We start from the raw sequence: 52,328 nt of genomic DNA on the forward strand, positions 1-52,328 counted from the left end.
GCGCTTTCCTGATCCCCACAGCTAAAGGTTTAAACCTCCCTCAATCACGCGCTGGCATCGTCGTTGATCTCGCCATTACTCAAAGAACTTTTCCCCCAGCGTCCACGTTCATCCAACTTCATGACTGCCGGCCACTCCACCCTTCTGCCGGACTTGCGGCGCTAGGCCTCTGCAAAGCACCCTCGATCGCTCTTTCCGACGAGAGGGCAGTAGGGTGAGGAAGAAGGTAGCGCTGTAGTGGAAAGCTTAGTCTGCTTACTGATTTGGAACATGAGCAAATCACGCACACTACGTAAAGGTTCGCCGGGAAAGAGAACTCAAATACAATGCAGTTTCCCTTTGGCCCCCTACCTCTTTTCCATTTTCTTTCTCTGATGAGTTTTTGTAGCCATTATTGTACGGAAAAAATGTCTCTCATGTTGTGTTACCATAAGCGCATTAACAGCCTGTCGTCACTAAAGTCCCTAGATATTTTTTGCTTTCTTTAAGTAGCGACAAGCTTTGAAGCACCGCCGACGAATCTAATCGGGCGGCGCTCATTCCGGCAGCCATGTTCTTCCTAACGCTGTTCCCTCGCAATCATTTGCACGCTGCTGTGAGCAGCGTAGATAGCAGCGGCCGTTGACGGTCGCATGCTATCTAGGAAGATAATGGTGGACGACGGAGTAGATGTCGCTACTTAAAAAAGACCAGGAAATCTAGGGTCTTTAGTCGCCACCGACGATTGTTTCTGACAAATGAGCATAATTATTGAATTGTAAGTAAACCGAAATAGAGAGAGAAAAAATTCAGGAGAGATAGGACTATGGTTAGATGCCTATATATGCTGGACTTAGACATATGAAAAGAGAAGGCCAAAACAGGAAGTGGACAATTAGTGCGCCTGCGCATGCACTCAGTGTTTAGCCTCTGGACAGCAACTCTGGCAGTCCATGAACAACAACAGCGCTCTTTAGCCTCCTTCCTGCAGAAGTATGGCAGAATGAAGGGCAAAAATTAAGTGCGGGAACTGGAGCTGTGGCAAACAAGGTGCTGAGTAGTTTACCTGCATCAACAGGCGTTACAACAAGCTCTGGTTTTCTGAGAAGGCAATCAAATTGTCTGCTTAACAAATAACAATCAATCACAGAACCTAAAAATCTTCATAAGACAGCTAAACTGCGTTTTCTTTCCCATAAGGTAACTAAATATTTTTTTTTTATTGTGAACCGTACTCTTTTTTTGGAGCTGGCGGGCATTTTTAACCCAGTCATGCTGCAGAAAACACGATGTGACGTGTCCGCACACGATAGGGACGGCGGAAGCAACGCATCCGGCGATATAGCACCTCGTGGTCTCACATGGCACTAAGTCAGACAGATGGGCGTCGCCCCATTTGTGTGGCAGCCGCAAGGGTGCGGGTAAATCGTTCTATCTCCTTGCGTTGTCTTTGTGTCCACCGTGTAGTGGATCGTCTCTGTCGGGCACTGCCCCGCCCTTCTCGTGTCCCCACACCGAAAGGTGTATGGCCCTGCGTGATAAGCCGACCAATGTGAAACGAGCCCTAATATGGAAATATGAGCCTGGCTCAGCTTAGCAAGATCTCATTGAGCGCCGGTGGTTGGCGGAAGAATTGTTGCCGTAGACGTGTGCTTTGTCTTTGCAACTTTTCAACGCTTCTTTATTTTTGATTTTGTTTAAAATACCTCCATCATTCTATTTCGATGGCGTTTGGCTGAAAGTGAGTCTTCGTTCTTTTTTTTTTTAGATTCCATGTTTTTATTATCATTTCAATTGAAAGGCCCAGTTTCTCATCAGGATGGTGAATCGGCGAGCTGGAACTTATTCATGGTAGTAGCTCGTGGTAAAACGAGGACACAGAAAAGAAATAGATGGGACAAGCACAGTCTTTCAACTGAACTTGACTGGAAGCTAAACTTGAAATAAATAGAAGGAAGAACAACAAAACAAAACAATCAAGACCACTAGCCACAGTGACACATCAGTGTAGGTCAGTCAAATAGAAGATTACACAGGCGAGTTACGAAGTGTCGAGAATTTACATCCCTCTTCTTGTCAATGTGGTAGATGGCTGGCTAACACATACGCTTTTCATTACACACACGAACATCAAGGGGCCAATTATCACTGAAATTGCGTAAGATTTTCCGGGAATGGTAAAGCAGAGTGAAAAAAAAATGAAATGGTCAAAAGGAAGACGTAAGACGCAAACACGTCTTCATTTCGCCCATGTTTCTTGCGCTGCTTAACCATTTCTTATGTCAAACCAATAATGTCAATGGCTCGCAAGTCTGATGTTTGCTTCAGTCTTGTTCGCCCTTTACGAACAGTTTTCCGTATTCAACGCAGCCTTTGCTGGTTTCTCACATAAGCATTAGTTTTTATTCGCTACGAAAAAGAAATCTGTTCGTCTTACGAATGCCACCGAAACGAACATAAAGCAAACTCTCGTTATCTCGGCTAAATGTAGAATAAAATTTAATGAATGTGGAAGAAAGGCCCACTCTTAGCGAGCTGCAATAGCAGGCGTAAAGGAAATGCAATCAATAAGGGTTGTAAATTTTTCGGGGACCGCAAAATTTTGTAAAAAAAGAAAAGAAGCCACCGGGAACATTAAAATGTGGCCCGGCCCAAATGTTGCCTTAAAACCCGTGCGGGATCATCCCTGTATAAAGAAAACCGGTTCCGAGGTAGCTACACAACGGAGCGGTTATACAAACAAAACAAAAAGGACGAAGTTCAGGCCATAATCTTTGTTCAGTAGTATTTTAAAAGACGAAAAAAAAAAGGAGTGTACCCCCCCCCCCCCCCCCACACACACACACACACACACACACAAACACTTGCTCGAAGAAACCAAAAGTCTTCTTCCGCATACGCGAGAACTTAGTGTGGGCGGCCTACAATTTAGATAAGAGAAAAGGAATTGCTGCTGAAAAGCTCCTTTGTATCCTTTATTTTTTAATGCGAGTTAAATATCAACCGTGCAGTTGTACTAAACAAGAATAAAAGAACACAGATTAGAGTTGACTAGCGGCTTGCGGGCTGGTATGCAGAAAGATGACGCTGCCACTTCGCACAAGGTATAAACTCGTTGAATATCCCGTGCGCTCGTAATGATAAGTACGTCCGAAACTAACTTCCATCGGGGTCCCCGCCTCTGAGCGTGCTCTTTGACATGCAAATGGGATGGCTTTTTAGCGGGAGAAAGAGGTCGCGCGAGAGAAACATGATGTATAAAGAGCAAAAAAAAAAAAAAGTGCGCTGAAGCGGAGGTGTGTTGAAAGGACCCGGAAGCTCGTACTATATACTTTAAAGAAAACTGCAGTTTGTGCATGAGTCAACGCCATTGAAGTGCTCGTCCAATCGCCCCACCATAGTACCCTACAGGAGGTGATCTGTAATATGTTGCTGCTGCTCTTAACCGTTGATAGCGCGGCTTCGCACAAGCCGCCTTTAATTTTGCGGCCTTTGTTTTGAGAGAGCGCCTGTACTGCTTGCCCGATCTGCCGTCAGTGGCTCAGTAACGTACGACAGCAAGACAGGAAATGAATGATTGTTGCTGCACAATTGTTTACAGGTGCTGCTTTTTAAGTCTATGGGGAGTTTGCAGCCGGAATAGATCTCAGGTAAAGAAGAAGAGTTCTCATTCTAATATTGTTACACTGGTGAAAGGTGTTCATTACTTGAAAGACGCGGTAGCGTACACAAGACGGGGCGGAGACACCGAAAGGTCTCTCCTCCTTTCCTTCTGTTTTTTTAACCCTGTCAGACGCCACTTTATCCGTTTCATTGAAAACTTGCTTTCACCACGTTTCATGCAGCTTGAGAGTCGTAGAAAGTGTGCAGCTGCAGAAATGATTAAGAATTTTAACGCGATAGCGCTTAGGGCCCCGTGTCGCAGAAAATCCGGCGTCGGCAACCGGAGTGTGATCGCGGGTGGCGGAGAAAATCATGCAACCGCATCGACCGCGCAGGCCCTCCACGTGGTGCAAGGTTTTGGTGAACAAAAATTGAATTTCTCCCAGTGAAATCTGTCAGAAAAATGGTAAAGTACGACTTTACCATTCGGCGTCGGATTCCCCGTCGGATTGTTTACCAATCGGCCTCGGATGTACAAGAAAACCTATTTCTGCTACGAGGAAACTCAAACACAAACCCCTTTTCCAGCATTTCTACCAGACCTGCACACGTCGGGGCAATAGCAACCAGTTATTAATATAATAAAAACAGTTTATTATAAGACCACTTATATTTCTCCTGGAAAAACGTGTTTCCCGCAATGCAATTCAGTGTAAAAGTGAAACCGACTTTAAGTGGATCGGTGTAAGCTTGGTCTTTGTAAGCTGGTTTTCCCACGTTCAGTGTTGCAGTGAATGAAGCCTACTTGCAGTATGCGAACGATGCGATGCGAATGGGTCCGGATAACGCTATCGCGTTCTACTCTTAAAGGCGAAGCTTAAGCGTCCTCCAATTTTCAATTGTTTAGTAAGCTGTTTAGTAAGTTTACGTTCCTCACCACAGGAACGTAAAATATGAGAGCATCAACTATTTTTCGTGTTTTGAAAAGCTTGAAAAGCTGTTATCCAGCCAGATGAAAATTATGCTTGGTGCATGACAATGTGAAAAACTTTGAAAGAAGTGAATCCGCTACATAGAACGTACTGATACCGAGTAAAAACAACCAACCATCTACCTCCGCAGTCATTTTGGTAAAACGTTTTACGCATGTTACTCAACATTGCAGCACATTTCCAGTCAGAATTGTTTCAAGATGTATGCGAAATATTTTAAATTTCATTACTTTTATCAGTGCTTTGCTGTTGATGCACTATCTTGCTGTCTGTACACAATTGTGTACATAGCGGCTGAAAGGGTTAAGCTGATCTCAAGATACCTCCCTTAACAACCGTGCCCCGGCATTTTTCCACGCGCAGAAGAAGCCCGCTGAGTGTGTGAAGGGGTGTCGCGTTTAGTGTAGTTCTTCAGGCGGGCCACATGCGTCACTTGTGATTTTGCTGAGCGGTGGCCACTGGTCGCGATGCATGCGATAGTATAGTTCACTTCACTCAGGCGCTCGATCACCACGAAGGGCCATGCATAGCGTGTGTTTCACACTAACTGAGCGGACACTATATATTATGTAACATGTATGTTACATAATATATAGCGTATTACAACATGTATCGCAAGGTTGCTTGTTTTCATTTCGTTTCTTTCACGGTGTGTGTGTCTGAATATATGTGCTTTATACACAGTTGACCACGTAATGGTCAAACGAGCCCTGAAACGTACTCTGGACTTAAGACCGTAAATCGGCTTCATAGCCGCTTTACGGCATCTTAGCCGAGAGGACATTCCAGTGTACTGTCAGGTAAATAAATCTAATTCTGATATAAACTTGTTTCTGATGTTTCCTTTGCCTACAAACACCAGTGTATTCATGTACTGTATGTTTGCTAAATGTAGCATTGGCAGGCACCCGAACTGACAACCGTGCGGACAAACACAGACTAAGAATGGTGCCAGTTTGAAACTTCTAAATCAGGCAGAAGAGCCCCCATCCACTTCCTATCCCAGTTGGTGTCACGAAATAATGCGACACGTTCCACTTTTTCTAGTTTGAATTTCGAAGTTAAGTGATTCCCAAGACAAAACAGGGAAAAAGAACTTCAGAGCAAGAAGCCCCAAGAGGTGGCTTGAAAGGTACCCGGAAATGTAGGTATACCCAGGGAAGTACCACGAAAGGTAATAACTACCACAAAATGCAAGAGGTACTACAAAATGGAGACATACTCCTAAAGGTACCCTTCCTTCCGGCTGAGCTGTTTGTTAAATCGCATTACCTTCAATTCTTCCTTCCAAATTCAACTATGTTGACTTTGTTGTCAAGCATTTACGAAAATAAATACTGGGCTATGTGGATCAAAAATGGTATACCTCGACTGCTACTGCGTAGGTAGTCCTTAGGGTATCACCGTAGGGTGTAACGTAGTTTTGTTTTGCTATTGCCACATTGTAGTGATAATGAAGAATTTAGCACTGTCTAAAGCCTGAGTTGAACAAATAACTCTTTGTATTCAGCGAACTTGTGCCGAGAGAAACAGGGAAGAACGATAGCGGCCAGCACAGTTGATAAATTCTTCATCATGATGACAACGTGACAATCTAAAAACAAAACGACGCCCGCCACCCCCACCGGCTATCAAACTCATGCTATAGTCGCAATGTACAGCTGGACACGCCAGCCACTCACGTACCGCGCGACATTAGCACTTAGCAATGTGCGCGTTTTTTTTGTCCTCCACGCAGACTCTGAGAGAGGTGAACTCTCTGCATTTGTTTTAGATGGCACAGCAGGTAATATAGTAGTGGACGGAAAGCATATTGCGTAAAATAGCTGAAATCAAGACGCAAGCGTCATTATGACATTGAACATGGTTGTTAGTCGTCGAATCGGAACCTGCTGGTCAAGAAAGTGTGCTATTTGTACGTGTATCACTGTGCATCCCAGAGTGATCGCGTACATTCTAGAAGGTACAACACTACGTTGTCGTCGCATGCGAAATCTAATTAGACAACGTTCTTTCTCTAGATACTCAGCAACAGCATTCAAGGAATTTCGGGTACACAAAGGCGCTTCCAGCGGCCAGCGATAGCTGGATATCAGGAATAGCCCGGCGAAGAATGGTCACCGGCAAAACGCTTATCAATATACGCGTGACAATGTGGTGAAGGCTAAACTAGCGATGAGGGCGGGGCCTGATTAAGAGTGCGCGATGAAGATAGTGTAGTGACGACGACGTACAGCGAAACGAATGGACGGAGAGACACAGCAAACCCATTTTCCTGTTATTAGCGGTTGTCTCAGTAAGATGCACGAAAGTGACCGCTTTTCATGGCGGCACGTTTCCGCACAAGTATTACACCGAAATAGCCGTGTGTTCTTGGCTGTACACGTCCAGCAAAGTGAGTGCACTTACAGAGCTATGCAATGAAAAAAATTAAATAAAACCGATAAAACAAAACGCTAATGAAGGAAAGAGACTAAAGGACTGTTTCGCCTCCATAAAAATATGAGCCAAGTACATTCGCTTACCTGACAACTCTCCCAATTTTTGGGGGGCACTCCCGAATTCCAAACAATCCTCCGGATTGTACTGACACCGCCACAAATCTTACGAAAAGCGGCCACAGCCTCACAGCGAAAGGAAAAGATGAGTCATGCAGCAAAGGTGCATCGTTCGTATTTGGCATTACACGCGCGGTAGGCAGCCGAAATGAGATTCCAATCTAAGCGAGCTCTGCGTAGGCAATATAGGCCAGACTTAGTTCCCTTCAAATTGAGGCATGCAACGCATGCCTCTATAAGGTATAAGGTATAATATGCTTAGCACAATGGCGGGTTTCTTTAAATCAGCTTTGCCACTGTAGTGCTAAGTTACGCGATGAAATATATTAGGCAAGAAAACGGGCTACCTTTACGAGACATGGAACGTGTTCATTAATTATACGGGCGCGCACCCGCCGTCTCGGGTCGCAGTACTAGTGCCGAGGCGTCTGATAACTGTACTGGCAGCCACTCAGAGCTGTTTCTGACGCTGCGGTGGCAGAAAAAGAGCGAAATAGGTATTTTTTTCTTTTATTCTTCTCCCTCCCACCCTCTAGCCCCTTTCTCATTTCCTATGCGAATGACCCGAATTCCGTTGTCCCCGTGTTATCAGGTATGCCTTCGGTGCCGAACGGCACATAGGGAGACAGCGGTGAAGAGGAAATGTCACAAGAAAAAATGAATTAAAGGAGGATCGATCCCGAGCATGCATAAACATAAAAAAATGCACCAAAAATAACGGAAGTTTTGACGCCCTGCCCATGCATGAGACGGAAGCTTAAAGGAAACCGCAGATAAGGACGGCAACGTCTCGCTATTTAATTTTGCTTTCTTATTTTTATTGTGACAACCTTTTCTTTGCATTCACAGGCCTGCAAACGGGTGCATCCCTGTTATGCATTCATGGTGGAAGCGAGACTACTCTGTGGAGTTTAGAAGGAGTGTATAAACTGGGAGCTATACGAAATAAAGAATGACAGGTGCAGACAAAACGTAAGGAATCAATGGCACGCAGTCACAGGCAATAAATGAAAAAAAATCCTCTCTATTCGACAGTCAGCCCTCTAGAGATCTGCTTTATGCAGTAAAAACTGACACCAATATTCGGCGGAGTGCATTCAAATCAATAGCATCTGCCGACACATTTCAACGTTATGAATTAAGCCTGCACCGGCTCGAAACCTTTGCAGCAAGGTCTTTGTAGGCTTCCTATCTGTTACGGATACAAGGTCAGTTCACTCGAAAAAAAAAAAAAAAAAACTTGGAGAACGCTTACGCTTCGCCTTTAAAGAAGGGGTTGATACACCCAATTTTGAGGTGATAAAAAGCCTGCCGTAGGCTTCCTCTGTATGTAAACACACTCAACATGAAGTGTTGGACACAGCAAACATTTAAAATATATTTTAATTCGGTTCTATAGGGTGCCTAAATGCTCGTTCTCGTGATTGATACCTATCACTAGCACGATTGAGACCGACGTCACTGTGCTGGAATCGTAGCGCGTTTTAGTGACGTCATACCACATTAGAGTGACATACGATGAGCAGTGACCCACAGCACCGGGCAAGCCTAGGGAGCCTCGAGTAAGAGTTTGAATCGGAGCCATCGTAGCTAGCCATTACAACTGTCAGCGTGGTTTTGTTTGCCTGCGCCGCTACAGAACGTGTGTGCGAGAGCCGACGATGCAGCAGTGCGTGCGTCACATCGTTGTGGGCCCACGTGACCAAGCCTCCTAGACAGTGACGTCAAACGGAGACGTCCGACTCGGCGCCCATAAACCGAAACTGAAAATCGTTTACATAAACAATGCGATCTTCATTTATTTACCCAGAATATATGTATCTTCGAGCATGTATCATGCTTCCTGAAGCGATAAGAAACGTTTGAAACAAAGAGTGCTCAATCCACAAATTTAATGTCTCAACCCCTCCAAGAGTGGAACGCAATAGCATTCAAAGAACCCTAACTGCTTTTCACGGTTCCCGACCACTACAGCTTATGTAATCCCTAATGTTTACCAGGAAACGCTTGCGGCGAACGCTATGCCCAAAGGCGAGCTTTCTGGTAGAAACGCGACCTCTTGTGGGGGAGCTTATCCCGTAAAAAAAAAAAAAAAATACATTTTCAGGCTCCTGTTATTGTTCGAACTTTTAATATTTCGCTCTGAGAAGATTTGCAATAAAAGTAATTCGTTGTCGGTGTTTTGTCTCATGACATTTGTTTGTGGGCTGTTATTCTCGAAATTTTGAGGAATAAGTTTTTCAAGAATGTAAGACAAGGTACCAACAACCTTGCTGATAGAATGGCGTGACAATGTAACCCACATATACCGCAGGTCATATAGCAAGGCATGTCCTATCCATATACCTAAATATATACGGAAATTATCGCTGACGGACAACGAAGTCGATATCGGATTTTCTGCGACCCAGCGCACTTAAAATTATACGATAGCTTAACGCTATCGTATAATTTTAAAAATCCTAAGCTATCCTAAAAATCCTAAGTTAAGCTATCGTATAATTTTAAGTGCGCTGGGTCGTTAGCTGATGTCGAGTTGCCACGGCACTGGCTGCTCGAGGCACTTTGCGTGTTTATTCGCGTGCTTCTTTCACGCTCGGAAAACATTTTTATGTAGCACATATTGAGCAACGGAAAGCTGTATCCGGACTTTTCCATGTTGCTCTACAATTTTTTCATTGACACTTTTCATCTAATAATAATATTCGAGAAGTTGATTTATTTATTAAGACTATTGATGCAATTAGACGGAATGGAAATATAATCAGTATCTCCAAGCGACGGCAAACAACATTGAATCGGTTTACTCCAGCTAGGTGGTATTTGCATATATTTAAATCTCGGTGCATGATAGTTGGGACACCCTGTATATAGTGGTTCTGAGGAAGGAAGAAGATGCTATTTTCTGCTACCCGTAAGGGAGCTCGGTTCAGCGTCAAGTGCGGGTGCCGCCGTCTCGCTCACGGAAGCCGCTCTCTCACCCCACTGGGCTTATAGCTGCTGCTTCCTCGGTCTCTCGTAGCGCAGGACGTCGGTGGCATGCGGTGTTAGCAGCGCAGGCTGCTGCTACTGCTGCTGCTGCTGCTTGCTGGCTCGGGCAGCATGCTACATTACGGGCAGCGGAAAACTCGAAGGACCGCTCAGCGCCGTTTAGTTGGACATTACATATTTCGCATTCGCAACTCATAAGTAGTGCTTAGGTGTCATCCGATTCTTTTCTCATCAGATTCTAGGCTAGGTGTAGCAGAAGACACGGTAGCGGATCACAACGCAGAAGCGCCGGAACTGTTGACATATTACTTATCAGAAAGCGACTACAAACTCGGTAACGATAACGCCTCGTTTCTTCAGCAATACTTTGGTCACTTTGGATATCAGTTAAACAAAAGCTGTTTTCATAATTCCTCCATATTTTACACACTCAAATTAGCTGACCTGTTTCAGAGCAATTTAAGAGAGCATGCTTCCTTTCTATTGCGATTTCATAATTGGTCGAGAAGCTGACAAAATGTCTAGCTTTATGACTGCAAATCAAGTAGCTAAAACGAAACTGAACAGTCGTATAGCTCCGAACGGTGATTGAAAATCTTTCATCGCCCCTCATGGCATCCAATGAGGTGCGATTATCTTAGCTAGCTGACCCAAAGCTGTGGCTCAAGTGGATGGCAGAAACTACGAGAGAATCTGCTATGCTTTCCGCCAGGCTGAGCAGCGCACACAGCCTTCTCGCTGGTTTCGTTCTTCACTTGAGGCCAGCGCATCGCGAGAAGGGCGCTTGCACTCACGACCTACGAGTGCTCCGTGCTCCAACACCATGATCTAACACATCCACGTAAAATCATCACTAGTGTTGTCGGTAATGCTGGCTCCAGGAAACTGGCTTATGTAGCGCTGTATTTCGAGCCACAAATTAGTGCCAGATACCGCAGATCTGTTCTTCCTAATATATATATATATATATACCCAGACACAATACCTGTATATATAATGTCAGTGATTGGATACTCATGAAGTATACTGGCCTGTTAATATACGTTCACAATATATTCAACGGTTTCATTAAAGACGTGCAACACCTGTATTGTCGTACCATAGGTTTTGCCAGAAGTTTCGTGAGTTACAGCGAAAAAGTAAGTTGCATTACAGAGTACCAAGCAAAAAAAAGTAATTTAGTAGAGTACTGGATATAGGATTTCAAAAAGTACTTGAACACAATACTAATTACTAGAAAAAGTCAATCATTACTTGTCAATTACATTCAAGTGAGTTGCAAATCCGGCATCCTAGAGGGCAGTCGTACAGTGAAACATTACATAAGTGGCATGCTCGCGCGGTTTTAAATGTGTAAATATTTGTATGCCTACCCAACGAGGAAAGCCGTCTGTCCGTCCGTCCGCCCATCACGTAAGACGATCGCTTTCAAGATAGGGCCGAAGCAGCGAGCTAATTGACCTTCGTGCTGTCTCTCGCTTCAACGCGAACTAAGCGGCGAGAACACAACGCACACGAAGCTATCAGCACGCGGCGCACTCTGTCCTCATCACAGATCGCAGTGAAGATAGGGCCCGCGCCGTACGCAGCCGCCGCCGGAGTATACGGTTGATCACTGACGATAATGGTTCGCATCGAGAGGAGGCAGCGTCATCGACCACGTCTACGTACGAGATCTGCCAAACGTGACACTGTTCAATTACGTCACGTACTACAACACGCATCGTCCAGTGTTCCATCTTCCACGAAGCAGCGGCGTCATCCAAACGCACCATCACATAACATCACGCAACCTGAGTGAACATTGCTACTGCTTGCCTGAGACCAGCTACTCATGCTGGTCTCAGTTGCACATTTCGGTGTTGGAACCGCGCTTCCCCGCTTCAAAATTCTTTCGCGGTGTTTCTCGCAACGATACCAAACACTTTAGTATACGACGACGAAACAGGAGGTGACTAGTAGCAAATGTGTACGCATCATTTAGACAACACCCACATGAGATTCTGCATGTAATTTTTTGAAATTGGGCCTAGTCCTCATGCTCTTTTTCAAGAGAACCTGTCGCTGAAAAATAGGAACAAAAGAGATGGGTCGAACTCTTATGGATGACAAAAAAAAAAGAAAAAAAGGCAAGGTTGAAATGCTATTGCTGTGGCTGAACATTTCTTAAGCATTTGGCAGTAAGATTTCAGAAAGTTAGCTTTGGCCAATGAGTTTCCTCTTATATTTTTGAAAACATCACAAGCCACTTCACCGCTTGGCCATCCTCGTTCACTGCAACCAAGAATTTCTTTAAGAGGAAGCTTTAGTTCGCAAGGTTCCATGTGCAGCGCTAGCAGATGTTTTACTCTTTAGACATGTGCCCAATCAAAATAAGAAGTAAGTTATTCCCGTGGATACCATGCTCATACGGAAGTAGTCAGATTGTCGAAACGCAGCAGGATCGGCCTTGTTCAGCACTTGCACGGAAGACCACGGGGAAACTTCGAGTGGTGTGGTCTTCGTTTCTCTCACGAAATAGTTGAGCTGTCGACCTTCAGCGAAACAGTGACGAGTCTTCAAAATAGAGTACCATGAGGTGTGGGACGGTATGAACCATGCGTCCAAAACAACGCAAAAAGGGTGCAAAATTAATGCAAGCGGAGTTTAAAGTTTTGGTGCATAGGCTGAGGCGCTGGAGAATGCTGTTGTTAACGGCCTTAGGTCGACTTAAGTCACAAAGCACTCATTTGAGCCGTTTTGCTGAAAACGCTGTACGAACTCCTGCACACCGCGAGATGTAGTGCCGTGTCACTGGCCATATTTCTACCCCGAACGCTGTATTGCGGCATGTCTTTCCAATCACAATTTCGCCGATCATACACATACGTTCAAGCCTGAAACTTTATACCTGTGCTCGCCGATAGAATGCTACAGAATACGTACAGCTCTAACGGACCACTGTGCAAATGCTGATCGAAAAGGAAAGCAAAACACTGCTGACCGTGTGATGCAAGTGTTAGGTGGTGCAATGTGTTCTTCCCTATATTGAAAACCTCAAGTAGTCTTCTGCATAATGATGTGTGCCTCCGCAGCCTTATGCAATTGATAAACGTAATCATTGTTGCTTTCATCACTGCGAATACTCTCTGAGCACCTATGACCGAATTCACAAAGCTTTTCGTTCGCAAGTGCTTTGCATTTTACCATTGTCCAGCCACCTTGGCTAATATTCCCAGCACCAGGACTGGCTCAAATTTTCTCCTGCGAACAATTCTAGCGCTCTGTCCTGTGGCTATTTTGCTGCGCCCTGTGTTGCGCTGTTTAAACGTGCTGTTTACGAGGTGTACAAACCATGCCCAAATGAACACGCCGTTAATTATAGTGCATGACGCTTTTGTCAAACCGTTGTCTGATTCGTAAGAACTTAAGAGTATAGCAGTGGGCAATAAGGATGATCACGTATCTAGCAAAGTACAAGCAATGCCGCTGTTCAAAGCACGAGCTAATTCTCTGACCGCTCGATGCAGCCGCCCATCTCTGCGACAGTTCTACTCGAATAGCTCTGGCTGCATAACCACAAAAGGCTGCGCCGCATTTAGCTACAGCTCCATTTCTCACCACAAATATCCAGAGTGCTTTGACGCTTGAGCTTTCCAACCTTGCTTTAAAAAACTTGGTATGGACGTAACTCCACGCCCCATAAAAGCGGGACACCTTTTCTGCGTTTTCGTTGCTGCATAAACATTAAAGCGTACGGAGAAGTCGTTCACACCGTTTCTCTCATTACCTTATTGTTCTTCAGTTTTATTTCGACCTTCACTAGAAGGTGTCAAAACCCGAAGTTGTACCAGGGCTGGGCGGGCCTTCGTCCACTTCGTACTGGGCCCTGCAGTACAGGAATGCCAAGTTAGCACAGATGAGAAGACACGCCACCATGAACGCGCCAAACAGTATCCAGGCCCGAAAAGTGCCATCGTCGTCCTCCTCTTGGCCGTCCTTGTGCACTGCTTTCTTCTCATCTATAGGCGGTGCGGTCGCATTCTGGTCAGTTTCAGACGCGTTCACCCAAGCGGACGATGCCGCGCTCTGCCAGGTTGAAGCTGGGGCCTCCTTTGTAGTAGCGACAGAGGCAGTTGTCTCTCTCTTTTTCTTAGTGGTAGGGACAGAGGCAGTTGTTTTCTGTGGTTTGATTTCTTCATCAGCGCTCTCTTTCATTATTTCCGTCGAAGACATCGCGGACTCAGGTGTTTCTGGACCTGCAGGAGGAGAGGTGACAGCTTCTGAAGGTTGTGGCGAAGGCGTTAGCAAATCCGGTGTGGTCGACGGTTCCTCAAAAGGTGATGGCATGGAGGACCCTGATGGCTCTGTCGGCAGCGACGCATCTGTGCCTTGGGAATCGCTTTTGTCAACCAACATTCCTTCCGGGACCAACGCAGCGGCGCCTGCCAAAGCGATCGCTGTACCTGCTGGGACGGTAAGATTAGCAGGGACGAATACGTTCGCCAAGTTGGAGACTTCGGACCGCGAACCATCGGCGTTGGTGGTGACCAGGGCGAAGTAGACGTTGTGGCCAGACGCCGAATGAGCTTGTCTAGCTGATAACGCCGCAGGTGCTTGGTCTTCGTTAGGGTCGAAAATGACGGTAGACGGGATGGAAACGGTTGCCTGCTGACGTGAAAACGCTGGTAGTGGGGTCAGCGAGCCGGAGACAAGGTCGCGCTTTGAGATTGCAGTGGCGTTGTGGAAGAAGTCGAGCATCGTCTGGATGCTCCGAGATGACCGGACATCGAGTGACGAGACTGCGGATATTCAGTAAAATGAAAATGGAGCTATGCGCAGCAGCGTAAGATCGTTTTCTCTCATTCACTGGTTTCTCCAAGCTGAGTGTTGTGACTATACAACACTCAGGTTTGAAAAACGTTCAAACCGACTGCATGTTACTTCATGGCATAATAAGTGGAAGCGTTATTATTGTGGATTCTTGTGTATTCTGAATCAAAAATGTTAGGAACGACAAAACTTGAGTATTTTCAAGAGAGTGAGGGACCGTTCGGTCGCTTAGTGCGCGAGAAAAACAATACAGAAGTAAAGAACGCGATCAGCAAGCTGAAAACAGACTGATCTAAGAAAAAAAATTAGCGTAGCTTGCACAGGAGGCACAATGCTAAAGAGACAGCGGAGCTGATGGGCACCTAGCTAGTCCTGGCTTTTGGGCGAGGCTAAGCACTACCAAGTCAACCACAGCATTTTCCGGAATTGATTGATTATTGATTGATTATTGATTACCCATTGGTTGGCTATCGATTGGCTATCGCAAGGTATTGGCCACGTATTTGGGTTAGACTAAGCACTACCAGTCATCCCCAGCATTTTCCGGAATTTTCCGGATTAGCTATTGATTGGATATCGATTGGTTATCCATTGGCTATCGCAAGGTATTGGCCACGTATTTGGATTAGACTAAGTACTACCAAGTCATCTCCAGCATTTTCCGGAATTTTCCGGATTAGCTATTGATTGGCTAGCGATTGGCTATCGATGACTGACTAAGTTTAAGTAGTCCCAACCATGCTTAGCTTGACTTAGCCAGGCTCAGCCTCGCTAGTTCACGGGGGCATGTGCCATTGCGCTTGAACCCTTTCTGCACTACCGCCAGGATCGGCCCACATTTTTGGATTCAGCAGTCGCATTACGCCCGGCTTAAACAGCTCCGCTGTCAAAAACAACTTTGCTTTGACGTTGATGCACGGCGAACCACTTAACAACAGTTTCCTTTGACAGTGATTGCCCATGCTGTAGGAAGTACGTGGAATTATACAGAGTCTCGGAGAGCTGTCAGGGCTTAAGAATGGGCAATCATATTTCACTGAGTAGCTGACGCGCACCGGTTCCTTCAAAGGCGTGTGCACCGGGCATCGTCCAGGAGAGACGAGCAGTGGGGCGGCCTTCGTGCGTGTCGAAGGAAGCACTCAGGTCCCGAACCCTGCCAGGTGGCACATGGCTCTCCTTCACGTCTTCGTTTACGAACAGTGGGTGCTCCGCTGACGTCTCCGAGAATGCGCCCGTGGAATGGCCACGCATACCCGCCAGGGAGTTGTCCGTGGATGCACGTTCACCTGGGGTGTAGCGAGCGGCGCGAGAATTTTGTTCGAGGCCTGAAACAGTTTCTTGATACTGAAAACAGCGTCTAGGAATACTGAAGAGAAAAATTAGTTGTGCATTAGTAAATTAGCTGTGTATTAGTAAATTACGGTTAAATATAGCAAAAGCTACTCTAGCCACGAGAGGAGGCTTGATAAACCAGAAAGGATGCGGAAACGAAAGAAGAGTGAAGACGCCGCCTTAAGTTCCAGCTCCAGTTCGCCGTGACCTCATAAGTTTTATTGGTGTATGTTGGGGCATACATTATTGGTAAAGATCGAATGCATTGGATTCTAAACGAAACTGAGCTCAGCAAGTCACGCGAACGTTTACTGCGCCACAACGGCTGAGATGCGAGAACATACTTTGAAATCTCGTGATGTCAGCACTGACTTACTGACACTGGCGGTCTCGGTGCAAAATTCCAGAAATGGAAATGTCGGTTTCATTATCGCTTCTAGTAATCCATCTTTCTCCCGCAAAGTTAGCGATATTAGTGTTTCTTAGAAAGGCTATCAGTGCAAAGTCGTTTATAGTATATCATTATAACGCTTTTAAAATACAGTGCCCATTCTTCGTGACAACACTGTGTGTGATATGTTACATCCATTAAGACAGGAATGAAAACTGTTTCCAGATAAACAACTGTATATGGATAGTTTAATAAAATTAAAGTATATTATATACAAGTTGCTACCCTATTGCTGGCGGAAAACATGGCTTCTAAAGAAATTATTCTGTGCAAACTAGTAGCCATATTCCTAGCAGTTATGGCTTATACACATAACAGCGGCAAAATGCATTGGTGGTGTCACATTTCTTCAAATTTTTGCACTCAACTCAAATATGGACCTGCTACGCAAAACCTCTGAGCCAGGCAAACTTTGGGAAATCATGTCTTTGCTACATGATTTTCATTGCTTAATAGCGAGCATAAAAAAAAAAGCTCATAAATAAAGTACATGGCAGAGAGAGAACGTCGGCTTGATACAGGCCGCACGCTTGCACTAAAATTTTTTGTGCACAAACTTCGTTTTGTGCTCTGCAGCCAGTTAGGTACTACTCTGCGCGAAATGTATGAAGTCACCAAAGCGTTCTGTAGAGAACGCGTACGAACTCAAGGAGGGCACGAAGGTTGTTCGTGAGACAAATCGAAACTCCGGTATTTGGTACCATGCCTCCTATTATGGGAAACAAATATTTTTCAGCCAACAAAACCCAAACACCATTCCACGTGAAGGAAAAGTAAAACATTTGACTCTATTTCTTTGTGCTCATGAAGAGTACTTTCCGACAAATAATATTAAATACCTTAGGTGAAATAATCAGCACAGTGATTAATTAGTAATTGGCTTGCTGAACTACCAGGAACTCACATTTCGCTCCAGCTTGTCAAAACTACAATGGGCTTTCCGTTAAGTCTCCCTCGCCTAAATCAGCATTATGAGGTATCGAACTTAATACCTTCAGATTTGTGGGGATAAATCAGCGCTCTATATATAGTGTACTGGAACAGTCTTCAGTGGCAAGGTGCGTATTCCCGCCGTTGTGGCATAGTGGCTTTGGCATTGCGCTGCTAAATCCGAGGACGCGGGATCAAACCCCGGCTACGGTGGCCGCATTTTGAGAGGGGGAAATGCAGAAAAGCCCGTGTACTGTGCGTCCCTACTATGGCGTGCCTCAAAATAATCGTGGTTTTGTCACGTAAGACCCCAGGATTTACTAAAAAGATTAAGGTGAGCATTCCTAGCGCCTCTTGCGATGCGCCTACAACATAATTCGCTGATCACAGAGTTTACCATTTATTGATTAAACAAACACAACATGAGGTTCCTGGGCACAGTGTTTATTTTATTTGCCTTGCATGCGATTGCACAGAATACGGCCAGGATCTTTCACAAATGAGACGAAGCTTCGTTGCACGATTCCTCGTGCGATGCTACGTACAAACTCTTTTAGCAATGAGCACGTCCAAGAAGTATCTAAGAGGCTGCACACGTTCCAACAGTTGGAGCGGCCAAGCAAGGAAAGCGTGGAGCTTCTTTATTAACCACCGTGCATCGGTGTATCAGCTGTTCTATCTAAAAATGACGCTGATTTTATCAGCCGCCCTATTACACTAGGGACACTAGGACATACTAGGACACAAGAACGACTTTTAAACAATAAACGGCGTTGCAGGTCACGTTGGACGCCACGTCATACCATTTTTGTCGCGCTTAAGGTTTGCATAGAATTCCTGCAGCTATGGTTGACATTGTGTTATGATGATGATGATGATGAAAATAAAATTCTGGCCGAGCTGATAACGAGAATCTTTCGAAAGTGCAGCATCTCGAAAGGGCTAGACAGTAGTTAAAATAGTGCACGCTCAGAACTAATATAAGGCAAAAAAGCTATGTCGATGAAGACGACAACGAATTATCGCTGCAAATGCTTGCGACGAGCATCGGAAAACGTAATGCATGCTCTTTCCGCAGTCAACGCGCGAACAAAAATGACCATGATAGTGTTTGTTTTTGTCTGTTCTTGTTTTTTTCCTCGTCAGCATTCTTCATGACATCATGGCATATCATGACTCGCGCCACATCGAGCTTTGAAAGGGAAAATAACTTGTCTGCCTCCATGTAGACCACAGGAATGAAAGTGTAATGTAATGCACGAAAAGTGTTTTGGCAAGCATTTATATGCAATATTATCAAGTGTACTTCGTTATTGTGCAACATGCTAAAACTAGCATCAAAGACCGCACATTGCATTACATAAAATTAATTACTGAAAGAGTTCGGTGAAGCGGCCACACCCCACTGCATTATCAATGATGAACGCAGTGCCGCCTACGCAGCAGAAGCAAGCTGGGCCTGCAACGAACGTCTCAATTTAGGGGCATTGTGAAGCTAAGCGCGGAGCACATTTATTCGCCAGTATTTCTTGGCGTACTTGCTGTTCTGAGTTTATTAGCCGTCGTTGTACACTGAATACGTTAACGAGTTTCCGGAGTTCTTGAACATAAACTCAAGGCACGAGGACAGGTGTTAAAGGGACTACCGGAATGGAGACGCGCGTATGGTGTAATAATACTATGTGACTGAACTAACGAAATACGAAATGGACTACGTAGTAAGAAAAGATATCTAGCCTTAAATCTTTGATGGTTACGTTATTTGCAGACAGTAAAGCCCATTAACAACATACTAAATTATAAAAAGCGACATTTCATGAGTTTCCGGACCTGCTACAATAGGCGATTCTTTTGGAACCTCATTCGTGACCCAGTCGAGAAACTGTGTCTGCGACTTGTTGTTGACTTCGATGGCGATGCTGTAGCGGCCCTTGCCATGGAGCTTCGTGAGCTGGCCCGTGTAAACACCGTCATGGGCGTAGACATCTTCGCCTGCAGGAATTTAAGAGAGAAAGCGAAAGAAATTGAAACGTAAGTTGACATGACCGTATTGTGCATTTAAACGATTGTTATAGGTAAGGAATTTTTCCAAGAAAATTTCTATTGGCTACCGAAACAAAATTTAAAAGTTGTTTCCTGACAGGCTTTCGTGGCCCGCAAGAATATATCGTATCCATTCAATAATATTCGATATTTACTTGATCGGGTAGTGCACCGTATAGAAGGTGAAGACTTCCTTATATATCGTACGGTGAAAATGGTGATAATCTTTAGGTTGTATGACATAGCAGAAGGTGGTTCTTGATCATCGCTAGGAAAGTTAGAAAAATAAACGGAAGGCTTTGGGAACCACTCTCGTTCTTTTTTCTAGAACTGCATATACCACACAAACATGTACAAAACGTGCTTCAAGTGGCAAGAGCCAAAATGTTTAATGAAAGTTCAGCGGAGGTAACTTATTTTGAGGCAGCTCAGTACTAAAGGTGGCGGATGCCAGTGACAGTGTGGTAGTTCACTGAATAACAAATTGAATGCATCTTATTTTCAAATTATTATTTTATTTGCTGACATTATCGCATGAGTAGCAATAGCGGAATCCAAGCTGGTGACGGATCAAGGCACGTTGCGCGGGACAAAACGCCTCAACAACAATCGGGCACCCACCGAGTCCCGAGTCGTGGAGTAAGAACTCTTCGCCGGTGCTGTTGTCCTGGAAGAACACGAACCCTCTGACGTTGGCGCGAACCACCGGGCACAGTCCCTTTGTGAGAGACGCAAACACCAGGGCGGCCCTGTACGAGTCTACGTACTCTGGCACGCGAACCCTCAGCGTGATCGAGTCTTCGAAGCACAAACCGCTTCGCGCCCCTAAGAGGCCCGAGCTATGCCTGTCGCCGATTCCAGAGAGGAGAGCCTGCGAGAACGAGAAACTTTTCTGTGGCGGTGTCAATGTCTGGTGTAAATGGAAGTTTCACAAGGGCTTTTTCAGCCAAGAAATGCCAAAAGAAAATGGAGAAGAGGAGACGTGCGAGATGTAGATGATGGGTACACAAGGTTGGGTACGTAGTCGGGGAAGCTTTGAGCTGACAGTACAAAAAAAAAATACAGTACAAATTTGAAAGACGTAGTAAGGATGATATGGGTTTTAGAACGATAGTTTATGTTACAGTGCCAGCTGTTAAGGGTTCCTCCACATTGTTGTCTTTTTGTGTCAGTTGTGCAGCGTGACAAGCGGAAGGTCATATGAAATGTTTAATCACTTACCACAAAAGAGCAAAACAAGATACGCAGTTCAAATTTTCAGCAATATTAGAAAATTGTGCGGAACTTGTGTTAGCAATCATATCTCATCTATAAATCACGAAGGAAAATGTCGCGCTGAGTCCATTGTTGCATCATTAAACCAGGAAGGAACAGTGCAAAAAATAGGACGAACCCGTGTTTCTTCTGATAAATGTGCTTACGCACGCTTTCTAGAACGCATTTATGACGTTTACTATACGTTGACACCTGCGTTGTCGCGGTCGCGCATAGCGTTTCGATGCTTCCCAAGACATACTCAGACCTGAACTACCAAACATTCTTTGGTGCCTATCGAGAGCTGTGTAAAAAGGCTATCGTTATATAATATACATCCAAATGAGACTGCTCGATACTGACACACATAAGCGTGGGTTCTATCATTGTTCCAAGCCCTTCTTTAACTAGTCCTTTTACTGAGCAATAGCTTTTTGTATAATGATTGCCTTGCAGGACGACTGTTCTGCAAGGCAATCAATACATGACCGCTGATCTTCGAAGAAGGCGGTCGGTGGCAGCTGAGACGCTAGATACATGATACGCAATATTCATGAGACGCTATAACCACATGAAGTAAACTGCGTACTGTCACTGATACTGAAGCACTTATTCCTAGTGTTGTTCTGTAGTTTCCCTCATCACCAGTCATAATGCTCTTTTGCCAACTTTCACAGCATTGTGTGCAGCAGAAAAACCGAGTCAGCTAGATACAACATTACTAGCATGCTCACCAAGCTTTCGTGACGCACGGCGTTTAATTTAGAGGAAAGCTCATCTGTGGTGTCCAAAAGGGCATCCTGCACCCCTATCCAGCTCCGTCTTTCTGCCGCGGCGTTTGTATCGCAGATGGCGAATGTTCTGCCTCCGGTCTCCAGGGCCAGTTTCTCGAGATCCGCCGACGCGGCGGCGCCTACCGCGATGGTGGTAATGAACACCTTTGCCCGTCGGAAATGTGGGACCACTGAAAGGAAGCCGTCACTGTTCTCTTCAGCCGAGGACGACGGTGTTCTGAGGGCCTTGCCGTCACTGAACAGGACAACCAGGCTCCCTTCGGGACTCTGTCCATGTACGGAGCTCAGTAGCTGCGAAAACAAAATTGATGGTGGCAAGAGAAAGTGAAATTGATTTGATGGGAGGAAACGAATTTTGCCAGGTGAAGAATTCCATGTGTCAATTGTACTTGGAAAAAAAAACTGTACCTAAGTGTGTTAGTGTGAGCAAAAACCGGATACAGGCTAAATTCAAGACAACTGCGAATTGAAGAATGTTTACCAACAGATAAGTATTCGCTACTTGAAATCCTACTTGAAGAGGTAATGATATTGTGTGTATATATATTTAAGTGAACGAATTTCACGATGGACAGAGTGGTAATCCGTTTAATGACGGAAGAGCAGATGACGGGGAGAAATACCTATCCTAGCTGCGGCATATAAAGCTCACCCGTGTACCTATATTTAGGTGCACGTTAAACAACCCCAGGTGGTCCAAATTAATCTGGAGTCCCCCACTATGGCGTGCCTCATAATAATATGGTGGTTTTGGCACGTAAAACGCCATAATTTAATATAAAGCGCACAACTTTTTTTTTCTGTCTTTTCTTTTACTGCCTCAAGCTTTTTTATATTGCGTTGATAGTGCGAGAACATTAGAACCAGACAACTGACACATATTCTTGTATGAGCCGGATTAACGGTTCGTATAATAGAAGCTTAGCCTCTTATGGGGCAGATGGCATGGCACGCTTCACATGTCCTAGTTTTTAGTGTATTGTTAGCTACAGTGTGAACATGGTAAGACCAAGAAAAGTGCTTGTGAAGACACCTAAGATATTTATAGCTAGATGCGCTGTTTAAAGGTGAGTTGTGCGAATAATTAAGAAAAGATGGTGCACTCCTGTTTGTAAATGACATGACAACAGCTTTAGAAAAGGGAATATTCATTTTCTATGTGTCACATGGCGTGGCAAAAACGTGGCGAATTAATTGTCAAGGCGCAGGTGGTTTTCTGGGGTTTCAATTACGCTGTAAAGGGCACAATCGTTGGCGTACGATGGATATTAGAGGGTAAATTATTTATGCCCTTTCTATGGATGAGGAACAACGCAGGACCCAAAACTGAGCCCTAGGGGACACCGGATAAATCTGGCATCTTGGTGGATTATGTGGAATTAAAACGTACGGACTGTGAGTGGTTAGAAAGAAGCTGCCTATCCATTCAATTAAGTTTTCGCTCTTTCGAATTGCCTTAATTTTGACCAAAGGTTCAGAATGAAGCACTGCGTCAAATGCTATCAAAAAATCGATAAAAATGGAGTCGATTTCATTGCCTAAATCAAGTTGTAAAAAAGTGTCATGTGTGAATTCTGTCAGTTGAGTTACGGTACTGTACCGGCGCCTGAAACAATGTTGAAGGTTTATGACTTTAACAATTCTAGAAATTGAATTACGTGGTTGTCGACAATGTGTGCAAGCATTTTACAAGACGGGGACGTTAGCGAAATTGGTCTGTAGTTGCTTAGTATATGCTTATCACCGAATTTATAGAGAGGCAGAACTAACTAGTTTCCAAGAAGAGGGTACAATACCACTCGACACATTAAAAAAATGATTGATAGATATTTAGCAGTCTACGACGAATATTGCACTATGAAGAAGTTGGGAATATTACCGAGGCCAGACAATTTTTAGGTGTCTAATTCAAGGTTAAGGTTCAGTACACCTGCTGCTGGGACTGTGACCTCTTCGAATGGAACGAGAAGTGGAAATGTAACAAGGGTATCGTTGCGTTGTCAGTAACGAATACGGAATGAAAATATGCATTAAAACATTATAAATTTGTTCTGGGTCATTGACCGCTTATTATCTATCATAATAAAGCAAGTACTGTAGGCAACTACTGTAGCATTATAAATATAATTGTTCTACCTAATTAGGAGAGAAAGGCAAACTTCTGCTGACTGTACGAAGTAGAATCTTGATTTAGGATCTCAATTTGTCAAATATTTGCGAAAAATTGATATGTTACAAAAATGAAGCAGCAAGTTTACAAATTCGTAAGTGTGCCCCCCAAAAAGCGCAGTTCTGTAAAGTGTATCTCTTCGAAAATCTGAGCCAGACAATTTTGATATACGAGTCTACAGCATAATGTGAAATTGTTAGTGTGTACAAGAGTATTGCAAAAGTTCCATGGCCCTGTAAGCGCTGTTTACAAAATTGGGATATCATTTCTTATTGTTGCGCAAGAGGTGTGTACCTTTGAGTTAAAACATGAGTACAGCATTAAAAAAGACGAAGCCAAACATGAACTGTACATTATGGGCGCAGTTTTTTCAAATTTAAGTTTCTTGAAATAACAAAAAAATGTATATTCTGTGGTTCTTGCGCGCCAAAACCACTTTCTAATTATGAGGCATGCCATAGTGAAGGGCTTCCGATTAGGTTTGACCACCTGGGTTTGCACGGCACACGATCTTTTTTTTATTTCGCGATATTGAATAACTTTTATAAAACTGACCTAAATAAAAAAGAACCAGCTTTATGGGTTCGGTAGATTTTAGCTTTTTCATTGAAACGAAATTACCTCAGCAAAATTAGTGTAGTGACTGCCAAGGAAAACGGTTTCTCCGTTTCGATGCATTTAGATCGAATCTCTCGAGGTAAAGCTTCCTCTTGCATTTTAATGCTGTGTTCATTCCTTAGTCAGAAGCCTAGTGTATATATAAACACCGGAGTATAGCGCCTTAGCTGATATCGACTAGCTCGCAATCAAAGTAGATTAGTGACCAATGTAGCCTATCAGCTTTTTTTTATTGATCGGCTTACTCGTAGCGCCAAACGTAGTCCACAGAGAGTGCAAGTAGGTCCCTCCACTGGCACTTCAAGCATTCTGTTGGCGATGTCACTCCGTGTGGCGTTGCTCAACGCTACGGGGCCACTGTGCAGGCTGCTGCCATGGGCGAAATACACAAGCGAAACCAAGGCTCCATCGGTGAGCTTGTCGACGAGGACTGAGGCGATGGCCTCCTTGAGAGCGGCCAACGAAGTGGTGTCCTGGAAGCAGAAACATGTTTCATGTCCTTGCCCCAGTAACTTGAGCCAAAAGCGGTTAGGTGGTTGAAAAGGTCACGTGGAAAAAAATTCCAAATTTGAGTTTATCACATTCTATGACCACGGTTACAGTATCGAGCTTTGGCGGCCTGTGCCATTCCTTCACCCTCTTCTATTAATTTTTACGAATTGATGAGATCAATTGAAGAACGTCGCTGAAAAAAAATTGAACGCTACTGATGTACCGGTCTGCCAGAAAAAGGCAAAATGTGGCCGATTCTTCTTCGTCTCCCCTTTTTTTTTTTGATGGCGTGCATGAAAGTCGTGCACCTTAAGTGCGACTAGGTAGGTTGTTTTGCTAGCGATGTTCCCACAAATTTTGGCTGTGTGCCCCTTTGTTCTTTAGTTAAACGTTGCCAAATAAGAATACGAGCAAATAACAACACTCTAAAGACGGCTCCGAAGGCATAAACTCATACTTAAAAGGTTGTATTTAGGTTTTGTTGGTTACAGACGCTCGCACATTACGAACGAAAACATTCAGCCTATACGGTGCAAAATTTTACAAAAAAGAGAAAATTTTGAGACTATGCATCAGCATGTTTATTCTGCTCCATTTGCCAAGAACGATGTCAGTTCGGCAACGATTCTGCACATAGGTTGGCAGAATATTGCACGATGTAGGAGGTTCAGAGATTGAAACCTCAATTTCTTTCCGGTACGTCAGTGACCCCTCAGCAATGTGGTGCCCCGCTAAAACATGCGCAAGATTCGAGACACGATTAATTTCACGACGCTAGTGTTTCCGGCTGCTATAACTTCACGGCACTTCAAATTTGGGACATTGTGGGCATTTCCTCATCAAGAAGCTCAATTTACAGAGCAATCATTTTCTGCCACTTTCCGCTAATCGGTAGTGGAGTAACTGTGAGAAAAATTTCAATAAATAGCTTAAATACCCGAATTATGTGTGCCAAAACCACAATCTGATTCTGAAGCATGCCATAATGGTGGACTCCGTAATACTTTTGAGCACTTGGGGTTCTTTCGCGTAACGTGTGAAGCACTTTTGCAATTCGCCCACATTGAAATGCGGCCGTTGTGCCGTGAATCAAGCTCGAAATCAAACACCATGATCACTACGTACTTCAATCTCACATATACTTGCTCGGATATCGTCTTACGATAAAGTTGCCCAGTGACTGCACCAATGAGTGACGTGTGCATGGCGTACAGTGATTGAAATGCGATCATTAGAGCATGGTATAATTGCGTATAGCCCAGCGAAAAACATAAGGCGCAGAGATTTACATCCAACTGGGATGTGCCCTAACTGGTGCCCGTAGCACATGAGAGATTCGCACATCTTCGCGCCTTTTTTTCTTTTTGCGGAACTAACGCAAAAACCACGCGCTCTGCTATTCGCATTTGATTCACTGTAGACAGCACGTATGATAGAAAACAATCTGGCCAGTAATTTACCCGTTAAGTGGTCGCTGCAAGAAAACTTTCATTTATAAAATTCAATTTCAACTCGGCTGCGCCACCTGCCTTATTGAAGTCTGTCATTTCCCGTCACTTGAACGTGAGGGTATGCCGTTTTGCAGGTTTTTCTGCGTGACACACGTCGTCCCTTACCATAAAATAGAATCGCAATCTGTCCCCGTGCATGAAAATTAAGCAAAACACTCTATCAACATCATGACAAAAGGTTGTCGCAGTTTCACCTGAAAGGCGAAGCATCAATTGCGATAGCAAATTTGTAGAGAGCTATACGGAGTAATGATAGTAGCTTTATCAGCTGTTTAAACTTGGACATGCAGCAGCACCGGCAACACGCAGAACTGTTGTCGACGCCGTCGGCGTTTTGCCCGCGTTCGCACAAAATGCGTGCGGCGTTGGTGACTGTTGCTGGAGCCTCTAGGCACTTGGTGCCGCAGCTAAACGTCGCTGCTTCTCTTCCCTCCCCCTCCCCCCACGGCCTTTCGTGCGTCGGAAGAAGGCGCGTTTGCTCTTCATATATGGTGATTGTAAAGGAGGAAAGAGACGCCTACTTCTGCAGCCCTTAAGGGAGCACGGCGCAGAACGCGCGTTTGTTCTCCGCCGTGGGGTCACTCCCCGTGAAAGCGCGCGTCCCTCGCGCCCTTTCACTCGCACATACAGCGTTCGTCGGCGCGCGGCGACGATTTCATCTCCATTGACGTCATACGGAACCTCACGGCGACGGCGACGGCAACGGCGACGGCGACGCCGACGGCATAAATCCGCTTTGGAGTGTCCATATAATTGCTATCGCAATAAAACAGGTGGTCCCAGCGTTAGTAGAACCGAAACAGAAACTATAAAAAAATACAACACTCAGGGATTCCACACTGCAAATAGACAGTGTCGTGCCTGTGTTTAAAAATAGTCCAATTAGGAGAAAGTCAAGTTCATCTTTTTTATGAAAGGAAAACTTCTTATATTGACGCAGACTAGAAGTATACACATATCGCCGCTATCACTTTTCCTTCGTCGAAGCTGCAGTGCTTCCGAACATGCAATAGGCGAAGTTGGTGGTTAATTTTTTGATGCAAATGCTGTTACGGATGATAAAAAGTACTCCTCATGTACGCATTAGCAACTAGCTAAATTGTTCGCTATGCTTCGTTTTACAATGTTCAATGTTTGCATGTAGATGTTTACTTAGTACCTGGATCTCGTTTTTCTTTTTTTTATTACCAATGCCTGCTTTTACTCTTTGGTAGAAATTTTGCATTACATTAGAATACAAAATCTATTCTGTGATTATTTGGTGTAACGCTTGAAAATACGGAAATGCGCGAGTTAGAGAGTTAACTTCTGATGTCGAAGTGAAAAGAAAGGGAATGAAAAAAAGGCAGCATTATCACAGTACCTTGTTTGTATATGAAACATCAAAAATTATAACCAAGTGTCTTCCTATGGAGATATTTTGTTGTATTTCTCGAAAAGTTGTCACGTTTGGTTCATTATTCTTCCATGAGTGAAGTCTGGAAAAAAGGAAAGAAAAAGGAGCTCAAGTCCAATGCCTTTAATTAGGGGTTTCTATAAGCGTGCAAGTACTTTTTCATCGGCGGTTTGGGTAATTTTTTCATGTGCGATTTGGGTACTTCTAGGGAGCCTACATGCAACGCCGTTTTAGGGTGGTGACAGCCTTTGTAAGGGCACTTGCCGCCGCCAGCTAAATTGGCGGGCTAAATCTGGGGCACAAAATGGCGAAAGACCACCCGAGAGACCACATTTCCCGCAACGCTTGGTGACGTGAAATTAATTAACTTCTTTTAATAAACTTTGGCCTCAGCAGCCAGAGACAAATGGCGCATCTGAGCGCCGTACACGGCAAGTCTACCTTTTAGTTAAACAGACTAGTACGGACAGTCTTTATTACAGCACACTTCGAAAAGCACCCTTTATATATTATGTACAACTGGAAGGTAACGACAATGCTTAACGCAGTTCACATTCTTGGGGTGAGATAATGCTACCACGAGCATGCCATCGTGCCTTATAATTTGTTGTTTTATATGTGTCGCACGACATGCAATAGAAGAGTAAGTTTGATGTGTTAAAAGGAAAATGTAACTAGTATATTAATGATGTATGCAGGTTTCTTGAGCGCTTTGGCGCGAAACTAAAAGAAATTGAATAGATCGCGTGCCAACATGAGTACATCAGAGCGTGACAAAAAAGTCAGAAAGTCTGGGGTCCAAAATGGCTACCCATCAAATTTGGCGGAAAATAGCGGTCAAAATCTTGGTGTTGTCACCACCCTAAAACGGCGTTGCATGTAGGCTCCCTAGGTACTTCAGGTACGTTGCCCATTTGCAAGACAGCGCACATCCTTGAAGGGGAGAATACGTAGTTTGCGTATTGCATTACACCTTTGTTAAATGAAATGCTAGTAGAGAAGTGGCCACTCAGCGAGTGTGAGAACGCAGAAGATTATCGACGCCATCTTGGTGTGGTTGCAGGCGGGGCTTTTAGCCTACAAACGCCAGTATCAGTTCGAGCGAAACCAGATATTTTTGCGAAACTGCGCATGCGCTGCATACAGGAACAAGTCCAGCTTTATAGAAAAACCGCCGAGCAACCGCAATTTCTGTGATGCTGATCATAATTGCTCCTAGTACCATTCAAAAATATCGTCATCAGCCCATTTTATTTTCCCTGTAGTAATAAGGCCTCAGCGATCTATGATTACCGATGTCTTGTGCCAGTTGACACCCGTAAATTTATCAATATTTTCATATCACCTGAAATTCTCTGCCGTGCTCGACTGCGCTTTCCTTCTGTTGACACTAATTCTGTAACCTTAGTAGAGCACCGGTCATCCGGCCAACGCATTATACATGGCCTGCCCAACGGCACTGTTTCCTTTTTATGTGAACTAGAATATCACCTCCTCCCCGTTTTCTCTATAATTCACACGGCTGTCTTCTGTTTCTTAAAGTTACATCTGAAATTTTTCGTTTCATTACCCGTTGCGTGCTCCTTGAATTCTTCTCAAGCTTCTTTGTTAACCTCCAAGTTTTTGCCTGATATGTTAGCACCGGTAAGAATGCAACTATTGTACACGTTTTTTTTTTTCAGAAAAGTGGTGACCTGCTGATCATAATTTGTTTGTGCATGCATACCGTATGCTCTCCACACCGTTTTTATACTTTTGTAAATTTCTTTCTCGTCATCAGGGTCCCGTGTGTAATTGCCCTAGATAAGCATACTCTTGACGATATTCTAGAGGCTGAGTGCCAAGAAGGAAATTATTGTTCTTTTGCCAGGCTATTGAACAGTACTGTCGTTTTCTGAATACTCATCTTTAATCCTGCTCGTACACTTTCTCTGCTAAGGTTCTAAATTATTTGGTGCATTTCATTCACAGCGTTGCAGAACAGGACAATATCTGCTAATCGTAGGTTGCCGAGATATTCGCCGTTTATCCCGACTAATCCTTCCGAGTCGAATACCTTCACTATTACTTCTTAGCATGCAGTTAATAGCATTGGGCGGATTGTGTTTTCTTTGATGACCCCTTTCTTGATCGGTATTTTCCCGTTGTATTATGGAGCATTAATGTATAGCCGTTGAGTCTTTATAGATAATTGCCAAGATATCCACGTATGCTTCCTGCATTCTTTGATCACGCCATGCCTCCATGACTGCTGGTATCGCTACTGAATCAAGTGGCTTTTCAGATTCAGTGATAGTAATAGCATTGTGATAGCAATGCGATAGGAATAGCATTTGATAACCTCTCGATTAGAAATAGAGAGCAGATGAAAAGGAACGAGATTTACCTGCCCACGGACTCTAAACGTGCATCGCTCACCCTTTAAAATCGTCACTGCTGGTGATCAGCTGCCAGGCGGACATCCGGTTGCAGGGCTGCTCAACCCACTGCAGGCCGCCTGGCGCGTTTATGGAGGCGTTGGCGCAGGCGGTGGGAAACTGCACATATTTTTGGGGTAAGTTATCATATCCGGTACATTTAGAAGTGTAAGGTTTGCAGAGGCTAACGCGATAGAACTACTAAAATTATTTCGTCCGAAGCTAAAACAATGAACCTTAGAATCGTCTGCGGAACACATACATACACGCGCGCGCGCACGCACGCACGCATGCACGCACGCACGCATAGGATCTTGAGGTAGGCAAGCTCAAGCAACTAACTGTGCATACCAATAAGCGCCTCCCTCCACAAACATATCTGCACTACTCTCTCTAATAGAGAAACTAGGAAGTAAGCCAGCGATTCTTCGTTCATGGTAGTTGTATTCATTAACCAAGCTTTACTCATAGAGAGTTCGGCAATAGAAAAAGAAATTTCGAGCAATGAAATCCTAATGTCAAACCTAAACACTACGAGCGGTTCCCTTTTCGCTAAGAGAAGCTTACGTTATTGCGTTATCTTGTTGATGACATTGCGATAGAGCTCAAAGAAACAACGTCCCGTTTCCAATCTATTCCATTTCAACTGTGCTAATAAGACAATTGGCCCTCCTAAGGAAAGCCGTAAATATTCTGAAGAGTGAGCCAGCATGACTAATCGCAGCTCGGCAGTGACCCGCGAAACATTAGTACGTGAATTCAGATTACTCAGTCAGCAGTGCAAAAAAAATTAGACAACTTACCGTGCCGTGGCACCTGTCCTCCGGATACCAGACGTCGTCAGCGGTTGCGAACTCGCCGAGCACTCCGTACCGGTAACGGGCCCACTCCCGCGCCAGTTGGTAGCCTGTGTAGCACGAGCAGCCACACAAGTTGTGTGAGACGGTGGTAATACTTGGGGGTAAATTTAACGAACAACTTGCCCAAGCGTTCACTGACGCTGAATATACCAACGGTTTCTTAGTTAGATGCGTAAATTTACAGCGAGAACCAATATTTGAGTGAGAGCGCGTTTCGCCATTTCGCCGGGCCACGTACGCCTCCACTGATTTCTGTCATACAGAATTTAAAATCACAAAAAATGACGACATAGTTGAATAAGTGTAGGGTTTAACGATTTAAGAATCAAAATTAAGCATTCAAACAGCCTTCTTCCTTGCTTTCTTCATTTCTTTCTTTCTGAGAGTATGGGTCGGCCTATGGTAGAGAAAAGCTAAAGTAAAAGAAAAATAATGAAAAGAAAAGGTGGAGGTAGAAGGTTCCGCAACAAAATAAATGAAAAGTGAATTCTTATATTTTGCGCGCAACAACCCCGATCTGATTATTAGACACGCTATAGCGGGAGACTCCAGATTAATTCGGACCGCCTGAGGTTCTTTAACGCGCGCACAATTCACGGCACGCGGGTGTTCTTGCATTTTGCCTTGATCGGAATGCGGCTGGCGCAGCCGGGATTTAAACCCGCGACCTGGTGTTTAGCAGCACAAGGCCATAGCAGCTATGACACCATTGCGGGTAATGCTGCGGAACCGCTGAAACCCTACGTTCAAAAAGAAAAAAAAGAAATTCGCTTCTGGAGGCACTTAAATGCGACTTGGTGCAAACTTTGTATACTCGGACGCATCAATATTCATTCAGTCTGGAAGGATAAATTGTTTTCTAGAAAGAACAATGGGTAACAACCCTCGAAAGCGATTGCTATAAACACGGCGATGAAAGAGGCACTCACGGATTTCAACCCCACATAGGACTCTGACGTGTATACGTAAAGTATAGCACGTTGGGCTGTTTTGTACTTTATTGGAAGCTTAAAGGAAAGTAACTGCCTATGTTTTACGAACATCAATTCACAGAGCTAAAGAACATTGTTCTAATGCGCTAGTGCATTGGGTAGGCAAGCGTTTTTTTTTATTATTTTGTTTTGGGGAAACGCGAGGCTGGCATCACCACATTTCGTCACACTTTCCAGGAAGTACGCCAAGAGCAATATCCTATTTAAACATCGAACATTTCATGAAATGCTAGTAAGTATATGTAGCTCTTACTGTTTTTAAATATACTAAATGTGTTCCAGAACCGGAGGCCGTTACTTGTCTGGTATGACGAAGTTTCGCACCGTTTACCGCATGGAGCATTTCCACTTGTGTAAGAGTCGAGACACTTACCGGCGGCACTGACCGTCTCGTTCGACGACCACTTCGTCGGCAGCGCGGCCAGTGGCAGCAGCACGTGATCGCCGCGCTGTCCGCAGGCGCCCGCGTGCAGGGCGCTGGGCGCATGCAGCTGCGGCCACAGCGATCCGGTTCCTCCATTCACGATGCGGATGTCGGCCCTGGGCCACGGGTCGTGGGGCACCTGCTGGACACCGGGACGCCGGGGCCAGTGCCGCGGAACCGCCAACGTCACGCTGGCCAGGTGGACGCGGCCCCCCGTCGCCCGGTGCAGAGACCACGAGGCAGCGCGCAGCAGCACCTGTATGACGTCAGGACCATCGACAATCAAAAACAGAGTAATTAGAATTACAGGTGCACAACTTCATCAAAAAAAAAAAGAATAAGAATGTTGGTGAGAGAAATGGAGACTACATTTGATGCGAAGGACGGAAACAAAAAATGTCCGCGGAGGTATACAAAGACGGCAAGCAAGAATTCGGGAAAAACAATTTTTGCGATAACACAAAAGGCAGTGCCTTGCTATTTGAGGCCCGAGCTGGCCTTGGCTTGAGGACCGAAAAATACAGGAGCAGATAGATATTCGCAACACAACGAGGCATGTGCCTGCTGCTAAAAAATCGGGAGATGACTCAGCATATTGTGATAGAATGCCAAAATATTCACCTCAACTAGGCCCGCAGGGAACGTCCAGCTTCCCTGGGTTTCTTAGCAGATGGGTACGTTAATTGGCTACCAGTCGAGATGAGCAAGATACGTTTAGAATATTGGTGGAAAAAAAGCAGTGAAGAGATTGAACAGAGGTCATTGCAGCCATAGGAAACTTAACAATATTGAGGTTTAGAGGAGTTTGAATGAAGGGAAGAGTAGAGAAGAGAAGGAATATAAAGTAAATATAGGCAGAATGCTAGAAAGCAACAGATGTAGTGAAATCTGATTAGGTCAAGCAGGCTTGATGAGCATTTGTCGCCGCCTTGTTACAAAGGAGACTTCATTAGAAATTATCATCACCGATCGGTTGGCGCGTCATTTACTATACCACGAGCAGAACCGCCTCAAGAGTGGACTCTAGCCCTTAGCTTAAAGAAGCTAGTTGCTCTCCTGCTTCATTTACTTGCTCGCAGCTGCTGCACTAACATATCAGTTTGTTTGCTTTTTCGTGCACTAAGTAGTACATGCTAGCTTGTATATTGTTGTGCTCTGGCAATGGTAGCGCCCCTTAACTGCGCTTGACAACACCAACAAGTGGAATCGCTCTAAGGTATGAAAAACGATGGCATCGCGTACGGCCCTCAGAATCAGAAACTACATCTGGGAAATGAAAATGCCACGCTCTCTTAAGCGCCAAGCAGAGTCAAGTGTACAACGGAACTAGCGAAGGACATAATTATAAGAAAATGGAAAGAAATAAACCGACAGACTCGTGGCAACGTTGACTAGTACTGCGCCAAGCACTTGTCGATGCCACACCTGAAGTACATAAATTACAGAGCCACATTACAACTTCATTTCTTCCGAATATGCTACGTAGCACCGAAGTAATCGCACCTTTTCGGCTGCCTGTTCATACATTCTCCACACCCCGTCGATATCAAACTCACTCGATGCACCCCTCGGGTAAAGTTCACCGACCTTGCAGACATGAATATGACACAACTCAAACAACATGCTTCAATCATGTGCCCTTATTCTCGGTCTTATTTTGTGCGCTTGCTCTAGTACTTCAGTGAAGCTTTAGATTCGCTCTCATGTGTTACTTCGAATCCTCATGGTGCGCATCGGTTTTCTGTGCACCGGTAAAACGACGACAACGACCTGCCTCGGTTTCATGACTCCCCGCGAACTTTCACTTTACGCAGATGCGGCGCGAAGCTGTACTACTCTATTTCGGCGCGGTGTCCACATTGGTAGACGCGACTTGTTTCTGCTACTTCTCTTCAGTGGTGGCAAAGAAAAAAAAGTAACAGACGTTGACCTTCGTTTGAATTGAACTCTGTTTACTCAGTGTGTCCTTATTTCACTCGAATGTGCTGCGTATTGCTATAATGCCTTTGTTGAACGCACTATTATGTTTAAAGGGACGTTCCACATGCCGCGTTCTGACAGCAATGTGAAAAGATTAATACATGCCGCCAATAATAAATAGTGAGCGTACTTGAAGCTATAGAATCCTTTTGATAAAAAAAAGAACGCAACATCCTTGACTGCACAATATATATTTAATTACTCTCTCGTTATAACGACTCTGTGGGAAGATATCCATCATTTCTTATTACTCTTCCGACAAGGCCATTCTGGACTCGCTCGTGGGTTTCGCCAAGGACGCGCAGCTTCTAGGATGGCTCTGAATACTCCTCCCCCTCCCGTCTCCCCTTCCTATTCCACATAATAGGCCTTCGAGCCATCCTTCAATAAATACATTTTATCATCGTCATCATTACTCTTCGGTCCAACGCAGACGAAATCACCGAACGCTGCTCGTCCGCTCGTTCCTTGTTCGAGCGCTGGCTTGAGCGCGCCGCACATCGAGCTGCGTGCTTAGGCGCCACTTCGTTATCGTTGAATAAACGCCGATGGATCGCCATAACTCATTAGGATATACCCAAAGCTACATTCCTGACAAGTATTTTTAACAGTGGAGCTGTTCAAGCTCCTGGTTGTGCTGCGTAGTGCGAACAAGAACTGATCCTGGCGATGACGTCACCGCGCAATGCCTAACAACCACCTCACGGAGCGGCGTGTGCTTCGCCTCCTCTCCATGCCGTGCACATGTTGCCTTGACATGGGACGTTAAGGAGAGGGAAGGAGAGCTTGCGCGTGGCGTGCGCTATGCTCGGGAGAGAGAAAGAGAAAATGAGTCGAGAGAGAGAAAGAAATTGTAGCAGCACCAATGAGGCAACGCGCAGAGCTGCTGCCGACGCCGTCCTCGTTTCCCAGTTTCCCCGCGTTCGCGCCGAACGCGCGCGTGCGTGTGACTGCAGCAGGCGCCTGTGGTGGCGGCTCGGCAGGTTTCGACCAGCCACACCCCGGAAAGTGTGGAGGCGCAGCTTGGTCGTGACGTCACCGGGGAGATAAAGCTCAGAGCCGCCACGACGGCGGCAGAACTCTCGACTCTGTGGCGAGTACACGTAGCTTTGACATGGGACGACAAAAGAAGGTCTGGATACCCGAAGAAGCCGCCGCTCATCTTGAAGGGCGTCGCGCGGCCAAGCGAGAATCTGCGCGTCGGTGGCGAGCCGATTCGGAATACCATGCCTAGCAGCACTTAGCATTTCCTAGCAAACCTTAGCAAAGTCTAGTAAAACGTGGAAGACGCTAGGTCGTATCACCAGCTCCGCTGTTTACTCCAGCCTTGCACCACTATAGTGCGAGCTGCACAATGTTTTTTTGCAATAGGTGTCGAGCGCCATACAGTAAAGTTTTGTAAATTTGATATATATATATATATATATATATATATATATATATAAACATTACATTGTAATTCGAGCCTGAAAGGGCTGCTGCTGACTAGGCAAATGCGGGCGAGTTGCACTTGACGGACGCGAGCTGGGCGGCGCCCGATTCGGCGTTGACTTCAGCGCCAATGCATGCGAACGCGAACACCTCTAAGCGTAATTAGCTCAAACAATTACTAAAAAAACTATGCCCCAATTTCCCAGCTCATGAATTATTGGTGATGCAGGAAGGAAGAAATGTTTCATAACGATACGGCGGCTAGTTGAAGCCGCTGCACAATAACAGGAGAATACGACTGATATACATGCACATTCGCTGATAGGGTGAACACCGCACACAGAGGAAGAATCACAAATTGAACTAGCTTCTCAGTGACGACATCGTGTTTCTGTTGAAAACTGCGGTAACGGCATCGCCGATATGTATAGCCCCTAGAATTGTCGACCTTATAAAATGGCCGCCGGAAGATGGCCACATTTACAAAAACATTTTTTGTACAATATAGGTTTGTGTTGACTAAGGCACGTTGTGTTTAACATTTTTGAAAGTGCATGTAGAACAATCCCTAGAAGCTTTCTTCTGTTTTGCTAAGTGGCCGCTTGATATGTGGGTGCATACAGAAAGCCGAGCTGGTATGGTATAACAAAATGAACAGCTTCCACGACCCACAGGCGGCGAGGAAGAAAACTGCAGAGGGAATAACTTGATAACGTAATTGATAAAAACCAACGAGATCTATGATATTATTATAATATTTTGCGAGTTTAGTTTATCAGCTTATATATTGCAATGTGTTTTCCTCTTCCTTGTGAGAAGTCTCACTGATAGAAATATGACTCCCAATAAAGCAGCTTCTTAGTTTATACATGCATTTTACAACACTGTATTTTTTAAAACGCCCACTATAAAGGGGTGTGCTGCACTTAAAGAAATGACAAATTGTAGCCGCATAACATCCTGCAATGACTTAGAAGCATGTTCTGTCCCAAGGGAGAAAAAAAAAGCAAGCAGCGCGTCGAGCTCGAATTCGACAGCGAAGCCCATGACTTCTAAATAATAATTAAGAAGGAATTGCTAAGACCCTTGCACGAGCGTCTCAAGCTTGCACACTGCGGTTAATGTATAAATTTTTAAAGAAAACAAATATAATTGACTGAAAGAACGATACATCCTTGCACATTTGCGTGTTGGTGAAGAACCCGACTCATGTATAAAACAAAATTACAACCAGTAAACTCAGTGTCTTTGTTCCTCTCGCCACACATGCTGCAATACCATCGACAATTCAAATTTGTGACTCAGTATCTTGAAATTTACCATATATTAATATTTTTTATTTCCCCCAGGAAGGAACTACGCTAACCAAACCAAGCCATAGGATTGTCCACAAGACTGAAAACAAAGGAGGCTAGAATTTGATTATTTACGTTAGCTGTTTGCTAAAAGTTCCATCACCTTCTGCTTACTTTAATTGCCTCGACGACCGCTTCGTTCAGCTCGGCGGACTCCTCAATGGCCACAAGTACGTCATGGTAGCCACCACTTTCTTTGTCTATGGTCAGTCCCATTGCGAACACTGGCATCAGCAGCAATAATAGGCCTTCCTGCTTCATCCTGCGAAGAAGGAGTGATGCATGCTTTCCAGCGCAGAAAACAATTTGAAAGGAGCGTCCCATTTCCCACCGTTAGTAAATCTCTAATTCTTCTGTAGGAGTACAGGAGTTTTCCTACAGCAAGTCACTGCGCAGTCTAGGGGACTTTAGGCTTGGAATCTGGTTTGTTTGGCGTATGATGGACGTACAGAGATGCTGCGTGGTCGCCCGGCATAGTAACGGTCCTGCATGTATGGACTTTACCACGTACCTTGGGGCATTAAACTTTTCTACACTGCAAGACCGGCTCTTGTGTGGGTACGCATGAACACAATAATACCATGACAATAATTCAAACTCCCTCCGTACCCTCCCCCCCCCCCCCCCCCCCCCCCAAGAAAGTACCTCTACAACACTTATTTCTAACTTAGTGCCAAATGTCTAATTTTAATATCCAGATTATGATCAAGAAATTGTTTTTGAAGCGCTGGCAAGTGCATGCACAGCTGTAGAACTTAGCTGGTCATCGACCAGTTGCTCGCTAGCTAAATCTCATGCCATCGAAAAGCGCCAGATGTGCTTTACCCTCTGTGTGTTAAGCTATCATGGAACTACGACTCTCGCTCTCTCGATTTTCATAAGAGGAGCTTGATTTATCACTTCTGCATGCTTTGCCTAATAATTATGATTGGCAGGCTACGATTATGTTAAAGACAAGTGAGTGAAAGCAACATGCGTATAGTTGACGCTTTTAATGGTCTCCTAGAGTGGCGATACAGCGCCCCAAATTTTCTCCAGAGTGGAATAAATATACATTTACATTCCGTTACGATCTTGCTAAGCACGGGAAGTTAAGCTGGCTAAAACATCGCGATACGTTCTACTACAGGAGAAAAAAGGGTGACAAGTGGCAACCTCGAAGCGATCATCGTTAAGAGCAGCTAAGAGGTCTCTTCTAGATCGGCAGTAACGAGGTTGTGGCGCTTAATCTGCAACCTGCATAAAAGCTATAACTTGCCTCAAGTGGTCAGCGCAGAAAAACGGCAATACGGGAGGACGGCGGCTTGGAAAGAACGTGTTGTAGGCGTGTTCTTACGCTTCGCTGCAACGGCTGCGACAACCTCGAGCGTGCACGAGGCGCTCTTGGCACGCTTTCTTCTTCTTCTACGTGTATGACAGCGTGTCCCATGATGGTGATGTTCCTATTTTCTGGCGCGCGCCCACTAAGGCGGATAGGCCAAGAATCGAGCGGCAGGAGGTAGGAGGAGGAAATAAACTTTATTGAAGACAAGGGGAGGGGGGGGGGCGAGGTCAGGCAGAGGGGACTAGAGTGGCGTCCAGCTGGCCGCGACCTTCGCCACCCAGTCCGCCAGCCCGGCTTGGGTTTGAGCGTTAGTAGATTTTAGTACGGAGTCCCACGCCTCCTGTGAGGGAGCTTGCCGTAGCAGATTTCTTGGGGGAGGATTATTCCTACAACCCCATAGAATACGATTCTGATCAGCTGGATCTGTGTCGCAATATTTACATTTTTAATTATAGTCGCCTTTGGATAGATAGAATTTTGGGGGACATAACAGTAGATGTTTGCGCCCTGCGGAGATCCGTGGCTTGCTTTCTACTAAGGGAAGAATCATGTGGTGGATATATCCGCCGGTCCTCCCTGTACGCGGTGACAATTTCATTGTAGCTGTGACTGGGTGTCGTTCCACCTGGTAGGGGTCCCGGACATGCCTCCACCGCCCGGTTAATTAATTCTCGGGCAGCACGGTGGGCCATTTCGTTCCCGCCATTCCCAGAGTGGGCCGGCATCCAGATAAGCGTAACCTTGCCAGCCGGTTCGCTCAGTATTTCGGAGGCTCGTGGGTCTACCGACCCTTGCATGTAACTTCTAATAGCTGACATGGAGTCCGATATTATGAAGCTGTATCGCGATGCTGCTATACCAAGCGCAATTGCGGCTTCCTCGGCTTCGTGAATGGAGCCTGCGCTTATTTTACGTGAGCTCACTGTTTGGCCTTCGTTGTTGACTGCTGCAATTGTGAACGTGGGAGCGCTCTCCTGTGCAGCGTCCACGTATATATCTGGCTTGCTGCTAAGGCGGTGGCCGAGTGCCTCGGCCCGAGCCTTCCTCCTGCCTACATTGTTTTCTCCCATGTTTTTGGGAAGGGGGGATGATAATTTTATTCCTAATGCTGTTGGGAATGCAAATTGTATCCGTTATGCCGGCAACGGGGCGGAGATTCATGGCTTCTAGAATTTTTTGTCCTTGAGCAGAACATGAGAGGCGCCACAATTGAGCAGCCTTATGTGCTTCAATAATTTCTTCTATAGTGTTATGCACCCCGAGGTCTAGGAGACGCAGGCTACTTGTGCCTTTAGGGATTCCCAATGCCGTTTTGTAGACCGTCCTGATCATGGTATTGAGTATATTCAAGTCAGATTTTCGGGGGTAGAGATATGGGCACGCGTAGGCCAGCCTTCCAATGAAGAAGGCTTGGACTAGTCGGCAGGAGGTAGCTTAGGAGAGTTCTTATTTGAAGGAGAGAAGCTCCAATTCAAAGGAAAGTAAAAGGAAATTCCGGAACCCTTGGTAACAAAACAACAACAACAACAACAACAACAACAACAACTACGACAACAACAACAACAACAACAACAACAACAACAACAACAACAACAACAACAACAACAACAACAACAACAACAACAACAACAACAACAACAACAACAACAACAACAACAACAACAACAACAACAACAACAACAACAACAACAACAACACAACAACAACAACAACAACAACAACAACAACAACAACAACAACAACAACAACAACAACAACAACAACAACAACAACAACAACAACAACAACAACAACAACAACAACAACAACAACAACAACAACAACAACAACAACAACAACAACAACAACAACAACAACAACTGGCGTCTTCGCAGCAGTAGTGTGAAACAATGCCAAGTGGATACATTCGAAAGTATTTCCTGCGCACAGCAAGGTGTGATCTCCTTTGGAAGTTGAGCTGGTAAGAGTTGGCGCTGGTGGCTTCGGAGAAATAAAGAAATGTTGATGGTGGTTCAAGCTTTCCTGTATTGTCCGCTAGCCTTAGATGTTAGTTAGTGTTGTGCTGACGAGAACTACCGTAATTCTTTTTAGCGAATCCGTTCTAAGATGCTGAGGAGACTGTGCGCTCCGAAACGGCCACTCTGAATGTAAACGAAACTTTATCGAGAAACTATCAAAACTAGTGTAATGAAGTTTGGAGAATGTGCTCTCTTCTCAGGCGTGAGCTGTCGGTGAACTCAAAGCTTAATTTACCGGTCGCCTCGTCGCTCCTATATAATTGTAGTCCGCATATCTAGCGCTCGCTCTAAACCCGAGAAAAGGGATTGTCGGCTGAGCAGAACGTGCACGGCAGACTGGTAGCCATTCCTACGATTACCTCAACGGCAAAGCGGGGCTGCGTTGCGGTTGTACAATGAGACTAACCAGAAGTGAGGGCTTCCAGCGTGCTATCTTTGTGGGAAAGTCACGGCACCTGCGGCCATCGCGACTATACGTATGTCGTTGCCATAACTGTTGGGGTACCAACGAAGTCCTTTAAATGTTGCATATAGGTCAATGGGAAGACATCATAGGAGTTCGTCGGGATTTCGAATGAACTTGCTAGCGTGAATGCTGCCAAGGAACTAACCACCGTCGTAGCAAGTGCATTTATACCCGAACGAATTGCCAAAGTCTATTGTTCCTTTTTCAAGAAGCCTGAATTCAATGTAAATTTCATTTATAAATTTATGTGGCTATGTTTTCGTCATGGCAGACGTCGTGGAGTCGTTAGGTGCAAATGCCTCAGGAGCACGTAAAAGTCTTTGGTTTGAGAATTTTGGAGGCTGTGAAAGCTTCAGCCGCGGAGAGCGATAGAAATTCCTTGCTGCTTTAACTGTCGTGCCGAAAATGCTAGACTGGACGTAGCCACGTTGGGCTCTGTAGCAGCATCACTGGCTCACCCCGCTTTTTAACGTGATAGCGTAAAAGGGCCCCGTACCGCAAAAAATCCGGCGTCGGCGTTGGTGTCGGCGTTAGCGCAGGCGTCCGTGGCGGAGAAAATCATTCCGACACCCCGACCACGCAGGCCCTCCACGTTTGGCGCAGAGGTGTTAGTGAACAACATTTAATTTCTCAAAGTGAAATCCATCAGAAAAACCGTAACGTACGACTTAACTACAACCTACAGACATGATAGCGTCGGAGTGTAATTTGAATGTACGAGAAAACATAATTCTGTTGCGAGGAAACTCAAACACAAAACGCTTTTCCAACATTTCTACCATACCAACAGTGGCGCGCCCGGGTAGGTTACTTGCGTAAACACAATACAGATGGCGCTCGCCTCCTCGGCAGCGTAAAACGGCAGCGGTACCCAGAGGCGAAGGTGGAGAAAAAAGAAAGCTGCAGTTGCCGGGAAGGCTGACAAGCATTCAGGTATTTTGAATGCTATCACGTTCCACTCTTAAAGGCGAAGCTTAAGCGTCCTCCAAATTTTAGCGTTCAAGTTTCACCCAACCATACTTGAGAAAAAGCATAACATTGGAAGTTATCTTCGTAATGCAAATATTTATTACACTGTCATAATTTTAGTGCTGCACCGCAGCCCGGATAGCCTATGCATTTTTAAGGAACATTCAGAATAACTTGGAAGCCTTTTCATTGCTTGACTTAAAACAGGTCGAACAGTGCGTGTTTAGGCTTTTTTTTCTTTTTATTTCCCTCTGAACTTTACCCTGTAAAGCCTTCCAACTTAAAATACATTTCGCTCCATAGAAAATAACGCAGACTGTCGAGGTGCTGTCAGCATCGAGTTTTAGGCTGTTCAGCTAGCATCATCTGAAATACTGCTCATTCCACTGTGTCAGTCTACAGACCTTCGATTGTCTCATAATCAGATTGTGGTCCTGGCACGTAAAACCACAGTTTTTTTTAACAGGCGTTCGAGTGCTGTGAAAAATCTAAGAAAAGCAGAGGACACAAGCAATCAGGAATTCCTGTATTGAGCAAACTACGCAGGCGAATATCGGATACACGCATGACCTTTCTTAGTTGAAATTTGTAATTACGTAAGAAGCATTATCATATAGGGAAAAAAGATTCCATGCCAAATTGATCCGCACAGTTTGGCAAACGCCATTAGAATGTCCCCTCCCGTACCTCCTACTTTCCAAAGTTTAAACCTCTTCAGCGGAGAGCGTTCCGCAAACGCAAGTACACAGAGCGCTTGCACGTGCTTTCTCTAAACAGGTCGAACAGTGCGTGTTTAGGCTTCTTTTTTCTTTCCTCCCAAAATTTACCTCGTAAAGCCTTTCAACTTGTCCGGGTCGTGTCGGGTTATGTGGGACGACAAGCACGCTCTCCATCACGCCGCAGCAGCCAGGCTAAGCACAAAGGCTCCATCGATGCGTTCCCAACGCGTGCAGTCTGTTCCGTACACGAGAGGGCGTTAATGAAGCCCTCCCTATCCATTGACGAAAAATACGATGCCGAACAGAACTTTCCCGAGCGTGTCAACACGACCCCGGTAGCGACGACGCATGCTCGCGCGGAGCCGGCAGTATTTCAGCAGCCTCCAGCGCGTCATCGATATGCTCCGTTTTGTGTACACTGCTCCCTGGCGGCGCCTTTTGAGATTGATAAGAGCGGCGATGAAGACGATGCGTATTTGTCTTCGGGGCTCACGCTCAAACAAACATTGACGGGAGCACTAATTCAAGTATTCGAAGTGGATCGAACGTGCCTATTCTTGCCCGTTCGTAAGAATGTTCGCTGTTCCTCTAGCACTGAACAATACTTACCCTATACGTTCGAGGAGTAAGCGCGAACGCGTTATTTTTCATGCGGTACTCAAGTATTTCTGGTAGCACTAGCATAGAGAACATTCGTCTGGTGGCCATAAAAATAACAGACATAATGAGTGCTCTTAAGATATCGTTCTTCGGAAATGGTATAACTTGGCTTCATGTGTTGCTGTGTTATGTTATGCAAAATAACACGAGTGTTTATTTGCTTCGTCGTTAGTTCATCTAGTTTTTTTCTAGAATATGCTGTTTTAAGAGCGATGCCCTGCGGTAATTTCAAAAGGGGTGACGACCAGCGACAGAGAAACCTTGCGGGATGACGTCGTCAGGAGGCGCTTGATCTCCAAGCCGCGTTTCTGGACATGTAACTTGTTGCCTGATTTTGTTAGTTCCAGAAATATCAGAACACGAGAAAGAAAAAGCACTAGAGGAACCTAGAGAAACCTGCAGAACGACCAAGCTGTCTCATAAAATAATTGCACACGTGTGATGGTGCAGCTCAATGAGATGGATGAGCTTCAAAGCCGCATACTAACGAGTGTAAAAGGAAGGAGTCTTGAGAACACGTAAAAAATTTAAAAACTAAATTACGGGGTTTTACGTGCCAAAACCACGATCTGATTATGAGGCACGTCGTAGTGGGGACTCCGGAAATTTGGACCACCTTGGGTTCTTTAACGTGCGCCTAAATCTAAGTACACGGGTGTTTTCGCATTTCGCCCCCATCGAAAGAGAACACTTATGTTTTGCAGTTTCTTAGCCACGTGGCATGCTCTAAGTTGCTTTTGAACAATGATGCTGAGCTGTTGAGTGAGTAACCTAACATTTGTGTGCTTGCTCTTGCCTCAGTATAACTCTGCAAGTTGCAGAAACGAAGAACGCGTGCGTATTCGGTGGTCAAAACAATGCGATATGTTCAGTTAAATTTATTTATTTCGTTAATCTAGCTGATATTACTAGCCGAAAACAAAAACTCCACTTACAAACCTATTTCTGTGCCCTAAAAGGTTACCTGGTAATAGGTCTTAAAACAGGTAAATAGAACACTATGAGGCAGGCTTTTGAGCGAAAACTAGAAACGTAGACAGGATACTTCACAAGCGGTAGCGCGTGACTTTGTCGAGTCACACAAGCGACATTAGTCGGATAAGACATAACGCCTACACCGAATCTGCACCTTGCACTTCGGTTTCGAGTGTCGCGCTGCGCCTGCACCACTTAAATTGAGCTGCAAAAGTGCTGGACTTCCCGTGAAATGCAATGAACTGGTTCACAGTGGTGCAGGCAAATCGAACGGACCTCTCATGGTGCGCATGCGTTGCGCCACTTGGCAACCGCGTGGGCAGTTGCATCTGCACTTTCAAAGGGAGGTCGGGTACCCGAAACAATTGGCACAGAAAACCAGCTTGTCTCTTTCAACCCCTATAACGCTGGTTGCGTTCAAAGGTGCATTACATTGCAGAGCTCTTCGTTCGGGACCTCCATGAGCCAGATGACAAGGTGCGCGCGAACATTGCCGCGTAAGCTTCGTCGCATATAGATTCCAACAGGGCACGTTGGATCTGCGGCATTTCTTTATCAATCCTTCACTATATGTTGCTAACAGCGATAGTTCGCGCAGTAAGGCAGCGCGAGCTATATGTGTGCTCCTTGATCCCCAAGTGCTCAGGCTGAAAGAGTGTTGTCATCCGTCTATTTTATGTACACTGCAGAACAAAGGTCTCAAATCATTCCTGTCTTGCGTCATCTGACACCATCGTACGCGTGCAAATTTCTTAATTTCTCCATACCGACTACTTCCCTGCCCTCCTCGACTGCGCCTTCCTTCCCGTGGCACCAGTACTGTAATTCTAATAGACCACAGCTTATCTTTCCTACGCATCGCACGACCAGCCGAAAACCGTTTCTTCTTCTAGAACTATAAAGAGTCTTGAAGAGCAAAAGCGCGTTACCCTTACTGGATACGACAGCTTAGGGTTTCACAACAGCCGCACACATTTACGAACGATCGCACTGACCGCCATATAGCAGCGATGTGTGGCAGCAGTTCTTTGCTTTTGTGTGCCCGAATGAATTATGGTGGCTAAGACACCGTTACGTCACAGCGACCACGTTGATATGGCTGTAGGTCCGAAAGTGTTCACAATCACTGTTTTTCAATTTAATTGCTTCGTCATTATTTTACAGGCGAATGTCACGCTGATTTAAGATTAACGAGCTTTTTAGTAGCGAGTCATTGAGTTTTGTGGCAGCTATAGAGAACAATAAGAACCACAGCAATCACTAATGACCGAAATTAGCGAGCGAAGTGGCGCCACACTACGTCAAAATATCGTGTCACCTCTCTTTTAGGGATAATTCACTATTTTTTTATATTTTTCTTGCCTTTCCCTACAAAAAATAGTAGCTGCTGTGAGCTACAATACATTACTCTAGTTTATCGCATGAATTACTGTATAGCTGCCCGCTCCTACTTGAATGATGGATGGATGGATGGATGCAAAACTTTAATGAAAGTCCTGAGGTAAAGTAAATTATAAATATATTTTTTTCAATTGTAACACCGGTCTGCCAGCTGCGTGTACCAAAATACGCTTTGACACCGAACACTCGCTTCTTATACTTAAGCTAACGTACATGTGCTGGTTTGCGACTTTTCTTTTAATTGGGGAAAATACATGTAGGAAGTAACTTACCACGAAAACTTTATTTAAAAAAAATCGCAGCATATCCACGGGGTGAATGATGATGAGTGGGCGAAGCTCCGGAGGGAATCATCGGATGATCTCCCGCTTAAGGGGACGCTAGCACAAACGCGTTAGAAACGTGCAGTACTCTCTAGTAAGGGGGAGCGGCCACAGCGTCTTACGCAGCCATTTACACATGCCGGAACGTGCACCGCGTTTGCCGACGCCATCACATGACTGCTGAGAGAGCATACCCCCCCGTATTCATAAACGCTCCTCGACTTGAACTTGACTTGCCACCGCTTTGCGCAGCGCGTTCGAAACGCGTTGAAGGTAAGGGGGAGAGGCCACAGCGTCTTGCACCAGCTTCTTACACGGGCCGTAACGCGCTAGCACAAACGCGTTAGAAACGCGCTAGAAACGCGGCCTTTCGTTAATGTTGGGTATTTATTGCCATCGTGGTGCGTGTGTCCATGTCCGCTTCGTGGCGTAGTGGGCTAACGCCGCGCGCTCGGAAGCGAGGGGTCCCTGGTTCGATTCCGCGCTACGGACACAACTTCGGAATTTTTTTTCTAATTTTTCTCAGACTGGTTACACACTACTACTACGACGACGACGATGGGGACGAACGGGTGCCGCTATAAGGAGCTTCGCCCCTAAAAATAGGCGTGCGCGTATATGCGTGTCTGCTTTCCGAAATGTATACCAGGGCAGTTTGAACATTTCTTATATTAAGGCCGTCGTCATGGCAACTTCGTCATCTTTATCGTCTTCCTTATGGTTGCCATTAACGTTGTTCTTGGTTCATAGGAAATGGTGCACGATTCGCACGATTTATTAACAAGTTCTTAACTGTGCGCTTTACTATTTGTACAGTTTAGTGTTATAAAATGTAAATGCACATATGATTTTTCCGCCGTCTGTTTCGCAAGTCAGACTCAAAGATTACTGCGCTACTTTAACGTTTTAACAGTGAAACATTGTATGCTTGTTTAAATGGCAACCTTGGGTAATATGGTTTGAACAATCAAAGATCGCTTTCTTCGCGCATGCTTCTATATGCTCTCATTTGTGTTCGTTTAATTGCGTGCGTTCTTGACTTTAGGGAAGTTGGTGCTCATACTTGATTATACTGAAAGTATATTCATTACTACAGCGTGCCACTGCATGATAGTTATCCCAAGGTTACTAAGCGATAAGTGGCGTGCCCATGGTGAGCGTGGTGTGCACCGTGGTTAGCCACAATTACAAATTGGAGGGATGGACGCACCACCCGGGAGACACAAAGATTCTTGAAGCGTGAAACGTGGCATCTCTCTATACATATAAGATCCATGGTGCAGTATTGTACGATTCATTGGATATTTACGTTGCTAAAACAGCGCAAAAAAGGTTCAAAACACACAGTTTTCTTAGTGAAAAGAGCATGTAATTCAAAGGAGATATTTGCGCATTACGAACAACGTAGTGGCGCTCTGAGAAGTGCACTATGCTGTGTTGTTTAAAAGACAACCAAATTTAGGTGAAGAGCTTTTGCTCTCCACGCAGCAAAGGAGTTCCGAGAAACTTGCTTCGTTTACACAGCTCCACCCCAGTCAGTTTGCGACTACTTTTAATTGGGAAAAAAATACATCTAAGAAGTAACTTGCCACGAAAGCTATCACTAAAAAATACGCGTGCGCGTATACACGCGCTTACGTGCTTTATGAAAACAATGAGGATGTGTTCCCAACATCCTTAGTGTATAATGCTGTCGTCGTTTCGAAAACGAGAAGCATATAGAAAACGGGCCCGTGACAAGGGGGCCGAAATGCAGGAAAACTTTGTACACGTGCCCTATGGATAAAAGAACGCTTGATCGTGAAAACACAGAACCTTCGAGAGATGCGTTTGTCTGCCAGATTTTTCAGGATTACGTCTGAGGACCATTTACGGAGCTGAGAAACATTAGCAGTAGTTACGTAGGGCAGCTGCTCATAGTTGAGGATCATCAAGCAGTAGCCAGACTAGAGGTATACCAGTTTGACAGCATGAGTAGGGCAGGATTACGTCTGAGGACCATTCAAGGAGCTGAGAAACATTAGAAGCAGTTATGTAGGGCAGCTGCTCATAACTGAGGATCATTAAGTAGTAGCCAGACTTGAGGTTTACCGGTTTTACAGCATGAGTAGGGCAGGATTACGTCTGAGGACCATTCAAGGAGCTGAGAAACATTAGCAGTAGTTACGTAGGGCAGCTGCTCATAGTTGAGGATCATCAAGCAGTAGCCAGACTAGAGGTATACCAGTTTGACAGCATGAGTAGGGCAGGATTACGTCTGAGGACCATTCAAGGAGCTGAGAAACATTAGAAGCAGTTATGTAGGGCAGCTGCTCATAACTGAGGATCATTAAGTAGTAGCCAGACTTGAGGTTTACCGGTTTGACAGCATGAGTAGGGCAGGATTACGTCTGAGGACCATTCAAGGAGCTGAGAAACATTAGCAGTAGTTACGTAGGGCAGCTGCTCATAGTTGAGGATCATCAAGCAGTAGCCAGACTAGAGGTATACCAGTTTGACAGCATGAGTAGGGCAGGATTACGTCTGAGGACCATTCAAGGAGCTGAGAAACATTAGAAGCAGTTATGTAGGGCAGCTGCTCATAACTGAGGATCATTAAGTAGTAGCCAGACTTGAGGTTTACCGGTTTGACAGCATGAGTAGGGCAGGATTACGTCTGAGGACCATTCAAGGAGCTGAGAAACATTAGAAGCAGTTATGTAGGGCAGCTGCTCATAACTGAGGATCATTAGGTAGTAGCCAGACTTGAGGTTTACCGGTTTGACAGCATGAGTAGGGCAGGATTACGTCTGAGGACCATTCAAGGAGCTGAGAAACATTAGAAGCAGTTATGTAGGGCAGCTGCTCATAACTGAGGATCATTAAGTAGTAGCCAGACTAGAGGTATACCAGTTTGACAGCATGAGTAGGGCAGGATTACGTCTGAGGACCATTCAAGGAGCTGAGAAACATTAGAAGCAGTTATGTAGGGCAGCTGCTCATAACTGAGGATCATTAAGTAGTAGCCAGACTTGAGGTTTACCGGTTTGACAGCATGAGTAGGGCAGGATTACGTCTGAGGACCATTCAAGGAGCTGAGAAACATTAGAAGCAGTTATGTAGGGCAGCTGCTCATAACTGAGGATCATTAAGTAGTAGCCAGACTAGAGGTATACCAGTTTGACAGCATGAGTAGGGCAGGATTACGTCTGAGGACCATTCAAGGAGCTGAGAAACATTAGCAGTAGTTACGTAGGGTAGCTGCTCATAACTGAGGATCATTAGGTAGTAGCCAGACTTGAGGTTTACCGGTTTGACAGCTATAAAACAACTGGGAGATAGGAAAGTTGCACCGGATTTATTTTGAGACCGGCGCAATGAAAACATGTACACTAGGAAAGGGAAATAGGGTCGTAGTGAAAACATGGTAGCACAGATCAGTTGTCCTCGCTGTCTCTCCGTTAAATGGCGCCTGAAATATTGAATTTGTGGGTGCCAGGATAGGGCTGCGTTGGCAGCACATGCTGTAGGGTGCCCGAAACCAGCCCTTCTTCATATTCTCTTCGATGTCATGCTTCCTCCACAGTTCCCTGCAACACAACAATTCTCTGCCCAGGATCTAGACATTTAAACCTTCCTATATATTGCCTTATTGCCTGCGCAGCTCTTTTCAAGCAAAGCTCGCTCCTTCTCGACAAATTAATGCACATTGCCTTTTTGCATTATAGCTATAGTCTCCTTTTACGAGCTGCCCAGACCACTTTATGGAACACGCTGCACAAATCCACGCTGTGTTCTGGTACGTTTGTTCGCATGTACGATATTTGAGAAGCGAAATAATTACGTGCTTATCACTTAGGACAAAAAGAGTATGTGAGTGAGCAAAAGTGGCAAATGCTGTTTCCAAATGCACACATGCGCCAAGACCTACTCAGTCGTGAAGCAATGGCGCTCCAACTTGTTAAAGGGCATGTCTTTCGGAGACTCATTGTGTACTCTGAGAAATGTTAGTTTTGGTTAGCCCACGGACTGGTCAATGCAATTAAAGCCACTTAATCAAAACTGAGCCGTCGGCTAATTGAAACTTTTCTGTTTCCCAGGGTACACGAAGACCAGCGAAAATGTCAATTGACGGGATGCTCATACGAAATAAATAGTCAAGATGTTCAGAAAAACCTCACCTTGGGTGAGTAGACACTGGCTCACGGTGTGGGATGACAGTATAAACACAAAGGGACACAGGAAGAGAAGGAAAGGATGACACTGACGCAACCCTCAAGTACTGTTTTATTAAAACGCACAATATATTGTAAACAATACTTTAAGAGCCAGACACAATACAATAAAGCATAGAGTAACAAACTATCAAACGGCTTTTTCTATAAGTTGGTACCCCGACAAGCACCACATAGTTCAAAGTAATTTTCCGTCAACAAACTTCAGTACTATCTAACGCATACGTCTCTTGTCTTGATAGGATATGTTAACACAAGCCTGCAATTACACTTCCGGTAGTGCGCGGCCAAGTGGGAGTATTGTCAGCTCGAGATTTAGTTCCATGTTCCTTGAGTGTTGTTATACGAATCCGCCGCTTTAGCCAATGTGATTTCCTGCAAGTTAATTGGGAGTAGTAAATTGCCCCAATATCCCGTGGAAGGCAGCGTTGCCTGTGCCTAATTTGACAACAAACTTTGGTATGCCATTTAAAGCATCGCTTTTGTGGCTAACTTACAGGCACATATGTAAACATTAGCGTGCTTCAGGAAGAGAAGCGAAGTGAAATAAATCTAGCCCGCATAGCTACTGAATGAAGACACCCACTCATATGCGACTGCAGACAGCGATAATGTATACCTAGTCTGAAAAAGCAAATGTGGGATGCATCTTTGAGAAGGCAGTTACTGCACACTTTCATATTCATGCATTCAGCATGTTAGAAAAGTGAAGTATGTTACGCGCATGTTATGCGCATGGAAGGCTTCGTATAGAAGCGTGAGCGGTTTTATTATGGAACAGCAAGAAATTCTTTCGTAACACTTTTCGAGGCGCAGCCGAGACCCTGAGCCGAAATTTATCATTTGAAAGGGATGCATTATAGACAAGGTTTTAGAGTGCGCACTGCTGTCTCACCCTGGCGGTCCGCTGAATACAGACGCACATATCCAGTGTTCATTTATTTTGTTGGTTGCTAGCGTGGGCGAAGAGCAATGAGACCAGGAGCGATGAGTTCCAAACAAAGACTGACCTTTTTTATTCTCTCACGAGACACGGGGAGGCGCGTGCGCCAACAGGCTTGCCTTTCAGGTGCTTAACGTGGTGTTCAAGAGTGGCGCTATAAACTAGCCATTTAAACGCGGGCCATTTATAGCGGCGTGTGGATGGCGCGGACTACAATTGCTTAATTTGAACTAGTGAATGTCGATAAAGCATCTTATACATCTACTCGTGAACCCGGCATAGGATTATTTGTTCGTACAACGTGACATAATTTGTACGGGTTATATGACGTATGACTGAGAACTTTCGTCTGCGTATTGTCCGGTCACTAACTCTGGCTTGCCAGCTAATGTGACGTGCCGCACTTTAAAAGCCCACACGTGGCATTGCCACGCCTTTCACCAAGTGCATCAGCACCGAGTGGCCGGTCTTAGTCAAGCAAAAGTTTATGTAGCTTTTCTCCGTTACCCACTTTCTCTTCCTCAGATGAATAAATTCGATTGATTGACTAATTGATTGATTGATTGATGCTCCCCATTTATAGAGTTTTACAAAAGGGCTGTCTCAGCATGACGATAATCCCAAGACTTTAACCATAAATGACAATCGTTTATGGGGAGAGATCAAGTTTTCTTGTTTGGCGCCCTTTTGTGGGAAGTAAATGTGATACCTGCCATAGGGGGAGGGGGACGGCATGAAAACCCCATGACAATCTTCACTAGTTATCGCTGTTAAACATTTGCATCGATTATGTTGGTAAGCATTGGGTGATCAAAATCAAAAGTTTTCAACTACGGTTTCTCTCATCGCAAGTACATATAGGTTGAGTTGTCTGTCAAGCGCAATAAAACTTATGGACCCCTAAGGGTAAGCGTGTTAGCTATAGTACAAG

At 45.0% G+C, this 52,328-nt stretch overlaps 1 protein-coding gene across 1 annotated transcript; it reads right to left on the reverse strand.

The window, feature by feature from the left end:
- Positions 1–13,502: 13,502 nt before the first annotated feature.
- Positions 13,503–37,625, reverse strand: LOC119448756 (calcium-activated chloride channel regulator 1-like). Its single transcript, XM_037711979.2, has 11 exons — positions 37,500–37,625; positions 32,569–32,875; positions 31,147–31,250; positions 30,345–30,463; positions 27,894–28,008; positions 24,773–25,000; positions 21,680–22,030; positions 20,313–20,562; positions 19,479–19,640; positions 15,991–16,221; positions 13,503–14,904 (listed from the first exon to the last, which is right to left on the reverse strand). The coding sequence occupies exons 1-11, from the start codon at positions 37,614–37,616 to the stop codon at positions 13,925–13,927; spliced, it is 2,964 nt and encodes a 987-aa protein (XP_037567907.2). The 5' UTR covers positions 37,617–37,625; the 3' UTR covers positions 13,503–13,924.
- Positions 37,626–52,328: the final 14,703 nt, after the last annotated feature.

This window comes from Dermacentor silvarum, chromosome 4 (assembly GCF_013339745.2).
Source record: "Dermacentor silvarum isolate Dsil-2018 chromosome 4, BIME_Dsil_1.4, whole genome shotgun sequence".
Taxonomy (NCBI): Eukaryota; Metazoa; Arthropoda; class Arachnida; order Ixodida; family Ixodidae; genus Dermacentor; species Dermacentor silvarum.

Bases quoted from the DNA above. Each gene is read 5' to 3' on its own strand.
- LOC119448756 (XM_037711979.2), bottom strand. From the start codon at position 37,616: ATGCCAGTGTTCGCAATGGGACTGACCATAGACAAAGAAAGTGGTGGC. The intron at 31,251-32,568 runs GTAAGTGTCTCG...CGTGCTACACAG, and splicing joins CGAGACGGTCAGTGCCGCCG to GCTACCAACTGGCGCGGGAG. The intron at 16,222-19,478 runs GTCCGGAAACTC...GCTACACCCCAG, and splicing joins AGAATCGCCTATTGTAGCAG to GTGAACGTGCATCCACGGAC.